Source organism: Phyllobates terribilis, unplaced genomic scaffold (assembly GCF_046119375.1).
Source record: "Phyllobates terribilis strain yellow unplaced genomic scaffold, ASM4611937v1 Scaffold_11__3_contigs__length_659146591, whole genome shotgun sequence".
NCBI lineage: Eukaryota > Metazoa > Chordata > Amphibia > Anura > Dendrobatidae > Phyllobates > Phyllobates terribilis.
The window spans coordinates 162,929,812-163,001,900 of NW_027362771.1; the positions used below are offsets into that span (position 1 = coordinate 162,929,812).

Genomic DNA, 72,089 nt, shown 5'->3' on the forward strand with positions numbered 1-72,089 from the left:
TCATACAGTCAACAACCACACATGGCAAGATGCTATCACCTCTCATGTCCACATGTCACTTAGTCGACTCGTGGAGGTTCCTTAATCCTAGCAATAGAGAATTTTCGCATTTCTCACACGCCAATGATTCATGGCCTCTAATCGATTATATGTTTGTCTTCCCTTCTCTGTTGGCCAAACTAATCTCTGTACACATAGACAATATCGCTATTTCGGACCATGCTCCAGTAATTCTGGAACTATCAGTCTTTTCCCAGACGCACAGATTTTCTTTGGAGATTTCCCAATTACTTCTGTAAAGATGACTCTTTTACCTTCTCCCTCAAATTATGGTGGCAAGAATTTATTTCAGACAACGCGGAACACCAAAACGACCCAATATTACTGTGGGAGTCGGCCAAGGCGTTGCTCAGGAGGAAAATTTTGGCGTATACATTTTCCCACAAAAAAAAAGTTCTAAAGAGATATGGGGAACTCTCTACTGACTTAAAACAAGCCTACACCAAATTCTTGCTTGACCCATCCATCATAAATAAAAACCACTGGTAGCAAAAACAAGTGGAATTCAATCAATACGTAGACTTGAGGGAAAAATTTCACTTATCCAAAACTGAAGCTTATTTTTATAGATTCGGAAATAAATCGGGGCGGATGTTGGCTAAGGGGCTGAGAAAACCACAGGGAATTTTTCAATTAAAAAGTACCAACGAGGAAATCCACACCAACCCTAAAACAATAAACGAGATATTAGGTTCTTTTTATAAAGACCTCTACAAAAATTCAAATCAAACCCCTTCCTCCTCAATTACACTTTTAGATAAAGTTAAGATACCCATCTTCTCAGAGGAACAAAAAGCTATTTTAAACAAACCTATCTCTTTGGAAGAGGCCAAGAATACAATTAAGAACCTAAAACCGAACAAAGCACCCGGCCCAGACGGTTACACAAATTAATTTTTCAAATCTACGAGAGAGGAAATTTCCCCATTATTGGAATCAATTTTTAATAAACTATCTCAAGGCGACCCCATTTTTCCTTCTGCAAACACAGCGTATATTAAATTACTACTAAAACCAGGTAAAGACCCACTATCCCCTAGCTCATACAGACCAATCTCTCTCATTAATACTGATATTAAGATCATATCTAAAATAATGGCTGACAGACTGGCCTCCATCTTACCCCATCTCATTTCTCCTGCCCAGGTGGGCTTTGTAAAAGGTCGCTCGGCCCCTATAAATATCAGAAAAGTACTACATGTACTAGATAGGTACTAGATAAAATTCACTCCTTACCAGATTTAAAGGGCTTCCCAGCGATTGTTTCCTTGGATGCGGAAAACGCTTTTGATAATATAAATTTGGAGTGGTTGTATATGGTCTTAACAAAAATGTCACTAGTAGGCCCCTTCTTTAACTACATTCGTAACCTATATTCATCTCCAAGGGCTCAGGTTTACACTCCAGGTTTCTTGTCCACTCCATTCCCCCTTGAGAAAGGAACGAGGCAGGGTTTTCCGCTGTCCCCCCTACTCTTCAACTTGGCTCTGGAGCCCTTAGTCCGCATCTTGTCTGATCCATGCACTTTTACAGGCGTTCAGTTTACTAGGAAATCAATTCAGGCGGCTTTTTTTGCTGATGATGTCATTTTATTTATGTCTGACACCACCCAACATCTACCTATAGTATTAGACTTACTTAAAAATTGTGGCTCTTACTCAGGGTTTAAAATCAATGTTAAAAAATGTGAAATACTCCCATTAACCGAGAAGGGAACAAAACTCTGCCCAGATGGGTCTTTAAATGGTATATCCCTAGCACCGTCACATATCACCTACCTGGGAATTAAAATAGGCCGTTTGCCTTCATCTATATACACCTTAAACTACCTACCCTCCTCTTATAAAAAAAAATCGTCAATCAATTAAAGTCATGGCAAGATTTGCCTCTATCTTTTATGGGTAGGGCACATTTGGTAAAAATGATCAGTACAGCCAGGATTATGTATCAACTACAAACCTTACCATTACTCCTGAAACACACAGACGTAACTATACTCAATGTAGCATCGGCAGAGACGCCGTTTCCCTCACCGGTCCAGGTCCGGCGTCCTCACCCTCACCTGCTGCTGTGGCGCGCGCAGCGTGCAGCTTCGCGGGCTCTGTGCTTAGGGCGCGCACGCTCCCTCCCTCTTAAAGGGGCCACGCGCGCCGTCCTACAGAGTCCCCGGCCAATGGCCAGAGGACTGCCCCTATATAAGGCACCTCCTCCAAAATGGCCTGTGCAAGGTTGTTGTTCCGTGTGCTAAACACTTGGTCTCTGTAATGCTCCAGCCGTCTTCCAGGAGCTGGTTAACGACATCTTCCGTGATCTTCTGTATTCTTGCGTAGTGGTATACCTGGACTATATCTTGGTCTTCTCTCCAGATCTGCCCTCACACCGGATGTTCGTCAGGTTCTGCTAAGGCTCCGGCAGAATCACCTTTACGCTAAGTTCGAGAAATGCCTCTTTGAGCAGACCTCTCTACCATTCCTTGGCTATATTATCTCCGAGACTGGTCTGCAGATGGATACCGAGAAGGTCTCTGCCGTCCTAAAGTGGCCCCGTCCGGAGGGGTTGAAGGTGATTCAGCGATTCGGGGGCTTTGCAAATTATTATCGCCTCTTCATTCCTCATTTCTCCTCCCGGACTGCTCCCATCTCCCTCCCGTAAAGGAGCAAATCCCAGGGAATGGACTTCCGAAGCGGAGGAGGCCTTCGTCTCCCTGAGACAAGCCTTCTCTTCCGCCCCTGTGCTACACCCTCCAGATTGCAACAAGCAGTTCTTCCTGGAGGTTGATGCATCCTCCTCTGGAGCCAGGCGCTTCTGGAGAGCTACGTGTAAACTGCTGGATGTCTCTTTGGATTTCTCCTCTGCTTATTATCCTCAGTCCAATGGTCAAGTGGAACGTATCAACCAGGTTCGTACCAGCTTTCTTCGACACTTTGTCAATGCTCACCATAACGATTCGGTTGAGCTACTGCCCTGGGCCGAATTCTCCTATAATAACCATGAAAGTGAGTCCTCTTCCAAATCTCCGTTCTTTGTGGTCTACGGTCAACACCCCCGGATTCGGTTTCCCGTCTCCTCTTCAGTGGACAATCCTGCCGCAGAGTCTCTGGTCAGCGAATTTTCAGCCATTTGGGAGGACACTAGATCTGCACTTCTTCAGTCCTCCGAGCGGATGAAGAAACATGCTGATAAGAGACGCCTGGATCCGCCTCAATTCCGTCCCGGAGACAAGGTCTGGCTTTCCTCCAAATATGTTCATCTCAAGGTACCTTCCTATAAGTTGGGTCCGCGGTTCATCTTTCCGTTCGAGGTTCTGAACCAAATCAATCCCGTGGCTTACAAGCTGAAACTCCCGGTCACCTTACGGATTCCCAACTCCTTTCATGTATACCTCCTCAACCCTTTTGTCCTTAATTCTTTCTCTGACGATCCAGGTCCCGCTCCAGCTCCTGTCTCTGCTGAGGACGTCTTTGAGGTAGAAAACATTTTGGCCACCAAGAGGGTAAAAGGAAAGACCTTCTTTCTTGTGGATTGGAAGGGGTTTGACCCTGAGGAGAGGTCTTGGGAACCCAGGGAGAACATTCATGCCCCTCATCTTCTTAAAAAATTCTTGCAGGCCTGAAGAAGAGGGGGCGTAAAGGGGGGGGTACTGTAGGATCGGCGTCTCACCGCCGTGGTCTAGGTCCGACGTCCTCCCGCTCCCTCGGTGCTGTGGCGCGCACCGCGCGCAGCTTCCCGGGCTCTGTGCTTAGGGCGCGCGCACGCTCCCTCCCTCTTTAAGGGGCCGCGCGCCGTCCTATAGAGTCCCCGGCCAATGGCCGGAGGACTGCCTCTATATAAGGCACCTCCTCCAAAATGGAGGTGCCTGTGCAAGGTTGTTGTTCTGTGTGCTAAACACTTACTCCAGCCCTCAGGTCCCGCTGCCTGTCAGTCCTGCCTGCCAGTCTTCTGTCAGTCCAGCCCGCCAGCCTGTCTAACAGTTCTGTTCTCCAGTCTGTCTACAGTTGTGCCCGCCAGCCTGCTTACCTGGAGCACCTGTCTGTAACCTGCCGTGCCCACCAGCCTGCTTACCTGGAGCACCAGTCTGTAACCTGCCGTGCCCGCCAGTCTGTCTACCCGAAGCACCTGCCTGTTATCTGCCGTGCCCGCCTGCTCGCCTACCCGCAGCACCCGTCTGGCTATCTGCCGAACCAGCCTGCTTATCAGCCTTCCTGCCATGCTCTTCCGCTGTACCGGTCAGTTCCTGCCATCTGACCAGTGGAAGTCACCTGCTCTCACACAAGGTCGGTCCCAGAGTGGCACCTGGTCCACCTGCCCGGTCCCTCCCTGGTTCACGGAGTCGATTGAGCTGCCGTGCAACCATGGTCAGGCCGTGTAGGCTCTTAGCCACGCCCCTCTGGTCCCTCCTTGCACCGAAGCACAGATGTTCCACCACCTGGACTCGAAACATTCAATAGAGCCTTCAGTCACTTTATTTGGAAAGGAAAACGTCCCACGATTAGTCTGAGCAAACTTATAGCTTCCAAAGACGACAGAGGCATTAATTTCCCAAGCATCAGAAATTACAATCTTACTTGCCTTTTCCGGTATATAATAGACTGGCTCCATAAGAGATGTACATATTCTGACTACACATTGGAAGCTGATTATGCATAAACCCTTGACCTGGTTGCCCTCCTTCATTCTCGATTCACCTTCCTCCCCTTGGCAGTTAAAAAGTCAACAATCCTTAGGGACACAATTTCCGCATGGAAGGCAGTCAGGAAAAAATACGGTCTTTCTTTGAGGATTTCAAAGCACCTCCAGATATGGCAAAACCCAGAATTCCCCCAGGGTAATGAAAATAAACTATTTCTAAAATGGCGACAAGCAGGTGTAGACAACGCATCCCATCTTCTCCACTCAAGTGAGCAAAGATGGATGACATGTACCGTGTGTTTAGACAGATACAATATACCTCCCCAACATTATTTCCAATATGAACAAATAAAACTATCTATTATGGCCAATTTAAAAGATGTGACCTTTGAGGTCTCCCAAAATGTCTTGGATGTCATTCTATTAACTCCAATGGGTACCCCTTCAATTTCTGTCCTTTATTCTGTAATGAGATCCAATCTACTAGGAGTTCACCCAGATACTTTCTTCAGATATTGGAGACAACAGTTGGAGGATGTGGAAATCTCTGATAAGATCAGGTCAGGCTGGAATATAATAAGAAAACATATTATAAACGAAGCATGGAGAGAAACGCAATATAAAATCATGCATGGCGCCATCTATGCATTTAACATACCTAAAAAAGACCTGCTTTCAAACAGGCTAATCACTAGCACCTAAATGCCACCTTTCACTCTCCGACCTCATGCATGGCCTATGGTCATGCCCGACTTCAGTTTCATATTGGAGACAAGTATCAGCTATGATCGACACCATATGGGGTCCGGGTTATACTCTTTCCCCTTATCTAGCCTTGTTACATTTTTGGAACAACACAGAAAACCCTGAGGGGAAAAGGGGACACCCTCTTAAATTGCTCAACACCCTACTTATCCTGGCAAAAAACAAATCACTTAAATATTGGCTAGAACCCAACCCCCCCCCCCCATTGAAGAGTTAACAGCTCAAATGAGACATTTTATGGGAATAAAGCAACAAGACGCTCTTAGCAATAAGGATACGCAAGCTGGTAAATTTCTTCCGAAATGGAAACAGTTTATTGTAAATTGCTGGTCATTAAATGAAAAAAAGAAAATGGTGGAACCCTTCACTTCCACAGCGTGGTACATTCTGGAAGATCTTGGGGATACCCTAGGTCCATTACGCCTGAATTGAAGTGGAGGAGGGGGAGAGAGTGGAATGGAGGGATCATTTGGTGAAGGTCTATAATACTAACATAGGTGGTCTAATCTAACAAGATGGCTTCAATAAATCAGAGTATCAACTGGATTGCATGTTAATTAAACTGATGTAAGTTACAATGTTTAGTGATAAGCGAGCACTAAAATTCTCGGGTACTCGTTGCTCGGGTCGAGCAAATTGGAATACTCGGGTGCTCGACCCGAGCAACGAGCCCAATATAAGTCTATGGGAAACTCGAGCATTTTTCAGGCGGCTCCCTCCGGCGGTCTGCAGAGGGCCTAAATATTGGCCAAATCGATGGGAACAGTGCTCAAATGACATGGGGACAGCATGGGGAAGACCCCTGGAAGTATTTCTGACTCCAAGGTCACTTCTGTCAACAACGTTGTCAGAGGTATTACGCCACTTTTACGGACTCACAATAAAACATACCAAAACGAAACCAAAAGGGATTTTCCTGGGAAATATGTTAAGGAATATCCTTTCCATGACATGTACAATGTATATAAAGCAAAATAAATAACCAAAAATAAAAATACTCCTCCACACCTTGGGCTATGTTCACACGTAACGTTTTTGATGCATTTTTGCACTTTTGCATTACTTTCAACCAAGACAAATGCATTCACCAGGAAATTTAATTTTAACATATTACAACCTTATCTGGCCATGTGGTGTGTGACACATCATCAGACACATGCATACAGTGCTGAAAAGTCATGGGAACAGCATGGGGAAGACCTCTGGAAGCATCTCTGACTCCCAGGTCACTGCCTAAAAGTGTGCCCATCATAAGTGATCCTTGGCGCATGCAAAGATGCCTCCCGCCATGAACCTGTCGTTGCAGACTTGCAACAATCACCGTCCATGTCCTTGTCCCACTGCAGCGTTCAGTTGTCCCTACCCCATTCCTTGGAATGCAAGCGCAAGTATGCAGGCAGCCAGCCACCCACCCACAGGCTGCAATACTATACTGCCAAATTTTTGACAGCTGCTTGCACTTGAAATGTGGCCTTTTAAGCTCGTGGAGGCGGAAGCTTTTCATAACCTCATGCCGGCGGCAGCCAGGTGTCCTTACGCGGTCCCCAGCCGCCACACACATCTTTCTTTGCGCATTTAATTTCTTGAATACAGAGTTGGACAATAGCCTGATCTGTAATGCGGTTTGAGAAATAACATGCATAAGCATGGCCAATGCACATTAAAAAAGCAGCCATAGAGTGTCCAGGAACCTTCCCCCACACTTTTCTTAGCCAGGGCTGCTTTTCGGCAGGGTTGACGGGCCCACCAGAGAACCGGAGACTCCTCCAGCGGGCCCTGGCTTCTCCTTCAGGAGAGTTCATAGTGCCGAGGTGAGGCCATGATGATGATAGAGGCCACCATCTGCTTAGTTTTCTGTTACTTGGAATGCAAGTGCAAATATGCAGCGAGCCACCCACCTACCCACAGGCTGCAACACTAAACTGCCAGATTTCTGGGCAGCTTTTTCCACTTGAAATATGGCCTTTTAAGCTCGTGGAGGCGGAAGCTTTTCACAACCTCATGCCGGCGGCGGCCGGGTGTCCATACTTGGTTCTCAGCCGCACTATATTTCCCGGTATCGCCTCCGCCATCTGCAAACACGGGTCCCACAACATTACCCGTGCCCTCCCCAGTGCACTTACTGGGAAGGACCGCCTAACCACAAACATGTGGACAGGTGAATGTGGCCAGGGATGGTACGGAGCCAGTCCACAACTTTTTTTGCTGACAGTTGTATTTAGCTCGGTGAAAGGACTGGCATAGAGGGAAACCCTATCTACCCTGCATGTCATTTCTCACAGGAAGTCCTGTAATGCAGCTTGTTGCAGAAGCAATGGCAGCCCATCCAACATCAACTCGCCCTTGTCGGTGGTGCTCTGACACACACACATCTTTCTTTGCGCATTTAATTTCTGGAATACAGAGTTGGACAATGGCCTGATCTGTAATGCGGTTTGAGAAATAGGACTGGTATAGAGGGAAACCCTATCTACCCTGCATGTCATTTCTCACAGGAAGTCCTGTAAAGCTGCTTTCACTTGAAATGTGGCCTTTTAGGCTCGTGGAGGCGGAAGCTTTTCACAACCACATGCCTTATGCCTTGTGTCCATACTCGGTCCCCATCCGTCACTATTTCTCCCGGTGTTGCCTCCGTCTTCTACAAGCGCGGGTCCCTGAACATTACTGCTGGTACTTTTCTGTGGGAATTTGCTTGCCCCCTACCAGCCTGGAATATTTCCAGCAAACTATGGTATGACGCCATGGTATTAGCACTGCCCCCAGTACCAGTAGCGAAGCCATCCCCAATTTCCTTCTCAGGAATTTTATTTAGTAGACTGAGTGGCTGCCCAAATACATTTTCTCACAAAGGAGCTGAAGATAGAGTGGCAGTAGGTGCAAGTTTCTCCAGCCTGTTAGATATTAGAGGGTGAACGGCAGCACATTGGATCAGTGGTTAGCACTGAAGACTGGAAGCGCTGGGATCCTGGGTACCAAATCCCAGCAAGGACAACATCTGCAAGGACTTTGTATGTTCTCCCCGTGTTTGCGTGTGTTTCCTCCTCAGTAAAAAAGCAGCCATAGAGTGTCCGGGAACCTGTCCACACACTTTTCTTAGCCAGGACTGCTTCTTGGCAGGGTTGGACGGTCCCACCAGAGAATCCTCTGGTGTGCCTTGGCTTCTACCTCAGGAGAGTTCATGATAGCGCTAACTTTGCTGCTGCTATGGGGCTCATGAGCGGGGGAGAAAGGTTAGCCCTCAGAATCAAATCCTCTGGTGGGCACAATGTTTTTCAATCTGAAACAGCTTCTCAGTGGGAGTTGTATTTCACCACAGCCATATTCTTTAGCTCGGTAAAAGGACTGGCATAGAGGGAAATCGTATCTACCCCGGCTGTCATTTCTCCGTCACCAGGTTCCGCCCATTGTCACACATGACCATGCCTGGCTGTATGTTCAGCGGTGAAAGCCACAGATCAGGCTGCTGTGTTACAGCTTTCAACAACTCTGCAGCGCTGGGCGGTTTGTCAATTAAGCATTAAGCTTGTTATCTTCAGCACAGCCTGTTGCCGCTTGGCCAAGGCAGAGCTGCAGTGCTGTCAGCTTGTGACTGATGTGGTCATTTCGGAGATGGAGGAGGAGGTGCATGAGCTTAACAATGTGATTACATTGTTGTTAAATTGGTGACGCTGTTTTTTATACTAAAGAAAGATCCTATTGTTTTGGGTTTTTTTAAGTTTTTTTTTAAGACAAATGCATTCACCGGGAAATGTAATTTTAACATTTTACAACCTTATCTGGCAATGTGGTGTGTGACACATCATCAGACACATCCTGTTTTATTTATGATGGAGGGACTCTGAAAGTCATAAAGCCTATTTTTATAGGGACATCAGACGTCCCTTACTATTCTTAAAAGGCCAGCTGTCGGCTCTAGCTATTGTTAGAGAGCCATCAGCCGGCTATGCTTTGTTGTTCCCATTATTAACAAGTGGGTCTACTATACTGTTATTGCGTATCCAGTGACTGCAAAGGCTGCCAAAAATTTGGACGCAACCCAATACCCCTTTGAAGAGACATAGAGGAGGGTCTCAGTAAAAAAAATGTTCCCATTATAAAGGAGCGGGTCTCCTATAGTGGTAATGCTCATGCTGTGACTGCAAGGGCTGCCAAAATTTGGGAAAAACCCCACTAAGAATTTAAAGACACATAGAGCAGGGCCACAGTAACAAGGTACGACATGTTCCCATTAGAAAGGAGAGGGTCTGCTATACAGTTATAGGGTATGCAGTGAGTCCAACGGCTGACAATTTTAAGAAAAACCCCACTAAGAATTTAAAGACACACAGAGCAGGGCCACAGTACCAAGGTACGACATGTTCCCATTAGAAAGGAGAAGGTCTGCTATACAGTTATAGGGTATGCAGTGAGTCCAACGGCTGACCAATTTTAGTAAAAACACCACTAAGAATTTAAAGACACATGGAGCAGAGCCACAGTAACAAGGTACGACATGTTCCCATTAGAAAGGAGAGGGTCTGCTATACAGTTGTAGGGTATGCAGTGAGTCCAACAGCTGACAATTTTAGGAAAAACCCCACTAAGAATTTAAAGACACATGGAGCAGGGCCACAGTAACAAGTACGACATGTTCCCATTAGAAAGGAGAGGGTCTGCTATACAGTTGTAGGGTATGCAGTGAGTCCAACGGCTGACAATTTTAGGAAAAACCCCACTAAGAATTTAAAGAAACACAGAGCAGAGCCACAGTAACAAGGTACGACATGTTCCCATTAGAAAGGAGAGAGTCTGCTATACAGTTATAGGGTATGCAGTGAGTCCAACGGCTGACCAATTTTAGGAAAAACCCCACTAAGAATTTAAAGACACACAGAGCAGGGCCACAGTAACAAGTACGACATGTTCCCATTAGAAAGGAGAGAGTCTCCCATAGTGTTGGCCTATGCAGTGAATGCAAGGGCTGCCAAAAATTTGGAGGCGCTTCAATGCCCCTTGGAAGAGACGTGGAGGAGGGCCTCATAAAAAAATGTTCCCATGAGAAAGGAGCGGGCATCCTATACTTGTAATGCCCATGCACTAAGTGTATGGGTTGACAAACATTTACCCCTGGGGGGTATACATGAACACACTGTATAAAAAAATTTTTTTACGGGCATCATAAACACCCTTTAAAAAAATTAGGTGGGTGTTGCATCACGGACCACGTCACCCTGGTGATATGGTGGTGGAGGATGAGGAGAAGGAGGAAGACAAGAGCAAATAGCCAAAATCAGGAAGAGTATACCCATGTGTGGGTGTGAAAAGGTGCATGGGAATACACCTCCCAAGAAAAGACACTGGATTGGAGTTTATGTTACGCTGCTATCATTCGGTGGTGTTGAGAAGTCTGGCACAATCCAGCCCTTTTTATAAGAGTCAGCCTGTCAGTATTTTCAGGTGACAGGCGGATGCGCTTATCAGTTATAATTCCACCAGAGTCACTAAAAACCCGCTCTGATAAAACGCTGGCCAGGCCAGGACCTCCAAGGCATAGAGAGCCAGTTCATTCCACGTATCCAGCTTGGATACCCAATAATTATAAGGCACAGCGGAATCACGGAGGACGTTGGTACGGTCGGCAAGGTACTCCCTCAGCATCTTCCCAAACTTTGCATTCCTTGTGAGAGTACCCCGCGCCTCAGGGCCTGTGTGATGGGAGGGTCTGAGAAAACTCTCCCAGAACTTTGACAGTGTTCCCCTGCCTCTGCTGTATTGGAGTTGTGTCTCTCTCGCCACTACTCCTTGGTTGTCCAATGAACTGTGACCTCTGCAGTCAGCGTTTTCAGATGAGAATTTTTTTACTAGTTCTGCAACAATGGCCTTCTGGTACTGCCCCATTTTTGTAGACCTGTCCACCTCAGGAATAAGAGATATAAAGTTCTCCTTGTAGCGTGGGTCTAGAAGTGTCACCAACCAGTAATGACTGTCACCGAAAATTTTGAGAATGTGAGGGTCATGGGAAAGGCTGCGTAACATAAACTCGGCCATGCGTGCCAGACTACTAACAGGCAAGACTTCAGTGTCCTCACCAAGAGAATGACTGACCATGCTCTCCTCCTCCTCCTCCTCCTCTCTGTCCGCTGGCCATCCACGCTGAACAGACGGTATGACAGCTGTGCAGGTAGTACCGTCTATAGTGCATGAAACTAGCTCCTGTCCTTCCTCCTCCTCCTCCTCTTCCTCATCGTCACCCAATCCATGTTGGGATGAGATGAGGCTTGGCTGTGTGTAATCACCCTGTATGGTTCCTTGCTCCATCTCATTGTGCTCCGCCTGCAATGCATCCTCTTTGATTGTGAGCAGAGAGCGTTTCAGAAGACAGAGAAGCGGGATGGTGACGCTAATTATGGCGTCATTGCCGCTCACCATCTTGGTGGAGTCCTCAAAGTTTTGGAGGATGGTACATATGTCTGACATCCATGTCCACTCCTGAGGTCTTATGTGTGGAGTCTGAACTGAATACCGACGGCCTTGTTGATGCTGGTACTCAACAACTGCCCTCTTATGCTCACAAATCCTTCCCAACATCTGCAGTGTAGAGTTCCAACGCGTGGGGACATCACACACCAGTCTGTGAGCCGGAAGCTGCAAACGCTGCTGAAATACTGCAAGAGCGGCGGAAGCTGTAGCTTACTTTCTAAAATGGGCACACAGGCGGCATACTTTAACAAGCAGATCCGGCAGCTCCGTGTAGGATTTGAAAAACCGCTGAACCACGAGGTTAAGCACATGGGCCAGGCATGGTACGTCTGTGAGCTCGCCTCGCCTCAGAGCCGCCACCAGGTTCCGGCCATTGTCACACACGACCATGCCTGGCTGTAGGTTCAGTGGTGTGAGCCACAGATCTGCCTGCTCTTTCAGAGCTGTCCACAACTCTTCAGCATTGTGCGGTTTTTCACCTAAGCATATTAGCTTAAGCACAGCCTGTTGCCGCTTGGCCGAGGCAGTGCTGAAGTGCTTCCAGCTTGTGACTGATGTGGTCATTTCAGAGATGGAGGCTGAAGAGGAGGATGAGGTGCAGGAACTGTAGACCGTGGGGGCAACCCTGATTGACCTAGGGCCCACAATCCTTGGCGTCGAGAGGACGTGTTCCGTCCCAAGGTCCGACTGGGTCCCGGCTTCCACTATGTTAACCCAGTGTGCCGTCAGCGAGATGTACCGTCCCTGCCCACAAGCACTTGTCCACGTGTCCGTGGTTAGGTGGACTTTACCGGTAACTGCGTTGTTGAGAACACGGCTAATGTTTTGGGTCACATGCTTGTGTAATGTGGGGACGGCACACCGGGAGAAATAGTGGCGGCTGGGGACCGAGTACCGAGGGACGGCCGCCGCCATCAGGTTGCGGAATGCTTCCGTCTCCACGAGCCTAAAAGGCAACATTTCGAGCGCAAGCAGTCGTGAAATGTGAGAATTTAGTAGTGTGGCCTGTGGGGCGTTGGCTGCATATTTGCGCTTGCGTTCCAAGGACTGGGGTATGGACAACTCAACGCTGCGCTGGGACAAGGACATGGACGTGCTTCCTGATGCTACTACTTGAGAGTGTGCAACGACAGGTGCAGGGCAGGAGGCATCTTCGCATGCACCATGGACAGGGGATTGGCTTGCATGCACAACAGCGGAAGAAGCAATGGTGCCACCCGCAGACACTGTTCCTGGACCCTGGGGTTCGGCCCACAAAGTCGGGTGCTTTGCTGCCATGTGCCTGATCATGCTGGTGGTGGTCAGGCTGGTAGTTTTGCCACCCCTGCTGATGCTGGCCTGGCAGGTGGTGCAAATGGCCTTTTTGGGGTTATCGGCAGAGTCTTTAAAAACAACTAGACTCGGGAAGACCTAACAGTTGTACTGGCAACTTCCTTTGTGTTGGTGTTACGGGGAGCAGTTGCCTGCCTTCTGTCTGCGGCCACCACACTGCTTCTTCTTGCCTGTTGGGGTGCTCTGCCTCCCTCACCCTGTGTGCTGCTGTCCTCGCTCTGCATGTCCTCCTGCCAGGTTGGGTCAGTTACTATATCATCCACTACCTTGTCTTCCATTTCCGCACTCTGGTCCTCCTCCTGACTTTCTGGCAATTGTGTCTCATCATGGTCCACCTCTTGTGACACTTTCCCACCGTCGCCTTCGTGTGACCGTGGCTGCTCAAATATTTGGGCATCGCTACACGCGATCTCCTCTTGCCCCGCTTCAAGTGGACCGGGCGAGAGGCCCGAATCTATAAATGGAAAAGTGAACAGCTCTTCAGAGTGTCCAAGTGTGGGATCAGTTGTCTCTGGGCACTTGGCATGGTGGGAGGAAGGAGGATCAGGGTGAGGAATATGCGGTCCAGACTCACGGCTACTGAGACCTGACCATGTGGAAGACAGGGTGGTGGCGGTGGTGGCTAAGTGACTGGAAGCATTATCCGCTATCCAACCAACAACCTTTTGTCACTGCTCTGGGTTCAATAGTGGTGTGCTGTGGTCCCCTAGAAATTGGGACAGGAAGGTCAGGCGAGAAGATGTGGGTGTTTGTTGTGGCACAATTTCGGCCTGCCCACGGCCTTGTTCTCAGCCTCTGCATGCACCATTACCATCACGTCCAGTTCCCCGTCCCTTGCCACGTGCCTTGCCCATTTTAAATGGAGGACAGTATCTTCCACGCTCACTACAAATGACTGAGTTTGGAGCGAATTTATATGTGATCCGTGTGACGGAGAAAACAGAGTTTTAAATATCTGGCCTGTAGGTAAGTAGTTTGACCAGCAAACTGCTGTGAATTGCTTCACTGACACACTGAAAGAAATTTTTAATGGAGGCCAGAAATGGCAGTATTTTCTGACAACATATATGTGAGCCGTGTGACGGAGAAAACACAGTTTTAAATACCTGGCCTGTAGGTAGCTATTTTGAACAGCAATCTGGTGACAATTGCTTCACTGACACACTGAAATTTTTTTTTAATGGAGGCCAGAAATGGCAGTATTTTCTGAAAACGTATATGTAATCCGTGTGACGGAGAAAACAGTTTTAAATACCTGGCCTGTAGGTAACTGTTTTGAACAGCAAACCAGTGTCAAAAACTTTGCTGACACACTGAAAAAAAATTTAATGGAGGCCAGAAATGGCAGTATTTTCTGAAAACGTATATGTGATCCGTGTGACGGAGAAAACACAGTTTTTAATAGATGGATTTTTAGCGCTGTAATATGGAAAGGACCTGGCTGTATTCTGCAGTGCCAACAAGCAAATGGCGCAGAAAAAACGTGTTCTCTGGATTGCTTTTTAAGCAAATAATGAGGATTAAGATGCAAAAAAAATTATTCCTGGCCCCTGAGACCTGGGCCTATTTCCAGAAATATCTAACAGCAGCAGCTGACAGAACTGGAATGGAGCCTCTTGTGCTATATGCACTGCAGTTTGCTATATACACCGCCTGCCTATACACCCTGCCTGCCTCATATCTCTGCAGATGAATTAGTCCTCAGAAGGACTGTTTGTTAAGATGGATATGTGTAATGTATGGTTTTTCTCCCTACACTACCTAATACACGATCAAATCTCTCCCTGACACAGCAGCAGCACCTCTCCCTATACTGTCTGATCCGGAGTGACTGTGACGAGCATGGCGGCGCCAGGTCTGATATAGACCTGATGCCCACAACCAACATGGCTACGGCATTACAATGCATGGCAGGCAATCCCTGCATGTTCATTGGCTCTCTAAAGAGCGCCAAACATGCAGGGAGGGGACCCGAGTTCCTGCCCGAGCAACCCGGAAATACTCGCCGAGCGCCGAGCTTGTCGAGCACCATGATGCTCGGGCGAGTACCGAGTAGTGGCGAGCACGTTCGCTCATCGCTAACATTGTTATTAAGTTCTTATATTATATTGTTTTGCTTTACCAATCAAATATGTAAGAACTATCTCTTTATACCAGGGGTCTCAAACACATGGTCCGCAAGCCGCATGCGGCCCCTCCGGCTGCTTCATGTGGCCCGCAGGCACATAGATCCCGTAATGATCGCGGCTCCCTCCAGCAGCCGCCGACATCAGTGCTGTAGTGCAGTGTATTTCCGCGCAGAGACTGGCTCTCTGCACAGCAATATCAGTGCCAGCCACCGGCCTATCAGAGGCCAGCAGCTGACATCGGTGCATGGCAGTGACGTGATACGCCGCTGCGCTGGGGCGCAGATGTCAGCCGCTGGCCTCTGATAGGCCGGTGGCTGGCACTGATATTGCTGTGCAGAGAGCCGGTCTCTGCGCGGCAATACATTCAACTAAGCGCTGATGTCGATGGCTGCTGGACGGGGCCGCGATCATCAAGGGGTCTATGGTGCCTGCGGGCCACAGGTGCAGAAAGGACGCCGAGGGAACGGAGAACAGGTGAGAAGAATCTTTTTTTTTTTTCTATCATGTGAAATAAAGCACAGGGGACCTGTGCGCAGTATGGGGGGGGGGACCTGTGCGCGGTATGGGGGGGAGAGAACATGTGCGCAGTATGGGGGGGTGTCCTGTGCGCAGTATGGGGGGGGGTGACCTGTGCGCAGTATGGGGGGGTGACCTGTGCACAGTATCGGGAGAGTGGACCTGGAGGGGGACATGTGCGCAGGATGGAGGACATGTCTGCAATATGGGGACCTTGATGGGGGACATGTCTGCAATATGGGGACCTGGATGGGGGACATTACGACAAGAATGGGACCAGGATGGGGACGTTACTTCAAGATGAGGACCAGGATGGGACCATTACTACAATATGGGGACTTGGATGGGGCACATTACTTTTTGTATAGAAAAAAAATGGTATCACTAAAAATGTCACTTTGTCCTGCAAATAATGCGGCCCCCCAAATTAAATGTTTTTCCGTGTGCGGCCCATATACCCAGCTGAGTTTGAGACCCCTGCTTTATACCTTGTCTGCAAACAGATATCTGATTATCACTTTAATCTGGTATGTTTTGTTTCTTTTTGAAAAAGTTAATAAAAATTATATATTAAAAAAAAAAATGAACTTTGATTCATTTATTGATAAAATATTATGACAATTGTATAAATGTACATACACCCAGATAAGGATGTATATTGAGTCACAGTTTATATTAATTATATTATTGTACACAACTGTGACCCATAGAGGTCCTGATAGGAAACTAGACTGCAACAATGTAATAAATTATGGATCCCTAATCAATGTCCCTTGAAATAATGGTTGAGTTTCATATATCCACAAAATAGGATCTCAAATTTAATGGCATACTTATAATAGGAAACAGCTAATAGTATCAAAATGCTGCGCTAAATTCGATCATGCACCTGTTATTAACCTCTAATATAATGGTGCGCAGTGCTGTAAGGTGTTAGTCATATAATCATGGACCATATATGCAGCTAAAGGATACTATACAAATTATTGAGAAGACAATGGGTTAGCATATTACTTTCACTATAATGGTCACCAGAAGTCTATAAACCAACTGCATCTAAATCTTTGCCGTCAGCAAGGATTATCTGCCGTGGTGTCTAACCACAGTATGATGACATTAATACATTGGCCAAGCATACCGCTAGTCACTTATTCTATTGTGAAAGTGCTGTGCAGCTTAGTTGTTTGAGCCGCCGATACACTCTCAGGCTAATTGTACGTGTTGATGTGCGATCAGCAGGATAGACCAGGTGTATCAGCTGCGCACCCGGTCTTCCTTATTGAATGAGAGTGCCAATCTTGCAGTGTACGCTGATATCATCTTAGGCTCAAGTGTCAATCGGTACACTGCGACTTCTAGGGCAGCATGCAAAGGTATATTATGGCTGGCACTCTGGTCTTATAATTGTTGTGCTGTTTAGTACATTATCAGGATTAATGTCCCTGGGGTGCATTTTGCCTGGGGTGACGAGGCAGTGCTATGAGGCCCATAAGTCAGGGGGACTCAAAGCGCTGGCACCGTGTCCCCCCTCAATCCGTCATCACAAGTCCAACTTGTTGAAAGCAATGATGAAAGAGGGAGCATCCTCAGCGTCTGACATCTCAGTGCAGTGGGCGTGATGACGTCACTACATGACGCCCGCTACGCTGAGATGTACGAGTGCTTCAGAATGCTCGCTGCAAAGATCAGAGCGGGGGAACAAGGAGGAGAGATGAGTTTTAGTGATGAGAGAGCATGCTCGCCACTGCTTGTTACTCGATTGAGCATCGGGTTGCTCGGGCACGCTCGTTACTCAATCGAGTATCGCAGGTGCTCGAACACCATGCTCAAGTCCTTGCCCCACATGTTTGGCACCTGTTAGATACATGTGTATGCCATACACATACATACACAGTAATTCCGTAGCTGTGTTGGATACTGGCATTACAGTGATTGGCCAGCCGCATCGCGTCATGGAGTCTTATACTGTATAAGACCCGGTGATGCGATGTTCAGCCCACTGGCCTCAGGAAGCAGTTCAGGGAGAGTTGTTATAGGAGGGATAGTGTATTTTGCAGCAGGCATATAGTCAGGATTTATTGCCTTACAGTCCTTCTATAGGTATACTGCTGCTGCATTCTAAAAACAACAGTCCTTTTCAGGGCTAAATATTTTCCTTTCTCTAGTAAAACCTCTATTATCTGTATTCAGTGGAGGGATAGTTTTGGAGTAGAGGTATCGATTTATTCTCGGGTTGTCCATTAAAAAGAATGATTGCAGAAGGTACATACAATAATTAGTTACAAAATGATTATCCATTTGTCCATAATTAGCTTAATAGTTGACATTTACCCATCTTTCCTTTGGATCCTGGATGTTAGATTACGTCTGTCTGTGTCCAGCACGTGTGTCAGGATGACACCATGTGTCCCTTGGGCCTACATCAGCAGCTGGTTTACACACAGAACCTCGTCCTGTGTCCTGTGGAATAGCAAGGGAGACCCCCCTGTCTCTAACATGAGCTTTTATAGGCATATGGCACCTGTTCTTCTAATTATGGTGCTGAACTAAAAATACACAAATAGCGCATGTCATCTAGAAACGATGGCTGATGCAATCTTATGTAATGTATGGTACAAAATTCAGAATTAAGAAGAAAATGAATATCCATAATTAATATTTAACAATTCCCCCTTTTTGAGGATGACAGACATCAACTGAAATCCTCAAAGAAGATAGGTTCATCATTAGGATAACAGGATCATTTTCCTTTTTCTTCTTCCTTGGCAATATCATTTAATGTTCATAATAATAATATCAATATCGGATTATTGTTATATAATGATGTAAATTCATGTTATGGTAAGCCGTGACTAATATTCATTTAACATATATAATTATACTTCCCTAAATCTAAATCGAAGCAATCACGGGTCCAATCGTCATCATCTGATGTCATCGGGTCTTCGTCTCGTCTTCTTCTTGGTTCTTTTAAAACACAGTCTTTAAATGAAAACTCCTTTGAAATAAATTATAGCGTGTAAATATTGTGCAGTCCATAAACTGTACTCTTTAATAAAAAGATCATGTGTGTCAATTGATAAGAAAACAAAGTCCATGGATGAAATGTAGCTTTAATATCTGTGCAGTGTCACCTGGACTTACAGTACAGACCAAAAGTTTGGACACATCTTCTCATTTAAAGATTTTTCTGTATTTTCATGACTATGAAAATTGTACATTCACACTGAAGGCATCAAAACTATGAATTAACACATGTGGAATTATATACTTAACAAAAAAAGTGTGAAACAACTGAAAATATGTCTTATATTCTAGGTTCTGCAAAGTAGCCACCTTTAGCTTTGATGACTGCTTTGCACACTCTTGGCATTCTCTTGATGAGCTTCAAGTGGTAGTCACCGGAAATGTTTTTCACTTCACTGGTGTGCCCTGTCAGGTTTAATAAGTGGGATTTCTTGCCTTATAAATGCGGTTGTGACCATCAGTTGTGCTGTGCAGAAGTCTGGTGGATACACAGCTGATAGTCCTACTGAATAGACTGTTAGAATTTGTATTATGGCAAGAAAAAAGCAGCTAAGTAAAGAAAAACGAGTGGCCATCATTACTTTAAGAAATGAAGGTCAGTCAGTCTGAAAAATTGGGAAAACTTTGAAAGTGTCCCCAAGTGCAGTTGCAAAAACCATCAAGCGCTACAAAGAAACTGGCTCACATGAGGACCGCCCCAGGAAAGGAAGACCAAGAGTCACCTCTGCTTCTGAGGATAAGTTTATCCGAGTCACCAGCCTCAGAAATCGCAGGTTAACAGCAGCTCAGGTTAGAGACCAGGTCAATGCCACACAGAGTTCTAGCAGCAGACACATCTCTTCAACAACTGTTAAGACGAGACTTTGTGCAGCAGGCCTTCATGTAAAATAGCTGCTAGGAAACCACTACTAAGGACAGGCAACAAGCAGAAGAGACTTGTTTGGGCTAAAGAACACAAGGAATGGACATTAGACAAGTGGAAATCTGTGCTTTGGTCTGATGAGTCCAAATTTGAGATCTTAGGTTCCAACCACCATGTCTTTGTGCGACGCAGAAAAGGTGAACAGATGGACTCTACATGCCTGGTTCCCACCGTGAAGCATGGAGAAGGAGGTGTGATGGTGTGGGGTGCTTTGCTGGTGACACTGTTGGGGATTTATTCAAAATTGAAGGCATACTGAACCAGCATGGCTACCACAGCATCTTGCAGCGGCATGCTATTCCATCCGGTTTGTGTTTAGTTGGACCATCATTTATTTTTCAACAGGACAATGACCCCAAACACACCTCCAGGCTGTGTAAGGGCTATTTGACCAAGAAGGAGAGTGATGGGGTGCTACGCCAGATGACCTGGCCTCCACAGTCACCAGACCTGAACCCAATCGAGATGGTTTGGGGTGAGCTGGACCGCAGAGTGAAGGCAAAAGGGCCAACAAGTGCTAAGCATCTCTGGAAACTCCTTCAAGATTGTTGGAAGACCATTTCCGGTGACTACCTCTTGAAGCTCATCAAGAGAATGCCAAGAGTGTGCAAAGCAGTCATCAAAGCAAAAGGTGACTACTTTGAAGAACCTAGAATATAAGACATATTTTCAGTTGTTTCACACTTTTTTGTTAAGTATATAATTACACATGTGTTAATTCATAGTTTTGATGCCTTCAGTGTGAATGTACAATTTTCATAGTCATGAAAATACAGAAAAATCTTTAAATGAGAAGGTGTGTCCAAACTTTTGGTCTGTACTGTATGTTGGATTGTCTTTGGATAATTCTGGAATCCTCTGTGTCATCCGCACTGGTCTCGTGTCACTTTTGGAACAGATGTGACGTCTTTGGTCAGCAAAGCAAGGGTTAACTTGATACTTCCCTGCTTTATATAGCACCATAACCAGTACTCAGTCCTTAATGTACAGGACACATATGTCAGGCTGGCAGCTTTCTGACAATTACCTGTTCACCAGCTTTCATTGAAGCGTTGCAGGTGATAAGAAACCACTGGAATGTGATGAAACTTGAACACAACACAGTTCATTTAGGATCATCGTCCTCTGCAGTTGTGGTTATCAGTGGTGAGAATTGTATTTGACACAGTCTATTATAACACTCAGCATTCACAACATCTTTACCTTCTGAGATTTCCAGATATCGGTTGCTTCTTTTTGTAACTTTTGAGAATCTCTTTGATTTATAAATATGAAAAGTTTTTATTAAGATAGAATTCATAATTGCGATGTCTTGATTGAAGTCTTCATTCCCTAATCTGATACCAAATCTGGCAATTTTCCTAACCTATAATATCACAGCGTACCATAGCAATCAATAATACCCATCTAATTATTATCAAAATATTAAAATAAATTATGTTTGGAATAATGAACAATAATAGATAGTAATTCATTATTAATCAAGTTCTTTGTGTCATTTTTATGTCATAGGTGTAATTACCTTTTCCAACCCATAGGTGTCAGTGTGTTTGGAAACAACAAGTGTTTATATCTTTATTAAACCAATAATACCAAAGAATGTATACTCATGAACCAAAATGAATAAATATATGAATGTATGAATGAATTGTTGTGTTTACTCAGAAAATGTAAACATTTTTCTTCTTATATTCGATCCATATCATTATATTTAATGAAGCAATATTCTTGTACTAGACATTACTTTATTAAATATTAATGTGTTTTCTCAATTGAGATATTGAACTGAAATAAAATAAAAAAATGAGAATTAAAAATAAAAAATGGAAAAATAAGAAGAAAGTAAGAATAAAATTTAAAAATGAAAAATAAAATTAAGAATAAAAATAAAAATAAGGCCTTTATATTTTAATGACAAATGCAAAGTAATTATATTCTCCATGAAAATACCCTTATATTTCCATTATCTGGATGATTTCATATTTGTCATAACCTTGTATTACCAAAAATGATTCAATTATGCAACTTTGCATGTAATACCCTTCTTAATTTTACCATTGTACCTTATTAATATTTCTTCTTCATTAAAATGTGTGAAAAATAAGTATTGATCAAAAGTGATTATGTAATCAGGATCAAAAAACACATTTTTCCCCCTTAATACCAAAAAATATTATTTTATAAAATAATTTATGTATATATTAGAAACAAATGAAAAATAATTATTCTTCTATAAATATTTTGCATAAATTTAATATCAATGTGTAGCATATATTTGCCTGAAAAGGTGTGTACCTATTTAGGTAACCATTAAAAAAAACAACCTTGAATAATATAAAATTATCATGTGGAAAAATTACTCTAAATGTAAATTTGCTTTATAAACCATACTGATGTGTGGTTGCCCTTATCCACTATTAACTAAATCATAAATAATAATACTTAATTATGTATCATAATTTCCTCAGAATTAAATATATTTTTGTACCTTTACATAAAGAAACGTTCATCACATTTCACTCTGTCACAGATTCATTCAACTCAAACATTCCACATACAAAGTTACAGATATATATACATTTAACCCAAAATTTGTTGTATCCTAATTATCAATGCACATTTGTAAACTATTAAATTTAATATCTTAATATTTCTTTGAATATTCCCCAAGTACATATAATATAATATAAGAGTAATTCACTGAAATTTAGGACGCTTGAAAAAAAATACTCTTGACTAGCAAAAATAGAAATGAGTGATGGGGTGCTACGCCAGATGACCTGGCCTCTACAGTCACCAGACCTGAACCCAATCGAGATGGTTTGGGGTGAGCTGGACCGCAGAGTGAAGGCAAAAGGGCCAACAAGTGCTAAGCATCTCTGGGAACTCCTTCAAGATTGTTGGAAGATCATTTCCGGTGACTACCTCTTGAAGCTCATCAAGAGAATGCCAAGAGTGTGCAAAGCAGTCATCAAAGCAAAAGGTGGCTACTTTGAAGAACCTAGAATATAAGACATATTTTCAGTTGTTTCACACTTTTTTGTTAAGTATATAATTCCACATGTGTTAAATCATAGTTTTGATGCCTTCAGTGTGAATGTACAATTTTCATAGTCATGAAATTACAGAAAAATCTTTAAATGAGAAGGTGTGTCCAAACTTTTGGTCTGTATTGTACGTGTATATATATATATATATATATATATATATATATGAACTAGCAGATACTATGTAACTACACAATTTTACTATATAAGATTATAAATAACTAATGATACATTGTATAACACTTTGATACAACATATAATTACAGTTTTTTCTTAGCCACTCCCTAAACCAAATCTTCTGTCAAAAATCTCCAGAAAAGCTCTGTTTAGAAAAGACATCTTTCTATCCTTCTAAAGCTCAGATAATTACCTGTTCTTCAGTCCACATTCCATGTCACTCTCAGCTGGTCGTCTCACCTGTCTCTGTCTGTCAATTTCAGCCATTTTTATTTTTAGAGAGTCACAGTTCTGACTGAGCTTTAACTCTTTCTGTGAAGGAATTGACTTTTGAATCATCTGATATGGCTTATAACATATATGAAATCTTCTGCGTATTTCATAGATTTCATTACGGGGATGACTCATTGGCTTTTGGTAAGATTTCTTTTCTGGTTTTACAAATTTAGCTTGATTTATTTTCTTTTCATGATTTTCATGTTTTCTAACAACATCAAGCAACTGTGCACATTCAAACAAAGAAATTTTTGTGACGCAATAACTCGAGATACTGGATTTAAGAATTTGAATTTTTATTCAAAAGCGGTTATCATTTGTTGTAATTTTCCATTTTTGATGAGAGCTTTGTACAACCGTTCAAATATGGACATGAATGTATATGTACATTCTTTCCTACCAATTGTTAATTTTTGCAAATCATCTATGTTGGGGAAATCCTTTGTGCACAATAAATCAAATATTTTAATCTGTCCGAATCATTTTTCCATTCATTAGGAGAGTTATTTTCACAGGGCATTAAATTTAAACGTCTGGAAAATGTCACAGGAATCCACATTTTAAATAATTGATTCCTCTCCTCATTGGATAAATCAAACTTATCATAAAAGCTCTCAAATATCTCTGAATTTCTACAGACATGGATTTTGACATCATATTTTGGCATGATTTTGTATAATTTCAGCAAATTTTTCCTCATTTTAATTTGAAGTTGGCCCTCGGTAGCTCCTAAGTTCTCTGCTATTTTTAGTGACTCTTGTACATCAGCTCCTCCTACGTCACTCATGTCTCCTCCCAAATCACCTAATATGTTTGTTTCTCGTATGTCAATCATGTCTCCTCCCTTGTCAGGTTTTTGTATGTCCTTCTCTTCGTCAGACCCAAGGTCCCCTTCAGTTACAGACACGTGTCTTACTTCTTGCTCAATTACCACATTACAGTCAGAATCAGTATCACCATTTGACCCTATTTCTACACTATTGTCCTGCTTAGACTTCGCTAAGACGATGAAATACATCTATCAAATGTAGAATATTCCTCAATTTGTGTTTGTCTCTATTTACCAATTTAGAAGTTAACTGTAAATTCTGCAATTCACATTTTCTATATAAAACTAAGCCACAAAACATGTAAGTCATTTCCTTCATTAACTTTGAAGTTAGTCTTACTTTGTTTAGCAAAAGAAGAAATTATATCCATATTTTGCTTACGTTCAGATTTCTTAGCTTCTGATGATCAGCACGTATTATCCTCAACTCGTCTGATTCTGATCCTTGTAGTACCTCTGGTGCCTGTCAGTCCATCTGGAGAATAGATCAGTCCTCAATCTGTAGGTTCTTTCTGATTCTTGTGACAAAGTTAGTGGATTTCCTGACATGTGAACAACACCTGTTCAGATCATCTCATCTCTTCTCTCCCCCCTTTGTTCAAGAAGGAAATTCACTTGCAAACACGAAAAATCAGAACTGGCTGAGGCTCGCCAATGTAAAAAAAAATACTTCTTTCTGTATAATTTTCTCTATTGAGGACTTCTCAAATTATCAATATCACGATATTCTTATAAAAAATGTATCGATTTATTCTCGGATTGTCCATTAAAAAGAATGATTGCAGAAGGTACATACAATAATTAGTTACAAAGTGATTGTCCATTTGTCCATAATTAGCTTAAGAGTTGAGATTCACCCATCTTTCCCTGGGATCCTGGATGGTAGATTACGTCTGTCTGTGTCCAGCATGTGTGTCAGGATGACATCATGTGTCCCTTGGGCCTACATCAGCAGCTGGTTTACACAATTAGTGGGAACAGCAATTAGTGTGTCAAGAGATAGATGATGATGAGACACAGTTGCTAACAAGTAATGTCAACATGTCAGGAGGACCAGAGTGCACCTGTGGAAGACGAGGCGGTGGACGATGAAGTCACCCAACCTGGGAAGGTGCCATGCAGGGCGAGGCCAGCAGCGCAGAAGGAGAGGGATCCGCAGCACTGCAACAAGCAGAAAAAGGCACGTCATCAAAGCACCCAACTAGGTGGGCCGAACTTCTGGGTTCACAATCAGTGTTGGCAAGTGACACCACTGCCTCTTCCCCTGTGCTACGTGCTTGCCAATACCCTGTCCATGACGCAGGAGTGGATGCTTCCCTCCCGGCACCTGTCTTTGCACATTCACAAGCACCATCAGCAACCACGTCCAATTCCTTGTCCCAGCGCAGGGTTCAGCTGTCCCTACCCCAAGCCTTGGAATACAAGCGAAAATACCCAGCCACCCACCCACAGACCCAAACACTAAAGGGGCACATTTCCAGACTGCTTGCCCTGGAAATGTTGCTGTTTAGGCTTGTGGATACTGAGGCTTTCAGCAACCTCATGCTGGCTGCCTTTCCCTGGTAAGCGGCCCCCAGCCGACACTATTTTTCCTGGTGTGCGTCCCTGCCTCTCACCAGCACATGTTACATAACATCACCCGTGCCCTGACCAACGCAGTTACTGGGAAGGTCCACTTAACGACCAACACGTGGACAAGTGTTTGTGGCCAAGGATGCTTCATTTCCTTGACTGTACAATGGGTGAACCTAGTGAAGGCTAGGACCAAGTTGCACCCTGGGATGGCACACGTGCTACCGATGGCAAGGATTGTGGGCCCTAGTTCCATCAGGGTTTCCTCCACCTCTTACACCAGTTCCTGTACCCCCTCCTCATCCTCTATCTTTGAATTGTCATCTCAGCGCACATCATCCCTATAAGTCGCAAGCTAGAAGTACTGCAGCACTGCCTTGGTAAACAGCTGCAACAGGCTCTGCTGAAAGTAATTTTTTTAGGTGACAAACAGCACACAGCCACAGAGTTGTGGAAAGGTATAACAGACCAGACAGATCTGCTGCTCTCACTGCTGAACCTACAACCAGGCATGGTCATGTATGATAATGTCTGTAACCTGGCTCTGAAACTTGATAAGCTCGCACACGTACCTTGCCTTGTCCATGTGCTCAACTTAGTGGTTCAGCGGTTTCTGAAAACCTACCCAGATTTGTCTGAACTACTTGTGAAGGTGTGCCTATTTCCGCAAGTCAGCTACAGCTGCCGCCAGTCTGGCAATGCTGCAGCAGTGCTTGCAAGTGCCAGCTCACCGACTGGTGTGCATTGTGATCCCCCCAACTGGAACTCCACATTACATATGTTGGCAATACTTTGTGAGAAGCAGAAAGAAGTAGTTGAATACCAGGTCAGCCTCCGCACATAACAACTGAGAAGTGGGCATGGATGTCTGACATCCATATGGTTCTACAAAACTTTGAGGAATCATCCAAGATGGTGAGCGGCGATGACATAATCAGCGTAACCATCCCACTTCTGTCTGTACTCAAACGCTCACTTCTAACAATTAAAGAAGAAGCTTTGCATGTGCACCAGGTGGAGATGGAGGAAAAAAGTACACAGGGTGAAACTACACAGTCCAGCCTCATCTCAGTGCGGATTGGGTGATAATGAGGAGGTGGAAGAAGAGTAACAGGAGATGGTTGCCTGTGCTACAGAGGGTATTACCCACACCAGCTTTATCCCGTCTGTTCAGTATGGATGGGCTGAGTCTGGCACACATGGCTAACTTTATGTCCCGCTGCCTTTCCAGTGACCCTCGCGTTATACGCATTTTGGCCAACACTGATTACTGGTTGTTAACCCTTCTCGACCCATGCTACAAGGAGAACTTTCCATCTCTCCTTCCTGCGGTGGAGAGGGCTAGTAAAATGGTGCAATAGCAGAAGGCCGTAGTCGAACAATTAGTTAAAAAATTCCCATCTGACAATGCTGGCGGCAGAGGTCTTAGATCCTTGTGCAACCAAGGAGGAGAGATGAGGGAGACACACACCAGGTCCAACAGAGGCAGGGGAACACTATCAAAGGTCTGGGACAGTTTGATTAGATCCTCCCAGCGCCCAGACCCTGATGCACGGGTTAGTCTGACAAGGAGGGAAAAGTTTTTGAAGATGGTGAAGGAGTACCTAGCCAACCATACCAGCGTCCTCCGTGATTCATCTATGCCGTGCAAATGTTGGGTATCCAAGCTGGACACGTGGCATAAACTCTCTCTCTACACCTTGAAGGTGCTGGTCTGCCCTGCTGCTGGTGTTTTGTCAGAGCGAGTTTTTATTGCAACCGGGGGTATAATAACTGATAGGCGCATCTACCTGTCAACTGAAAATGCGGACAGGCTGACTCTTATCAAAATGAACAAGGCCTAGATTGGCCCAGACTTCTCAACCCCACCAGCAGTACATAAAGCCAATTCAAATGTAGGGTCATCAGGTGGACCTCACTCAAAATCTTTATAGGGTCATCAGGCAGCCCTCACTCAAAATGTTTAGAGGGTCATAATGCGACCATAGCTTTTAATTTTTACAGGGTGTGTATGAAGCCATCCTTCATAATTTTTGCAGGATGTGTATGAGGCCTACCTCTACAATTCTCTTTCATATATATATATGCATACCTCCCAAGGGTAAATGTTTTTCAGCCCTTGCACTTAGTGTATAGGCTTTACCAGTCTAGCAGTCCCACTCCTTAAAAGTGGTAAAAAAATACAATTCTGAGGCCCTCCTCTACGTGTCTTCCAGGGTGTATTGCAGTTCCTCCTTCTAGTTTTTGTCAGTCCTTTCACTTAGTGCATAAACTTTACCAGTCTAAGAGTCCCACTCCTTAAAAATGGGAAAAAAATGTTTTCTAAGGCCCTTCTTTACGTGTCTTCCACGGTGTATTGCAGTCCCTCCTTCTAATTTTTGGCAGTCCTTGCACTTAGTGCATAGGCTTTATGAGTCTAGGAATCCCACTACCTAACAATTTTAACAGAATGTGTATGAGGCCCTTCTTTATGTCTAATACGGGGTGTATCGGAGTCCCTCTTCCTTCCAATTTTTGTATGTTGTTGTACTCTACGCAATTGAAACAACGGAATGGATCTCTCTTTGGGGTTTTTAGAGAGGTATATAGGTCTTTAGAATTTTTAATCCTCTTCATTTCATTTGGTTTTCAAATTGGAACGGGTTGCAAATACATGGGAGAAATGGATTTTTGGAATTCCTCGGCCATGCGGTAACCTTTAGTATGGTCCAATGTCTGCGAATTGGCTTATGAATTCTGTAAACAAAGGGATGGTTGATGTGAACAAATGTTAATCTTTACCCCCTGCCTGTTCATATCTCTTGGGTTATGACTAGTGATGAGCGAGTATGCCTCATTAACTCTTTCGGCGAACAGGCTATCTCTGTTAAATAGCCGTGACACTTGCAGGCGCGGCGACAATGAATGAAACCCCGAACACGCCAAAATACTCAGCGAGCACCCGAGCGTGCTCGCCGAAAGAGTTAATGAGGCATACTTGCTCATCACTAATTATGACATATGTTCTGTTTGAGTTTCTGCATATCTCCTCCCTTTTAATGTATTATAGATCTCATTAATACGTTGCTGTTTGACATCCCCCTCGGATACAATCTTGCCAGCTGAAACTGAGAGATGGGAATGGATCTCTTTGTTGCCAATGGATGACAGCTGGAGAAATGCAGAAAAATTGTCTGGTTGGTTTCTTTCATATAAAGGTCAATAGATAGAGAGCCTCCTTCTTTAATGACAGTGTTGTCTAAAAGGTGGATCAATTTTTGATCAAAGTGCAAAACAAATTGCAGTTCTGGCCAAATTCTATTTAGGCAATTGTGGAAATCCATAAGCGTGTTCAATGACACCCCCAACCCCCTTCGAATGCAAAATATATCATTGATATAATGATGCCAGCAGCTAGAATGTGAATTAAATAGGCTTGTGTGTATACAAATCTTTCTTAAAAAATTAGCCATATAGCAATTTGCATAAGGGGACCACATTGGACCCCATGTTGATATCTTGGATTTGTTAGAAAAAATCATGAAATGAAAAAAATATATATTTGAAAAAAGGGTAAGAGGTCAATGAAGAAGTCTAACATTATCCTCAAGCCCTGTGTCATGTGTAATAGAAATGTAGAGGCTCCACACATCCCATGTAATCAATTGAGCATCCTCTGCTATTTGGCCTAGGTCCCTAATGAGATTTAGGAATTTGCCTATGTCCAGGAGAAATGAGCCTGTTTAATAAGAGGCCTTAATATTTTTTTCATGGTGGTTAGAAAAATGGTGATTGAATAGATTTAGTGGAGGCAATTATAGGTCTCCCTGGTGGTTTAGACAGTCTTCTATGTATTTTGGGTAATACATAAAGACTGGGACTATAGGATCTTTCTTCTATAAGAAATCATATACTATTTTGTATATGACCTGTAAGAGTAGCTAATGATTAACGACTCTTTTAATTTTGGTCAGTCTTTATAATAGTGGTTGGATTAACTGGTAGTAACCTATATACCTCAGAGTTGCCTAATTGTGGTAAAATCGCTACTAATCATGTAATAATATCACTTCCCCTTTCCAGCAACGCCACAACCCTTAGTCGGACAAGTCATAAAAAGTGTCTAAAACAAATCATAAATATGGTGCAAGTCATGAACGACAGTTTTTTGGGTGTAAATTATGCTAGAATCATGTCACAGTGGTTCTTCCTTTGTAATACATGTTGGGTATGAGGTATGTTGTCCATTGAGAATGATGTTATTTGTACAAGCTCTCATGTGTCAGCACAGCTTTATTAGTGGACATATTTTGTTCTTCTTATATTTTCCTCTCTAGCTACAGCCCGTTTTCTCTGCGCTCCATGAGAACATAGATGCTTTCGTCCCTCTCCAGACTTTGATCTGCTGTGTACAGTACATCTCCTTCATCCTCCCAGCTGCTATCTCTAACACTTAGAGAATGGAAAAGGAAAGCAAAGAAAGCCATCAAAGCTAGGAGCAAAGCCCTTACAGATTTTGCAGTGAAGCTAGCTAGGTGAAGAACTAGATGCAGCAAAAAAGCACATAGCCTTAAATACTTTGTGTATTATCACTGTCATTCCACTGAACAAAGTTACCTGCCCCTTGTGTAGACATGAATTTGATGTTGTTGCAAGAAATAATTTTCAAAAAAGCTGTATTTTTAACATTGTTGAATGTTTTTAATACACAAAGCCCATTAATCTAGACATTTTATGAACAGTGGTTGTGACTTTAGGATGTTAGAAATTAAACATCAAGAAAAATTGTGACTTTTTAACATCATAAAAAATGTAGTTGATGAATTCCTCCTTGTGTGCCATAAGAACCAACTTAGATGGTATAAAGTTAGACAAAGGGGTCTATAGATGATATAAATGTATCATCTAGCATTACAACCACTGTCATAAATGTAATGGATTTTAAGACTATCTAGCCTAAATTTGCACTAAATATTGCTCAGGATTAGTAATTCCTTCCCAATGTGCCATTGCTGATTATAAAATATATTGAGCAAAATCTATGAGAATGTAAAGACTATAAATGTTCAGAATTAAAGCTTGCAACCCTTAATCCAATCTGACAAGTCTTTGCCTTTGCAGTGATTTCTCCAAGCAACCCTGTAGAAGAAAAAAAGATTCTATAAGTTCAATATTAGCAGCATCGTCGTGTGTATGTTATCCTTAATGATAAATGAGAGTATGTCATGGTGACCTCTTTAAATCAGTGCATACCTAGTTGCAAGCAAGGATAGGGGGTGCACTAAGAGGGCAGTGTGACATGATTTATTATCGAAATGTTTATCTGCTTTTGTACACATCAGAAAAAGACGAATAATGCCAGAATGGAGTCTCCACAGTGTCCATAGTGACTCTGTTGGCTTTATTCATGTTTTTGTTATTCTCATTTGCACAAATAAAGACTAGAAACAATGGGATGCAACTGAATGGGAGAAGGTACAGATTAGATATTAGAAAAAACTTTTTGATAGTGAGGGTGATCAATTAGTGGAACAGGCTGCAACGAGAGGTGGTGAGTTCTCCTTCAATGGAAGTCTTCAAACAGAGGCTGGACAGACATCTGTCTGAGATGATTTAGTGAATCCTGCATTGAGCAGGGGGTTGGACCCGATGACCCTGGAGGTCTCTTCCATCTCTACCTTTCTATGTTTCTATGTGAATGGCTTCCTCATGGCTCTCTCAGGGTTCCCGTTGGAATATAGTTTTTCGGGAATTCCAATAAAAACCCTGACGTAATTCTCGGCATAGAGCACTGTACAAGTGTAAATCTATCCTAAGTTGTTCTTGTAAAGATGTCACAAATGTGTGTGTGTAAACTGAATTTACAGAATGCTCCTTGTATTGAGGAAACACATAATATCAATGTTTATAAAACCAAAAAAACTATTGTGACAGCTTACACAGGTGTTTTTTGATGTGTATTTTTAGGCTCATCATGATGTAACAGTTCTGCGTGTCTGTATTCATACAGTGTATGGTGGCAGTGTCCAGTTTTTGTGTTGATATCACAATTCTGTGTGTTGACAGTCATACGATACACTCTATTGTTCTAAAGTTACAATGGTGTTTGTGGTATGGTTGCCCCATATTGTAATCAGCAATGTGTTCAGTAATTTTACATCTTTATTACTGTAATGTAAGTATATGTAAATTGTGTGTTGTTATGACATCATAATAATGTATGTACATTTATAGGTTATTGTGACATGCAGACGTAGTGCTGTTGCTTCAAAAGCATCCAGCAACTATAAAAGTTAACACAGTCACAAGAAACAGGAAGTGTTGTGCTTCAGAAGCATCCAGCAACTAGAGGGGTTAACACAGTCACAGGAGACAGGGAGTGTTTTAGCAGAGCCCCAGGAACCCATTTCAGGAAAGTTGTTTTCTGTTCTGGCTGGAGCCTTAGAGAAAGGTGGTGTCTTATCTGTATCTGACAGAAGGCAACTGAACTTATTCAGATCAGGAGAGAAACTAAACACAGGTCTGATAAACTCCCTGAACTAACAGTGCAGAGTATTATCAGGCAGGAAGATTAGGACTGGAAGGAATTGTGTCACAGGGATCATCTCCCACATCAAACCCTCCCCCCCCTCCATCTCCATGCAGGATAAAGAATGCTGTGTATTAGTGAGTCCTTGTGAAGTAAAAGCCTGCTGTTTATGCATAGAAGTGTGCTGCCAAGAGATCTAATCTGTGCTGAATTATGCTATTGAAGAGACTGACTTTGCTGTGCCTGCTTTATGAGACTGTACTGTAATGAAGATTGTTGCTGTAATATCCCTGAATTGCACTGGCCGTGCTTCAAATTCCACTGTTAAACTGTTGAAAAGACTCTTGTCAGATGTGTCTGGTCAGCAACTGAATCCATTGTGTGCCTGAGAGAAGCTGCAGCCTATGGTCACCCTAAGTAAGGGTTCCCCCAGGATTTCAACGAATTCATGAAACCCGTCCCGTCCTATCTGAACCTAGCGGATTGCCTGTAACACCATGTTCTGTTATGGTCACAATATTGCATTTGTGTGTCTATGTGCTGTGCACCATTCCAATAATACAGTATGTTTACTTTTTTTGGTCTATTGTAGTAATGTCACAGCTGCATGTGAGTGTGTATATTCCTAGGCTGTGTTTTACTAGGATGGTGTCACAATGATATGTTTCTAATGCATGATGATACCACAATGCTGTTTGTTTTTAGAAACTGTGCTATACTGTCTTTACAGCAGACCTGGGCAAACTGTAGCCAGCAGGCCACAACCGTCCATTTAGCTGTTCCTGGCTGGAAACAGTGGCATATATTCCATGAACTGGGGGAGCCTTGCACTAAAAGGCACCACGATCCCCCCGGCCAGTGTCTGGATTTCAACAATGGTTCAATAGTAAGCAGTCGGCTCACTTTTCCACCATTCAGCCTGTGCATCTGACTCGCCCCCTGGGCCGAGGGGGAAACCCGGAACCGGGCCTCTTGTGGGATGCTGGGGGTTGTAGTCTCCGTGGCGGTGACCCGGTCCCGTGGCTCAGGGTGGTCAGGCTGATGGCGGTATTTTGTGGGGGTTTTAGGTTAATTGTCCGACTACGCCACCCGTGGATTGCGGTCAGTGCGGACCGCCGCTGCAAGGCAGACCGCTGGGGCTGATGGTGTATGCAGCTGAGGTAGTGTGACTCCCCACGGGAAGAGTGCAGCCCCAGGGCAGAGAATGTGGATGATGACAGTGATGGTGCGTGGGCGTCCCAGCACTAGTAGTGCTGGTGCGGCGATGAAGCACAGAGACGTGGGGTTGCAGTTCAAGTTCTTTACTCACAGTTCTTTATGTCCCAAGTCATTCCGCGGGCAATGACTGCCCAAGCCGTGCTGCGTCCACCAGGCAGGGGGCTCGGTCAACCCCCAGGCAATTCCAGAGTGTGTCACAGGACTCCCTTCTACTCCTTTCTCTGGCCGTGCCCCACCAGTGACACTACGTCTGTCCAGCTCCCGCGGGCCTTCTCTTGGGAGGGCTTCGTGCTCACCTCCCTGACCCTATGTGGTATGCCATTCTAGTAGGTGTAGTGAGGGGTCGCACCAAGATATGATCGCGACCGCCGGTCCTTGGCTGAGGATTAGTCGCCTCCACCAACTTGGGATCCGGTACCCTGTTCTGCCAACCCGTCACCCGCAATCTCCTGGGCCTTTGGGGTTCCTTCTGCCTTTGTGTCTCTGGGCCTCTCTTGGTGTTCTGTTCCTTTCTTCCTTTCCTTTCTGTTCCTGTCTTTTCTGCTGGCTCTGGCCTTACAGGCTGGGCCCACCTCCGGAGCAGAGCTCTACAGAGGCCCTGCTCTGTCACTTCCTCTCTCAGACTGAACTGACTACTGTCCTAAGATGGTGCCCACCTTATATACCTCCCTCTCTGTGTACGAGCCCAGGTGACTTGCAACCAATGGGCTCCTACCTATGCCCAGAGACCCAACCTCTATCTGCTCCTACATCACTGGGTTTTCCTCCCCCCTCCCCACTCCAGCCAGGGACAGATGCTGTCGTGCCTGCACTTCTGTCTAGTGGGAGCACCGTTGAGCTGTCCCTCGGAAATGGGGTGTGTGTGATCCATGCAGCCTACCGAGCCCTGGTCCACACACCATCCTTACCCGGGAAAAAAAGAAGCAAGACAAAAATATATCTCATACCCTACCATAATTATATATAAATGTAAAGCAAAATTGCATAATAAATATAGGGTACTTAGTGAACTATTTTTGATCAAAAAAAGTATACAAGCCGTCCCACCAGCGGCAAGGTGACCCTAAATTGGGACGGTACCTATACTGCCTATATTAAAAACCTTACTGTATATCAAAGTTGAAGTAATGCATATAAAAGGGTAGACAAATAGGACCGGGTCCCAACTCCAGACCACCTAGGCTCGTGGTAAGCTACATATATACCAATCAGCTCAACAAAGGGCATGCCACACCCTTAAATTGCACAGAATGCAAACAAGTCAAAAAACCAGACAATGTGAACTGAGGTCTAAGATGGCAGACATACAAGAAACAGAGGCATGTTCACACTAGCAAAAAAGAAGCAAGACAAAAATATATCTCATACCCTACCATAATTATATATAAATGTAAAGCAAAATTGCATAATAAATATAGGGTACTTAGTGAACTATTTTTGATCAAAAAAAGTATACAAGCCGTCCCACCAGCGGCAAGGTGACCCTAAATTGGGACGGTACCTATACTGCCTATATTAAAAACCTTACTGTATATCAAAGTTGAAGTAATGCATATAAAAGGGTAGACAAATAGGACCGGGTCCCAACTCCAGACCACCTAGGCTCGTGGTAAGCTACATATATACCAATCAGCTCAACAAAGGGCATGCCACACCCTTAAATTGCACAGAATGCAAACAAGTCAAAAAACCAGACAATGTGAACTGAGGTCTAAGATGGCAGACATACAAGAAACAGAGGCATGTTCACACTAGCAAAAAAGAAGCAAGACAAAAATATATCTCATACCCTACCATAATTATATATAAATGTAAAGCAAAATTGCATAATAAATATAGGGTACTTAGTGAACTATTTTTGATCAAAAAAAGTATACAAGCCGTCCCACCAGCGGCAAGGTGACCCTAAATTGGGACGGTACCTATACTGCCTATATTAAAAACCTTACTGTATATCAAAGTTGAAGTAATGCATATAAAAGGGTAGACAAATAGGACCGGGTCCCAACTCCAGACCACCTAGGCTCGTGGTAAGCTACATATATACCAATCAGCTCAACAAAGGGCATGCCACACCCTTAAATTGCACAGAATGCAAACAAGTCAAAAAACCAGACAATGTGAACTGAGGTCTAAGATGGCAGACATACAAGAAACAGAGGCATGTTCACACTAGCAAAAAAGAAGCAAGACAAAAATATATCTCATACCCTACCATAATTATATATAAATGTAAAGCAAAATTGCATAATAAATATAGGGTACTTAGTGAACTATTTTTGATCAAAAAAAGTATACAAGCCGTCCCACCAGCGGCAAGGTGACCCTAAATTGGGACGGTACCTATACTGCCTATATTAAAAACCTTACTGTATATCAAAGTTGAAGTAATGCATATAAAAGGGTAGACAAATAGGACCGGGTCCCAACTCCAGACCACCTAGGCTCGTGGTAAGCTACATATATACCAATCAGCTCAACAAAGGGCATGCCACACCCTTAAATTGCACAGAATGCAAACAAGTCAAAAAACCAGACAATGTGAACTGAGGTCTAAGATGGCAGACATACAAGAAACAGAGGCATGTTCACACTAGCAAAAAAGAAGCAAGACAAAAATATATCTCATACCCTACCATAATTATATATAAATGTAAAGCAAAATTGCATAATAAATATAGGGTACTTAGTGAACTATTTTTGATCAAAAAAAGTATACAAGCCGTCCCACCAGCGGCAAGGTGACCCTAAATTGGGACGGTACCTATACTGCCTATATTAAAAACCTTACTGTATATCAAAGTTGAAGTAATGCATATAAAAGGGTAGACAAATAGGACCGGGTCCCAACTCCAGACCACCTAGGCTCGTGGTAAGCTACATATATACCAATCAGCTCAACAAAGGGCATGCCACACCCTTAAATTGCACAGAATGCAAACAAGTCAAAAAACCAGACAATGTGAACTGAGGTCTAAGATGGCAGACATACAAGAAACAGAGGCATGTTCACACTAGCAAAAAAGAAGCAAGACAAAAATATATCTCATACCCTACCATAATTATATATAAATGTAAAGCAAAATTGCATAATAAATATAGGGTACTTAGTGAACTATTTTTGATCAAAAAAAGTATACAAGCCGTCCCACCAGCGGCAAGGTGACCCTAAATTGGGACGGTACCTATACTGCCTATATTAAAAACCTTACTGTATATCAAAGTTGAAGTAATGCATATAAAAGGGTAGACAAATAGGACCGGGTCCCAACTCCAGACCACCTAGGCTCGTGGTAAGCTACATATATACCAATCAGCTCAACAAAGGGCATGCCACACCCTTAAATTGCACAGAATGCAAACAAGTCAAAAAACCAGACAATGTGAACTGAGGTCTAAGATGGCAGACATACAAGAAACAGAGGCATGTTCACACTAGCAAAAAAGAAGCAAGACAAAAATATATCTCATACCCTACCATAATTATATATAAATGTAAAGCAAAATTGCATAATAAATATAGGGTACTTAGTGAACTATTTTTGATCAAAAAAAGTATACAAGCCGTCCCACCAGCGGCAAGGTGACCCTAAATTGGGACGGTACCTATACTGCCTATATTAAAAACCTTACTGTATATCAAAGTTGAAGTAATGCATATAAAAGGGTAGACAAATAGGACCGGGTCCCAACTCCAGACCACCTAGGCTCGTGGTAAGCTACATATATACCAATCAGCTCAACAAAGGGCATGCCACACCCTTAAATTGCACAGAATGCAAACAAGTCAAAAAACCAGACAATGTGAACTGAGGTCTAAGATGGCAGACATACAAGAAACAGAGGCATGTTCACACTAGCAAAAAAGAAGCAAGACAAAAATATATCTCATACCCTACCATAATTATATATAAATGTAAAGCAAAATTGCATAATAAATATAGGGTACTTAGTGAACTATTTTTGATCAAAAAAAGTATACAAGCCGTCCCACCAGCGGCAAGGTGACCCTAAATTGGGACGGTACCTATACTGCCTATATTAAAAACCTTACTGTATATCAAAGTTGAAGTAATGCATATAAAAGGGTAGACAAATAGGACCGGGTCCCAACTCCAGACCACCTAAGTACCCTATATTTATTATGCAATTTTGCTTTACATTTATATATAATTATGGTAGGGTATGAGATATATTTTTGTCTTGCTTCTTTTTTGCTAGTGTGAACATGCCTCTGTTTCTTGTATGTCTGCCATCTTAGACCTCAGTTCACATTGTCTGGTTTTTTGACTTGTTTGCATTCTGTGCAATTTAAGGGTGTGGCATGCCCTTTGTTGAGCTGATTGGTATATATGTAGCTTACCACGAGCCTAGGTGGTCTGGAGTTGGGACCCGGTCCTATTTGTCTACCCTTTTATATGCATTACTTCAACTTTGATATACAGTAAGGTTTTTAATATAGGCAGTATAGGTACCGTCCCAATTTAGGGTCACCTTGCCGCTGGTGGGACGGCTTGTATACTTTTTTTGATCAAAAATAGTTCACTAAGTACCCTATATTTATTATGCAATTTTGCTTTACATTTATATATAATTATGGTAGGGTATGAGATATATTTTTGTCTTGCTTCTTTTTTGCTAGTGTGAACATGCCTCTGTTTCTTGTATGTCTGCCATCTTAGACCTCAGTTCACATTGTCTGGTTTTTTGACTTGTTTGCATTCTGTGCAATTTAAGGGTGTGGCATGCCCTTTGTTGAGCTGATTGGTATATATGTAGCTTACCACGAGCCTAGGTGGTCTGGAGTTGGGACCCGGTCCTATTTGTCTACCCTTTTATATGCATTACTTCAACTTTGATATACAGTAAGGTTTTTAATATAGGCAGTATAGGTACCGTCCCAATTTAGGGTCACCTTGCCGCTGGTGGGACGGCTTGTATACTTTTTTTGATCAAAAATAGTTCACTAAGTACCCTATATTTATTATGCAATTTTGCTTTACATTTATATATAATTATGGTAGGGTATGAGATATATTTTTGTCTTGCTTCTTTTTTGCTAGTGTGAACATGCCTCTGTTTCTTGTATGTCTGCCATCTTAGACCTCAGTTCACATTGTCTGGTTTTTTGACTTGTTTGCATTCTGTGCAATTTAAGGGTGTGGCATGCCCTTTGTTGAGCTGATTGGTATATATGTAGCTTACCACGAGCCTAGGTGGTCTGGAGTTGGGACCCGGTCCTATTTGTCTACCCTTTTATATGCATTACTTCAACTTTGATATACAGTAAGGTTTTTAATATAGGCAGTATAGGTACCGTCCCAATTTAGGGTCACCTTGCCGCTGGTGGGACGGCTTGTATACTTTTTTTGATCAAAAATAGTTCACTAAGTACCCTATATTTATTATGCAATTTTGCTTTACATTTATATATAATTATGGTAGGGTATGAGATATATTTTTGTCTTGCTTCTTTTTTGCTAGTGTGAACATGCCTCTGTTTCTTGTATGTCTGCCATCTTAGACCTCAGTTCACATTGTCTGGTTTTTTGACTTGTTTGCATTCTGTGCAATTTAAGGGTGTGGCATGCCCTTTGTTGAGCTGATTGGTATATATGTAGCTTACCACGAGCCTAGGTGGTCTGGAGTTGGGACCCGGTCCTATTTGTCTACCCTTTTATATGCATTACTTCAACTTTGATATACAGTAAGGTTTTTAATATAGGCAGTATAGGTACCGTCCCAATTTAGGGTCACCTTGCCGCTGGTGGGACGGCTTGTATACTTTTTTTGATCAAAAATAGTTCACTAAGTACCCTATATTTATTATGCAATTTTGCTTTACATTTATATATAATTATGGTAGGGTATGAGATATATTTTTGTCTTGCTTCTTTTTTGCTAGTGTGAACATGCCTCTGTTTCTTGTATGTCTGCCATCTTAGACCTCAGTTCACATTGTCTGGTTTTTTGACTTGTTTGCATTCTGTGCAATTTAAGGGTGTGGCATGCCCTTTGTTGAGCTGATTGGTATATATGTAGCTTACCACGAGCCTAGGTGGTCTGGAGTTGGGACCCGGTCCTATTTGTCTACCCTTTTATATGCATTACTTCAACTTTGATATACAGTAAGGTTTTTAATATAGGCAGTATAGGTACCGTCCCAATTTAGGGTCACCTTGCCGCTGGTGGGACGGCTTGTATACTTTTTTTGATCAAAAATAGTTCACTAAGTACCCTATATTTATTATGCAATTTTGCTTTACATTTATATATAATTATGGTAGGGTATGAGATATATTTTTGTCTTGCTTCTTTTTTGCTAGTGTGAACATGCCTCTGTTTCTTGTATGTCTGCCATCTTAGACCTCAGTTCACATTGTCTGGTTTTTTGACTTGTTTGCATTCTGTGCAATTTAAGGGTGTGGCATGCCCTTTGTTGAGCTGATTGGTATATATGTAGCTTACCACGAGCCTAGGTGGTCTGGAGTTGGGACCCGGTCCTATTTGTCTACCCTTTTATATGCATTACTTCAACTTTGATATACAGTAAGGTTTTTAATATAGGCAGTATAGGTACCGTCCCAATTTAGGGTCACCTTGCCGCTGGTGGGACGGCTTGTATACTTTTTTTGATCAAAAATAGTTCACTAAGTACCCTATATTTATTATGCAATTTTGCTTTACATTTATATATAATTATGGTAGGGTATGAGATATATTTTTGTCTTGCTTCTTTTTTGCTAGTGTGAACATGCCTCTGTTTCTTGTATGTCTGCCATCTTAGACCTCAGTTCACATTGTCTGGTTTTTTGACTTGTTTGCATTCTGTGCAATTTAAGGGTGTGGCATGCCCTTTGTTGAGCTGATTGGTATATATGTAGCTTACCACGAGCCTAGGTGGTCTGGAGTTGGGACCCGGTCCTATTTGTCTACCCTTTTATATGCATTACTTCAACTTTGATATACAGTAAGGTTTTTAATATAGGCAGTATAGGTACCGTCCCAATTTAGGGTCACCTTGCCGCTGGTGGGACGGCTTGTATACTTTTTTTGATCAAAAATAGTTCACTAAGTACCCTATATTTATTATGCAATTTTGCTTTACATTTATATATAATTATGGTAGGGTATGAGATATATTTTTGTCTTGCTTCTTTTTTGCTAGTGTGAACATGCCTCTGTTTCTTGTATGTCTGCCATCTTAGACCTCAGTTCACATTGTCTGGTTTTTTGACTTGTTTGCATTCTGTGCAATTTAAGGGTGTGGCATGCCCTTTGTTGAGCTGATTGGTATATATGTAGCTTACCACGAGCCTAGGTGGTCTGGAGTTGGGACCCGGTCCTATTTGTCTACCCTTTTATATGCATTACTTCAACTTTGATATACAGTAAGGTTTTTAATATAGGCAGTATAGGTACCGTCCCAATTTAGGGTCACCTTGCCGCTGGTGGGACGGCTTGTATACTTTTTTTGATCAAAAATAGTTCACTAAGTACCCTATATTTATTATGCAATTTTGCTTTACATTTATATATAATTATGGTAGGGTATGAGATATATTTTTGTCTTGCTTCTTTTTTGCTAGTGTGAACATGCCTCTGTTTCTTGTATGTCTGCCATCTTAGACCTCAGTTCACATTGTCTGGTTTTTTGACTTGTTTGCATTCTGTGCAATTTAAGGGTGTGGCATGCCCTTTGTTGAGCTGATTGGTATATATGTAGCTTACCACGAGCCTAGGTGGTCTGGAGTTGGGACCCGGTCCTATTTGTCTACCCTTTTATATGCATTACTTCAACTTTGATATACAGTAAGGTTTTTAATATAGGCAGTATAGGTACCGTCCCAATTTAGGGTCACCTTGCCGCTGGTGGGACGGCTTGTATACTTTTTTTGATCAAAAATAGTTCACTAAGTACCCTATATTTATTATGCAATTTTGCTTTACATTTATATATAATTATGGTAGGGTATGAGATATATTTTTGTCTTGCTTCTTTTTTGCTAGTGTGAACATGCCTCTGTTTCTTGTATGTCTGCCATCTTAGACCTCAGTTCACATTGTCTGGTTTTTTGACTTGTTTGCATTCTGTGCAATTTAAGGGTGTGGCATGCCCTTTGTTGAGCTGATTGGTATATATGTAGCTTACCACGAGCCTAGGTGGTCTGGAGTTGGGACCCGGTCCTATTTGTCTACCCTTTTATATGCATTACTTCAACTTTGATATACAGTAAGGTTTTTAATATAGGCAGTATAGGTACCGTCCCAATTTAGGGTCACCTTGCCGCTGGTGGGACGGCTTGTATACTTTTTTTGATCAAAAATAGTTCACTAAGTACCCTATATTTATTATGCAATTTTGCTTTACATTTATATATAATTATGGTAGGGTATGAGATATATTTTTGTCTTGCTTCTTTTTTGCTAGTGTGAACATGCCTCTGTTTCTTGTATGTCTGCCATCTTAGACCTCAGTTCACATTGTCTGGTTTTTTGACTTGTTTGCATTCTGTGCAATTTAAGGGTGTGGCATGCCCTTTGTTGAGCTGATTGGTATATATGTAGCTTACCACGAGCCTAGGTGGTCTGGAGTTGGGACCCGGTCCTATTTGTCTACCCTTTTATATGCATTACTTCAACTTTGATATACAGTAAGGTTTTTAATATAGGCAGTATAGGTACCGTCCCAATTTAGGGTCACCTTGCCGCTGGTGGGACGGCTTGTATACTTTTTTTGATCAAAAATAGTTCACTAAGTACCCTATATTTATTATGCAATTTTGCTTTACATTTATATATAATTATGGTAGGGTATGAGATATATTTTTGTCTTGCTTCTTTTTTGCTAGTGTGAACATGCCTCTGTTTCTTGTATGTCTGCCATCTTAGACCTCAGTTCACATTGTCTGGTTTTTTGACTTGTTTGCATTCTGTGCAATTTAAGGGTGTGGCATGCCCTTTGTTGAGCTGATTGGTATATATGTAGCTTACCACGAGCCTAGGTGGTCTGGAGTTGGGACCCGGTCCTATTTGTCTACCCTTTTATATGCATTACTTCAACTTTGATATACAGTAAGGTTTTTAATATAGGCAGTATAGGTACCGTCCCAATTTAGGGTCACCTTGCCGCTGGTGGGACGGCTTGTATACTTTTTTTGATCAAAAATAGTTCACTAAGTACCCTATATTTATTATGCAATTTTGCTTTACATTTATATATAATTATGGTAGGGTATGAGATATATTTTTGTCTTGCTTCTTTTTTGCTAGTGTGAACATGCCTCTGTTTCTTGTATGTCTGCCATCTTAGACCTCAGTTCACATTGTCTGGGTTTTTTGACTTGTTTGCATTCTGTGCAATTTAAGGGTGTGGCATGCCCTTTGTTGAGCTGATTGGTATATATGTAGCTTACCACGAGCCTAGGTGGTCTGGAGTTGGGACCCGGTCCTATTTGTCTACCCTTTTATATGCATTACTTCAACTTTGATATACAGTAAGGTTTTTAATATAGGCAGTATAGGTACCGTCCCAATTTAGGGTCACCTTGCCGCTGGTGGGACGGCTTGTATACTTTTTTTGATCAAAAATAGTTCACTAAGTACCCTATATTTATTATGCAATTTTGCTTTACATTTATATATAATTATGGTAGGGTATGAGATATATTTTTGTCTTGCTTCTTTTTTGCTAGTGTGAACATGCCTCTGTTTCTTGTATGTCTGCCATCTTAGACCTCAGTTCACATTGTCTGGTTTTTTGACTTGTTTGCATTCTGTGCAATTTAAGGGTGTGGCATGCCCTTTGTTGAGCTGATTGGTATATATGTAGCTTACCACGAGCCTAGGTGGTCTGGAGTTGGGACCCGGTCCTATTTGTCTACCCTTTTATATGCATTACTTCAACTTTGATATACAGTAAGGTTTTTAATATAGGCAGTATAGGTACCGTCCCAATTTAGGGTCACCTTGCCGCTGGTGGGACGGCTTGTATACTTTTTTTGATCAAAAATAGTTCACTAAGTACCCTATATTTATTATGCAATTTTGCTTTACATTTATATATAATTATGGTAGGGTATGAGATATATTTTTGTCTTGCTTCTTTTTTGCTAGTGTGAACATGCCTCTGTTTCTTGTATGTCTGCCATCTTAGACCTCAGTTCACATTGTCTGGTTTTTTGACTTGTTTGCATTCTGTGCAATTTAAGGGTGTGGCATGCCCTTTGTTGAGCTGATTGGTATATATGTAGCTTACCACGAGCCTAGGTGGTCTGGAGTTGGGACCCGGTCCTATTTGTCTACCCTTTTATATGCATTACTTCAACTTTGATATACAGTAAGGTTTTTAATATAGGCAGTATAGGTACCGTCCCAATTTAGGGTCACCTTGCCGCTGGTGGGACGGCTTGTATACTTTTTTTGATCAAAAATAGTTCACTAAGTACCCTATATTTATTATGCAATTTTGCTTTACATTTATATATAATTATGGTAGGGTATGAGATATATTTTTGTCTTGCTTCTTTTTTGCTAGTGTGAACATGCCTCTGTTTCTTGTATGTCTGCCATCTTAGACCTCAGTTCACATTGTCTGGTTTTTTGACTTGTTTGCATTCTGTGCAATTTAAGGGTGTGGCATGCCCTTTGTTGAGCTGATTGGTATATATGTAGCTTACCACGAGCCTAGGTGGTCTGGAGTTGGGACCCGGTCCTATTTGTCTACCCTTTTATATGCATTACTTCAACTTTGATATACAGTAAGGTTTTTAATATAGGCAGTATAGGTACCGTCCCAATTTAGGGTCACCTTGCCGCTGGTGGGACGGCTTGTATACTTTTTTTGATCAAAAATAGTTCACTAAGTACCCTATATTTATTATGCAATTTTGCTTTACATTTATATATAATTATGGTAGGGTATGAGATATATTTTTGTCTTGCTTCTTTTTTGCTAGTGTGAACATGCCTCTGTTTCTTGTATGTCTGCCATCTTAGACCTCAGTTCACATTGTCTGGTTTTTTGACTTGTTTGCATTCTGTGCAATTTAAGGGTGTGGCATGCCCTTTGTTGAGCTGATTGGTATATATGTAGCTTACCACGAGCCTAGGTGGTCTGGAGTTGGGACCCGGTCCTATTTGTCTACCCTTTTATATGCATTACTTCAACTTTGATATACAGTAAGGTTTTTAATATAGGCAGTATAGGTACCGTCCCAATTTAGGGTCACCTTGCCGCTGGTGGGACGGCTTGTATACTTTTTTTGATCAAAAATAGTTCACTAAGTACCCTATATTTATTATGCAATTTTGCTTTACATTTATATATAATTATGGTAGGGTATGAGATATATTTTTGTCTTGCTTCTTTTTTGCTAGTGTGAACATGCCTCTGTTTCTTGTATGTCTGCCATCTTAGACCTCAGTTCACATTGTCTGGTTTATCCTTACCCGGGAGTGGAATATCACACCTCTGGCAGAGGTGCAATACCCCTGTAGCGGCCGAACCCTCGGGGCGCTACATTCCCCCCTGGTAAACCACAGCACGTCCTCGGGCTGGAAAAGAGTAAAGACAATTCAAAAACATGCAATACTTTTTCAAAACTTTTAACATAGAAAACGGACAACATTATTTAATTCCCTTTATGGGAAACACTTTCCTCTTTTTCAACATTTTTCTTTCACTAGGTATGGTCATTACTACCGGAACTCTTTTGTCATATAAAACACCTTACCAAACATTTGCATTATTACTTTAGCAGCATAGAAAACTTTTCATTATAAAACATTTTTAGGTAAACATATTCTTGGGTACTGGCCGCGGTGCAACTTGTGAGCAGGTGTTCTTTCTTCTTAGGGGAATGGCTGCTCTCAGTCCCCAGCCAGATAAGGGAAAAGGGATGGCTGTTCTCAGTCCCCAGCCAGATAAGGGATATAGGGGGTAACTTCTACACAGTTCTATATCAGTCCCAACGGGGACCACACTTTCTCTGGAAACAGTCCCTTTAACAGTTCTCATACCCTGACGGGTAACTATGTACAGTTACACTTTACCGTTCACTGGTAACGGTGTCCTCCTGATGCTCCTTGCTCCTCCTGGTGGTAGTCTTCAGACCCGTCCGGGTCCTCTTGGTACTCGGGGTCTGAGTGGTACTGCTCCTCCTCTCCTACCACCCTATGGACGTGGAGGGCGTACCCGCCCCTTGCGCTGCGGTGCAGTAGGCCTTGCGGCGGGGTCTGGAGAAGGCCGCTGTTGATGACGCCCGGGGTCAGAGGGTGCGACTTTGGGCCTGGGCGCGGGCTGGTGGCGGCAGTGCCCAGGGCTAGAGGGCTCGGCTGCAGGGCTTGTTGCGGTGTCTGGAGCAGGTCGGTGTCTGCAGCGCCCAGGATCGGCGGCTCCACCAGGGGGCCCGGGAGCAGGCTGACACTGGCAGCGTCCGGGACAGGGAGACTCCTCTTACCTGCTTCCGCGACCGCTCCTGCGTCATGCGTCTTCTCCTGGCGCTGGTCGGGGCGCGCGACGGCTGGGGCACTGCCGATGCTGGGCAGCTCAGTCTGCTGCCGGTCCGCCATCTTGCCCTCCGTTCCTGATGTCTTCTTCCCCCCCGGTTAACCGTGGCCTACCTTCTGGCGATCCTCTTCTGTAGGCCGAGGCTCCGCTCGCGATGGTCTGCGTTGAGGACCTGGCGTCGCGCTCTGCTGATGTCAGCGTCACTCTCTCTCCCTTCCAGGACCTTGCGCAGCGTCGGTGCGTAGGGCGGGGCTTCAAGTCTCGCGCGCCCTGGACGTCCACGCCCCTATTCTACCCGCGCGGCGCCCTGAAGATGGCGTCCGATGGTGGGAAAACGGCCGAAGGTGGCGGGAAAACTACTGAAGATGGCAGGAATCGACTGAAGATGGCGTCCAATGGCGGGAAAACAGCTGAAGATGGCGGGAGACGACTGAAGATAGCGGGAGACGACTCCGGATGGCGGGAAACTTCTCTCAGGTAAGTGCAAAGTCTTTTTCAGGCACGCAATACCCATTTGTGGCGGGTTGGTAACGATCCTGCCGACTACGCCAAAGTTGACTCGCCCCCTGGGCCGAGGCGGAAACCCGGAACCGGGCCTCTTGTGGGATGCTGGGGGTTGTAGTCTCCGTGGCGGTGACCCGGTCCCGTGGCTCAGGGTGGTCAGGCCGATGGCGGTATTTTGTGGGGGTTTTAGGTTAATTGTCCGACTATGCCACCCGTGGATTGCGGTCAGTGCGGACTGCCGCTGCAAGGCAGACTGCTGGGGTTGATAGTGTATGCAGCTGAGGTAGTTTGACTCCCCACGGGAAGAGTGCAGCCCCAGGGCAGAGAATGTGGATGATGGGAGTGATGGTGCGCGGGCGTCCCAGCACTAGTAGTGCTGGTGTGGCGATGAAGCACAGAGACGTGGGGTTGCAGTTCAAGTTCTTTACTCACAGTTCTTTATGATCCAAGTCATTCCGCGGGCAATGACTGCCCAAGCCGTGCTGCGTCCACCAGGCAGGGGGCTCGGTCAACCCCCAGGCAATTCCAGAGTGTGTCACAGGACTCCCTTCTACTCCTTTCTCTGGCCGTGCCCCACCAGTGACACTACGTCTGTCCAGCTCCCACGGGCCTTCTCTTGGGAGGGCTTCGTGCTCACCTCCCTGACCCTATGTGGTATGCCATTCTAGTAGGTGTAGTGAGGGGTCGCACCAAGATATGATCGCGACCGCCGGTCCTTGGCTGAGGATTAGTCGCCTCCACCAACTTGGGATCCGGTACCCTGTTCTGCCAACCCGTCACCCGCAATCTCCTGGGCCTTTGGGGTTCCTTCTGCCTTCGTGTCTCTGGGTCTCTCTTGGTGTTCTGTTCCTTTCTTCTTTTCCTTTCTGTTCCTGTCTTTTCTGCTGGCTCTGGCCTCACAGGCTGGGCCTGCCTCCAGAGCAGAGATCCACAGAGGCCCTGCTCTGTCACTTCCTCTCTCAGACTGAACTGACTACTGTCCTAAGATGGTGCCCACCTTATATACCTCCCTCTCTGTGTACGAGCCCAGGTGACTTGCAACCAATGGGCTCCTGCCTATGCCCAGAGACCCAACCTCTATCTGCTCCTACATCACTGGGTTTTCCTCCCCCCTCCCCACTCCAGCCAGGGACAGAAGCTGTCGTGCCTGCACTTCTGTCTAGTGGGAGCACCATTGAGCTGTCCCTCGGAAATGGGGTGTGTGTGATGCATGCAGCTACTGAGTCCTGGTCCACAATCCATCCTTACCCGGGAGTGGAATATCACACCTCTGGCAGAGGTGCAATACCCCTGTAGCGGCCGAACCCTCGGGGCGCTACACATCTGAGTTTCAGTGTATAAGGCACAGTAATGTCACCAGATTATACTTGCTGTGCAGAGCTGCAGTCTGTACACAGCACAGACCAGAGCAGCGCGTCGGTAAAACAAGGCGTGGTGAGTAGTATTTGTATTTCTTTTTTTGTTGGGAGAAACTGTGGGGGCATCATATTATGGGTCTGGCTGTGGGCTCATTGTACTGTGTGGAGGTATCATGCTGTGTTTACGAGGCTGTGGGAGAATCATACTGATTGGGGAACTGTGGGGGTATAATACTGTGTGTGTGTGTGGGAGACTGTGGGGGCATCACACTGTTTGTGTAGGGGCAGTGCTGGTATCCTACTGCGTGGGAATCATACTGTCTGTGGGAGAGCTGTGCAGACATCATACCATGTGGGAGCCATCATGTTTGGGCATCATGTTCTGTGGGGGTCTGTGTGGCCATTATATTGTGTGGGGAGATGACATCCTGTCAGTCCTGGCTAATCAAGTACTGTGCTGGGGATGCAGGAAGGTAAGAGATTCACGAGCCTTCCCTCTAGCTGCTTCAGCGCGGCACAAGAGTCTACATGACATATGGGTGAGCCATATAGGGATATTACTCATGCTTGTTTTTGCATGCATGTAAGAACGGTTGGAATCGTTACTGAATCTATATACTTGCGGATCCCTTGCTATTTGTGTTTTGTTGACTATATACACTGTTACTTGGATATATTATTTATGTACTCCTTTCTTATGGGGTTAGTCACATATACACTAGAGCGTAACATTTGGTTAAGTGTTGTCAGATGACCCCATGTGTTTCTCTATATACAATTGCCGCCCTGATTTTGTGTTTTTCACCCCTAGTGACCTGCTAATTTTCAATAGTATCTTGATTTTAATATTTGTATTCAATAAAAGTTTTCTATTTTAATACTATCTAGTATTGCTCTACACTTCTTTATGGGGGTCATACTCCATATTCTTATAGGTCATCTCTAGTGTATGTCTAGGCCTGTTCTACACTATTTTTTATGCAGCATGCACTGTTTTGATGAACATGGCAAGAAAGATTTGTCTTGTTAAATATTCCTCACTGTGTGTGTATTAGATGTACTTTGTTGTGATGTTACAACAGTATGTGTGTTTGTAAACTATGGTCCGTTTTATAGATGTAAAATACATGTGTCTAATGGCTGCATTCTATAGTGCGGATGCTGCGTATAGTGCATTTGTCTTTATAGGCTGTGGTCTATTATTATAGTGTCACAATAGTGTTTTTGCATTTGTAGGCTGTAGTCTGCAGTGATGATATCACAATAATGTGTATTTTTATAGATTGCACTCATTCATCATATTTTTACAATAGCCCAATGATTTACTTGTTTTTCTCTCACAACAGTGTGCGTTAATGCTGTGATATCTGTGTGGTGATGTTACAACAATATATCAATAGTAAATATGAGTATTTATTGGCATTTATTGGTTGCACTTTGTTGCGATGTGTTTTTTTGTGATATTATGTATATTCATTTATTTGTGGCCAATGATCTATTGTGATGATGTCACAATACTGCATATGATATTGAATATACATCTATATAAAGCCACGGTTTACCATTACTATTTTCACTGTTACATGATTATATTATTTGTGTAGCACCTTATACTCACCATGCATTCATACCATTGGGATCACTCACAACTCTCTTCGCACATTTCACAGATTCAGTTATATCATCAGACAGCAATTCTGTTAAATAATATGAAAATTAGAACTAAAAAATTACATTATAGCTTTAATAAATAATGCATCATTAATAAGTAATCATAGGCTCCATTCACATACTGTATGCATAGCATGCCTTTATTTTCTTACTTCTGTTCCTATAATGGCTCTGTTAAAGAGGATCTATCAACACGTCAAAAGTATCCAATTTTTGCTCTTATTTTATTCCTGCTATTCCCCTGAGTAATCATTTGCTTTTTTTTAAATTACCATATGACTTTACCAAGGAGGCGTTGCTCACAGGGTAATAATTCAGTGCAACATAAAGATACGCCCACAGAGAATACTGTGAGCCACTGCCCCTTAGTAAAGGCCATAAAAATTACATTAATTGGGCGAACTAAATAAAAAGGCCAATATCTACGGAACCATATAGTGCGATAAAAAAGAGTCCACTTTTGACCTGGTGACTGGTCCTGTTTAATTTACCTACTCCCAATCAAAAGTGTCCCAAATTTAGTAGAATAACCTCAAATTCAAGGTCCAATTGACCCAGGGAGTCTCCTTCCTCTGTTTCACCATAAAGCAAAAGGTGTAATGACCTGGGGCTAGTAATAATTATATTAATAGAGGAATATTTGGACATCAAGAAAATGGTGTTGCCTTGTGCTGAATATAATATCTGAGCAAGTCACTATTCTACAGTAAGAGTAGAGCTGTGATTTGCACATCAATCACTTTTTAAACGTCTTGCTACCTAGCATTTTTTATTTTGTAATTTTTGGTAAGGGTGTTAATTTTGTTGAAAAAAAAAATCAAAAAACATGGTGTTGCCATCACATTGCTTTCGGTACATGTACCTATCTACCTACCATCTCTTATTACTTCCTTTTTGGCAAGGGTGGAATAATTTGGGTTGAAAAGATTATTAAAAATTTGTTATATTATTGTACAAATTGTATGGTAATAAAAAAGTGGCAATGAATGCAGTAGCGTAAAAAAAAAAAAAACATGCCACAGGTAAGAATGTGGGAGCCACTAATCTGCAGCAGAAACATCACCACCATCACTGGCACCAGCCGTTCGGGCTGGTGAACTACCTAACAAGTGCCACGATTGGCTTCTTATGCCTCCAGCAAGTGTATTAGTTTGCACATCGCCCATCTCAATCAAAGTAGGATAATGTTACCTCTAACAGCAACACCGTCAGTTTGATTCAGAGTTCTGCAAAGAGCAGTTTGCCCGATCACAAATTACTAAGCGTAATCATTTTTAGATCATTATTTTTAATTTTAAACAACATGAAAATTCTTTGACATTACTAATGCTGTGTTTGCGTTAAAGAAATTGAAAGAGGTTATATGGAATGGAGTCCTAGGAGACCTCAGAGTGTTATACACATTTTTAGGACATTTGGAGAATCTTCAAATTGCAGCAAATTTTTTCGCTGATATTTAATTTTTGGGAAAAATTTGCAGAAATTTGCAAATTTCAATTTCAAAAGATTCCATTATCTCAAGGTGGCAGCAATTATATTAGGAATTTCATTACCAATATTTTTTTAGTATGCTTCTATTTTATTAATTTCCTGCTGCCATCGAATAACTGTCAATAAATGATGATTCTTTTACATATGATATTTGTCGCTAATTAAATATTCAAGTGCATAGTAATATGCAGCTTATATCAAGCACCTGTTTATCATGTGAGTAATGTTAAAGGGGCCTAAACCTCTATAAAACTATATAGCTCTCTGTTATTTCCTTTTTTCACATACTATTACAATTCATATATTTAAAAAGAAGTTCTTGTCTCACTTCAGTCTCTTTACCTTTGCAGTTGATGTTGCAAGCATTGTGAGGTCTGGGGGTCTTGAAATCATTACACCACCATCGACTGTTTATTTGAAGAATGCCATAATCAGTACTGTTGTCCCCTGGGTTGAAGTTTGTGCTGGCTGTGTTAAAGGAGCTCTCGTAGAATGCAGTACAAACCCCTGTAGAGATTATAGTTTCAAGAGCAACGTTTTGGTGTTATTATACAGACATCATTATCTTAAATATTAACTACCCCATTATCATGTTATCACTTATTTAACAACTTAAAGGGAACCTGTCATCAGATTCATGCTGCCAGATCCCTTAGGATCACATGGGGAGGGACTTATCAGTCGACTGGAGCTGGTTATACATACCCACCGGCCATTGGGCACCGCCTCGCTCCATGCACTTGTATAGAGCGAGGCCACGCCCTGTCTAGTGATGTGGACGTGTCCAACAAGAGGGCATGGCATGAGGCAGTGCCCACTGGCCAGGAGTATGTATAGCGCATATATACCCTCCAGTTCCGGGTCTGAAACTGGCGAATCCCCGCAGCTAAGGGGATTCATAAGTCTGCAGTCACACAGAGTGACTGCAGACTTATCGCTTTTGACTGGACAACCCCTTTAATTTTGCTTCTCTGTTGCGGAGATGTTAACAATGAAAGTAATGGAACATAATGAATTAACTTTTGTTTAGTTCAAATGAGTGTTATCAGATAGCAACTTGTTCAGGGAGAAGTACACTACCCTAGTGAAAAGTATCTAATAATAATTAATAATTAACTGCACAGTGACCGCGGAAGGGTATTGCACATCCGTCCCTATTCAAATGATTGAAGGAGTGGATCTGCAGTATCCTGCTGCAGCCACTATGCAGTTCATGGAGCTGTGCTGTTCCGCTCTGCAACAAAGCACATCCGGTCTCCGCTGGCACCGGAATCAACACCAGACTGGTGTTGATGAAGTGTCTGTTGAAGGATAGGATATCAACATAAAAGGGCAGCCAACCCTTTTAAATGGCAACAAAATGGGTATCAGAACTAAAATTGTATCCATTGACTCGATCATATACATTATTGTGAACAGAGTGGAAAGACAGATTAACAATGCCAAAAGGTTGTTCCTGATTGGTTCTAAACGTGAATAATCCAGGTGAAGCTCAAGATACACAACAAAGTTAGGGTGAGGAGGGCTAAAAGTAACTTTGTTATTTTGGTGTCAATCTGAAATGTACCTTATAAGCCAGGAAAAGTTCTCAGCGTATACATTATAATCAGCCATTGAGTACTATTCATGTCAGAAGGGGAGGGGCGGTTGCCCTAAGCCCACTGGCACTGTATGGCCTACCTGCAGCGCCTTTAGACTTAAAAATAATTAACAGGAAGTGAGTGGCCATGGTTGTGTTATACGGCAGTGTGAACAAGCCCATACAGCTTTCCAAAAGATTTACTTCTACTGTGCAGTGTACAGGCTGGCGCAACATAAGGCACTACTATTTTCAGGGGCACTCTCTATATAGTTTCATTGTTTTTAGGAGTGTTGTAGGAGAAGCTTTGTAATTTGTTTATCCATCCATGAAAAACTGTGATGGCACATTGATGGTAAAAATGGACATACTGACCACACATAGACCTTACACACTAATCCAAAAGATTCATAACACCGGCACCATTTTATCACATATGTGTTTAAACATGAACATGTGGATGAGGCCCTATGGCACCAATATTTTTGTGCTTAATTTTTTTCCTCAGACCGACAGAAGAACAAAGACTTGTCTGATATTGATCCGAGTGTCAGATCAAATTCGCCAATCCAGACTATGGATCTGTGAAAAAAAATCAGACAGCACTCAGATACCTTCTATGTGCTGTCATTTTTCATGGACTGTTTGATAGGAGAACATTGAGAAGACGCCATCAGTTTTTTTTTTTCATTTGAGTAAAACTCTGACTCATGGTAAAAACTAACACTCAGACCAAACTCTCATGGTAAAAAACTAACACTCTGACTAAACTCTCATGGTAAAAAACTAACACTCAAACCAAACTCTCATGGTAAAAAACTAATACTCTGACTAAACTCTCATGGTAAAAAACTAACACTCTGACCAAACTCTCATGGTAAAAAAACTTGCACTCTGACCAAACTCTCATGGTAAAAAACTGACACTCTGACCAAACTCTCATGGCAAAAAACTGACACTCTGACCAACTCTCATGGTAAAAAACTAACACTCTGACCAAACTCTCATGGTAAAAAAACTTGCACTCTGACCAAACTCTCATGGTAAAAAACTGACACTCTGACCAAACTTTCATGGCAAAAAACTGACACTCTGACCAACTCTCATGGTAAAAAACTGGCACTCTGGCCAAACTCTCATGGTAAAAAAGGAATGCTCTGACCAAACTCTTTTGACGCTCTTATAAAAAATACAGATGAATCTCCGACCTTTTTTTGTGTACAAAAAAAGTCACTGACATGAAGGAGTCCTTACGCAAGCAATTTGGAACACAACAGTTCATAAAACAAACGGTATTTTACACCTACTACCAGAACAACATCCAAACATATGTGTTGGAAGTGAGCAAATAATTACCCTTTAACCCCCTCAATGACCAGTGTCAAGGCCAAGTAGGACCATGACTTTTTTATTTATTGACATGACTTTATGAGGATCTGCACTGTTTAGGGGTATATATCTCTTACTACCCTGCAGATCTACTGTGATGGCCAGACACGATTGCCAGGTCCAATAAAAGCACTGCCTAGGCTTCAGCACTTAATGAATGCTATGTAGCCTGGAAAAGAGAAGTGGTGATAAACTGTGTCTGATAGTATAGCACCTTACATACTGCTAGATTGTAGGAGCAGGGGGATTAATGCAGCAATGTTCAAAGACGTTGCTGCACATATAAGACTCACACTGGCCAACATCAAAAGACAGTGGACAATCAGGAACAGGTGAAAAAATAGCTAACAGTAATAACTTATTATTCATAGGCTAGGTTCTCATGTATACAATGCTCTCTGTCAAACTGGGACTTCTGTAAAAATCCTCAAAAAATGTATTTCTATAGGTACCCCAACAGAGCCTTGATGGTTGTCTTTTTAAGGCATGCATAAAAACGTGGCACAATTTTGTGCATGTTTGAAAAAGACGAATACTGCGAGGACGGAAGTCGGACAGTGTTCACAGTGATTCCGTAGGTTTCACTCAACTGAATGGCTCGGGGTTTCCATCGGAATACAGTTTGGCTGTATTAATGTGAACTTAACTTTTTATGTTTTAATAGAGCAATGAAAAACATATAAATACATGAACTTTGCTTCCTGCTTATCTGCTATTAACTCCAGACTTTTGCTCTTTCCATGCAATTTTTATCATTAATTTGATGTGCAAAAGGAGAACACGTTTACCAGTGTTGATACAGTGTATAAGCAATTAGACAGGTTAAGAATATTGAATGTGGTGATAATCTATAAGCCACAACAACATGTGAGAGATATATAGTGTTCAAGGATAAATGCCTTGTTTGTTTCTCGGATCACGATGCAAGCGGGTGTGCATTGAGAATTTTTTTCTAGCATTTATTATATAGGAAACAAGGTAAGGAAAGCTCCATGTATCAATTAGTAAAATCAGAAAATGCAAAAAGAACTTGATCTCCACTTAAAATTATTGAATACAAATATACTTACAGTTTGGCAGGCTGTAACCTTTGAAACCATCGAGTCCTTGATTTTTCATGACCTTTGCAAGTTCACATTTTTCAAACTTTTTTCCACTTGCCAATACAATTATGAATAGGAGACCGCCAATGATATGGATTTGCCACTTCATAATTGTGCTCGTAGATTAAGGTGTGCCGGTCAGAAAAAATGCTGCTTATATACCTGGCGTAAAATTCAACCCTCTAGTCTTTGTTGAAAAAGTAAACCAATTGTACTCATGGGAAAAATACCACAAAGCTGTAAATCAAGTTCCTCCAAGCTGCTTGTCATATTTCAAAAGACGTTCTTTTTAGTTCCTCTCTTCATGAATAGAATGATTTATTTTGTTTGATTTTTTTATCATTCAAAAATAATGGCACATTAGCATACATTACCGCTATATATACCAAAAGTGTATGCTTTTTCAAGGTTTGTGACATTTAATACCTGTAGAAAAACATATATTTAGTTTTGTGATTTGATGTAGGTTACATGTAGATTGATGCCCTGCCTTGATCTGTGTTGTGAACCATACAAGTAAATTACCCTGTGAAAACAAGAAAACAGGTAGAACATGGATATCATCCATGTGCTGTACTATAGTGATTAATAGCAAAGAAATTTCTCTCTTTGTTCCAGAAAAACGGATGCAAGAAAAGATAGAAAAAAACTAAACATGGACCAGAAATGGTTCCACCACACTGAAAAAAAGGTTTGTTTTTTTCATGTACAAGAAAAATAGCTAATGTGTGAAGTTGACCTAAGCCATAGGGCTACTTTGTAAATAAATAATTATGTAATGGATTCAATTCTGGGATTAGAGTTCTCTCCAAATTTAGCTGTTACAGCAAGAGCATTTATAGACTGACCGATACCCTATCTTTTGTATTTAAGCATCTAATGAGCATGTGCAGTAGTCGTTGTGAAGTGACAGGGAGTAGGGGAAGCTGTGACATCACCAAGGTGATTGGTGGATTCTATGCTATCAACTGTGTGTTGAGGTTTTACCTGTCATTGTACAGTAATCCTGACTCTGATGATAATGAGACTCCTGAAAACTCTTATAGCATAAGTGGTCATTGTGAAAATTTCAAGATTTGTATTTTTTTTTTATTATAGATTGTAATATGAGAAAATTACCAAAAATAATTAAATAATATATTTAACGCAAAATCCTGATCTAACAAAATGTCATTTTATGATGACACATTCCCTTTAAGGACTACAGTGGGATGGAAAAACAAAGCAAACAGCACTCCCTAATGCAGCAACATCACAATGATCCAGACATTAGTGCAAAGAAGTTCGCTAACCTGGTGGCAGTGGCGTGCTGCCAATGACGGCAGGCCACGCCACTGCTATGGGGCCCGTGACCGGAGGGGGGCGCCATGAGCCGGGAGGGCCCCAAGCAGCGTGGGAACGAGGAGGATAGGTGAGTAGGAGGTTGCGGAGGAGGAGCAGGCACACATGGTAGCCGCTGCTGCAGCTACCGCATGTGCCCGCTGCTAAAGGGACATGAATATTCCCTCTTATCCACTCCCATAGGCATGGAGAAGAGGGAATATTCATTCTCTTACGTAGCAGGCACGGAGGAGCGCTGAGCCGCGGCTCCTGCTGACAGTGCCCGCTACTAAAGAGAATGCATATTCACTCTTCTCTACGCCCATAGTCCCGGTGTGGAGAGGAGTGAATATGCTGGCAGCAGTAGCTCAGATGCTGACAATAGCTGCTGGCAGACAGGACACAGCAGCGCTGGAGCAGAGGTGAGGAAGGAAGGTGAGTATAAGTGTTTATTGTTTTATGTGTGCAGTGATGGGGACATGCATACCAGGATTGGGTGGTGAGGCGTACCATACATACCAGGATTGGGGGTGAGGGGACCATGCATACCAGGATTGGGGGTGAGGAGGCCACAAATACCAGGATTGGGGGGTGAGGAGGCCACACATACCAGGATTGGGGGATTGAGGAAGCCACACATACCAGAATTGGGGGATTGAGGGGGCCACACGTACCAGGATTGGGGGATGGAGGAGGACACACGTACCAGGATTGGGGGATGAGGGGTGCCACGCATACCATGATTGGGGGATGAGGGGTGCCACGCGTACCAGGATTGGGGGATGAGGGGTGCCACGCGTACCAAGATTGGTGGATGAGGGGTGCCACGCGTACCAGGATTGGGGGATGAGGGGTGCCACGCGTACCAGGATTGGGGGATGAAGGGTGCCACGAGTACCAGGATTGGGGGATGGGGGGTGCCACACATACCAGGATTGGGGATGAGGGGTGCCACGCGTACCAGGATTGGGGGATGCGGAGGCCACGCGTACCAGGATTGGAGGATGAGGAGGCCATACATACCAGGATTGGGGAACTTTACCAGTAGCTGCTGCATTTCCCACCCTAGGCTTATACTCAAGTCAATACGTTTTCCCAGTTTTTTTGTGGTAAGATTAGGGGCCTCGGCTTATACTTGGGTCGGCTTATTTAAAATATACGGTATTTTAAAATCAGTGTGTACGTGGTGCCCATAATACTGCAGGACTGTGGGGTGCATTATATTATATGGGGGTTGCATTTTACCCTATGGGGTGTGTAATATACTGTATGGAGTGAATTATATTCTATGGAGGACCATGGAAAGTTCATTATACTATATGGAAGATTATGGGGGGCGTATTATACTATATGGAGGATTATGGGTGGCGTATTATACTATATGGAAGGCTATGTGGGGCCATTATAATATTTTGAGGGCTATGTGTGGGGCCATTATACTGTATGAAAGCAATTATACAGTGTGAAGGTTTGTGTGGGGTCTATTATACTGTTTGGAGGGCTAATGCTGGCCATTATACTATATGGAGGGCTGTGTGGGAGTCACAGTTGGGTGATTATACTGTGTTAGGGTCACCATACTTTTCCTTGGGAGTTGAAGTGGGGTACAATAGGGTCATTATACTGTGCATGAGGAGGCTAATGTGGAGGAAAGCACCATGGGGGTATCATACTGTGTTTGGGGGGGCATTTTTGTTGGCATCACACTTTATGGGGCAATGGAAGAGGAATCTAGGATTTCAGCAGGAGGTAAATTACTATGTAAAGGCTGGAAAGTTGTGAGATCTGCTCTTTTGTGACACAGACAAATATTTATTTATTTTTTTGTGGGGGGGGGGCCCAATTAGAGCTTCTGCTATGGGGCCCCATGATTTCTATGTATGCCTCTGCCTGGTGGTGTTATGCTATGAGTAGGCAGAACTCTACTGTAGCCTTGTATTTTTGCTGATCGAATATCTGAAGGTGTTTTAGCCAGTGGATGGAGTGTGCCACCAAAGGATCTTAGTGATCAAACAATGTAGGAGAAAATATTGTCAAAAAGAGACTTTTGTGTTTTCTCTTTTAAGAAACTAGGGCGCTGCTGTCAGAAAGTATATAGAGAAATGTTTTTTTTCTCATCCTCCCCAAACTTTGGATCCATCTCTGACTGTTGTGCCCTGGTTTCTCAAAGAGGCAGACTCAAAAAAATATCTTTATGACCAGATTTTTTTTCAATATTTTGTTTAAAGAGCAGCATTCATTATTTTTTCTTCTTTCATTTCACTAGAAAAATCTGTAAATATGAGTCAGATATGACAATCATTTTCAACTTCACTTAAAGATCAGGTTACATCTGCAGTCCAAAGGATTTACATAGATGACTATGTTTATGGAAAAGAGGAGGAGGAAAAAAGTGTTAGGCCCCTGCCCCACTATCAGTATTTTGTCAGTATTTTTTCTCAGGAGTGGGTGCCAAAACCAGGAGTGGATGATAAATGCAGAATTGGTGACTTGTTTCTATTATACCTTTTCTCTGATTGATCCTCACCTGGTTTTGGCTCCCACTCCTGAGGAAAAATACTGACCGAATACTGATAGTGGGGCCTTGGCCTTAGACAAACACACAGATGTTGTGAGAAAAGCTTAAAAGACCCATATTATAATAATCTAAAAGAAGCAGATCTGTTTTTGTGACAATTTACAAAAACACACCTCCAGGCTATGTTAGATCTTTTTTCATTTCACGAAAGTGATGAAATGTTGAAAAAAAGTGCATCATAGCATCATGCAACCTACAAAAGCAGCCAACAAGTAAACAGCATACATAGGGACTCCCTCAAGGGTGTGTAGAAACCATCCAAATAAGGTCGTGTCATTGGTTATATATAAAGCTGTATATATATATATATATATATATATATATATATATATATATATATATATATATATATATATATATATATATATATATATATACACAGTACAGACCAAAAGTTTGGACACACCTTCTCATTTAAAGATTTTTCTGTATTTTCATGACTTTGAAAATTGTACATTCACACTGAAGGCATCAAAACTATGAATTAACACATGTGGAATTATATACTTAACAAAAAAGTGTGAAACAACTGAAAATATGTCTTATATTCTAGGTTCTTCAAAGTAGCCACCTTTTGCTTTGACGACTGCTTTGCACACTCTTGGCATTCTCTTGATGAGCTTCAAGAGGTAGTCACCGGAAATGGTTTTCACTTCACAGGTGTGCCCTGTCAGGCTTAATAAGTGGGATTTTTTTGTTAAGTATATAATTCCACATGTGTTAATTCATAGTTTTGATGCCTTCAGTTTGAATGTACAATTTTCATAGTCATGAAAATACAGAAAAATCTTTAACCCCTTAAGCCCCGCGGGTGGTTTGCACGTTAATGACCGGGCCAATTTTTACAATTCTGACCACTGTCACTTTATGAGGTAATTACTCTGGAACGCTTCAACGGATCCCCCTGATTCTGAGATTGTTTTTTCGTGACATATTGTACTTCATGATTGTGGAAAAATTTCTTCGATATCACTTGCGTTTATTTGTGAAAAAAACGGAAATTTGGCGAAAATTTTGAAAATTTTGCAATTTTCAAAATTTGAATTTTTAAGCCCTGAAATCAGAGCGATATGTCACACAAAAGAGTTAATAAATAACATTTCCCACATGTCTACTTTACATCAGCACAATTTTGGAACCAAAATTTTTTTTTGTTAGGGAGCTATAAGGGTTAAAAGTTGACCAGCGATTTCTCATTTTTCCAACAAAATTTACAAAACCATTTTTTTAGGGACCACATCACATTTGAAGTCACTTTGAGAGGTCTTTATGACAGAAAATACCCAAAAGTGACACCATTCTAAAAACTGCACCCCTCAAGGTGCTCAAAACCACATTCAAGAACTTTATTAACCCTTCAGGTGCTTCACAGGAATTTTTTGAATGTGGAAGAAAAAAATGAACATTTAACTTTTTTCACAAAAATGTTACTTTAGACCCAATTTTTTTTATTTTCACAGGGGTAACAAGAAAAAATGGACCCCAAAATTTGTTGTGCAATTTCCCCTGGGCACGCAGATACCCAATATTTGGGGAAAAAACACTGTTTGGGCGCACGGCAGGGCTCGGAAGGGAAGGAGCGCCATTTGACTTTTTGATTGTAAAATTTGCTTGAATAATTAGCGGACGCCATGTTGTGTTTGGAGAGCCCATGTGTGCCCAAACTTTGGAGCTCCCCCACAAGTGACCCCATTTTGGAAACTAGACCCCCCAAGGCACTTTTCTAGATGCATAGTGAGCACTTGGAACCCCCAGGTGCTTCACAAATTGATTCGTAACAATGAAAAAGTGAAAAAAAAAAACACTTTTTCATTTTTATGAATCAATTTGTGAAGCACCTGAGGGTTCCAAGTGCTCACAATGCATCTAGATAGGTGCCTTGGGGGGTCTAGTTTCCAAAATGGGGTCACTTGTGGGGGAGCTCCAATGTTTGGGCACACAGAGGCTCTCCAAACGCAACATGGTGTCGCTAACAATTTGAGCCGATTTTCCGTTAAATTTGTTAGATGACACCATGTTGCATTTAGAGAGTCCCTGTGTGCCCAAACATTTGAGCTCCCCCACAAGTGACCCCATTTTGGAAACTAGACCCCCCAAGGCACCTATCTAGATGCATAGTGAGCAATTGGAACCCCCAGGTGCTTCACAAATTGATTCGTAACAATGAAAAAGTGAAAAAAAAAACACTTTTTCATTTTTATGAATCAATTTGTGAAGCACCTGGGGGTTCCAAGTGCTCACTATGCATCTAGATAGGTGCCTTGGGGGGTCTAGTTTCCAAAATGGGGTCACTTGTGGGGGAGCTCCAATGTTTGGGCACACAGGGACTCTCTAAATGCAACATGGTATCCGCTAACAAATTGAATGGAAAATCGGCTCAAATTGTTAGCGGACACCACATTGCGTTTGGAGAGCCCCTCTGTGCCCAAACTTTGGAGCTCCCCCACAAGTGACACCATTTTGGAAACTAGACCCCCCAAGGCACCTTTCTAGATGCATAGTGAGCACTTGGAACCCCCAGGTGCTTCACAAATTGATTCGTAATAATGAAAAAGTGAAAAAAAAAACACTTTTTCATTTTTACGAATCAATTTGTGAAGCACCTAGGGGTTCCAAGTGCTCACTATGCATCTAGATAGGTGCCTTGGGGGGTCTAGTTTCCAAAATGGGGTCACTTGTGGGGGAGCTCCAATGTTTGGGCACACAGGGACTCTCTAAATGCAACATGGTATCCGCTAACAAATTGAATGGAAAATCGGCTCAAATTGTTAGCGGACGCCACATTGCGTTTGGAGAGCCCCTCTGTGCCCAAACTTTGGAGCTCCCCCACAAGTGACCCCATTTTGGAAACTAGACCCCCCAAGGCACCTTTCTAGATGCATAGTGAGCACTTGGAACCCCCAGGTGCTTCACAAATTGATTCGTAATAATGAAAAAGTGAAAAAAAAAAACACTTTTTCATTTTTATGAATCAATTTGTGAAGCACCTGGGGTTCCAAGTGCTCACTATGCATCTAGATAGGTGCCTTGGGGGGTCTAGTTTCCAAAATGGGGTCACTTGTGGGGGAGCTCCAATGTTTGGGCACACAGGGACTCTCCAAATGCAACATGATATCCGCTAACAATTTGAGCCGACAATTTGTTAGCGGATATCATGTTGCATTTGGAGAGTCCCTGTGTGCCCAAACATTGGAGCTCCCCCACAAGTGACCCCATTTTGGAAACTAGACCCCCCAAGGCACCTATCTAGATGCATAGTGAGCACTTGGAACCCCAGGTGCTTCACAAATTGATTCATAAAAATGAAAAAGTGTTTTTTTTTTCACTTTTTCATTTTTACGAATCAATTTGTGAAGCACCTGGGGGTTCCAAGTGCTCACTATGCATCTAGATAGGTGCCTTGGGGGGTCTAGTTTCCAAAATGGGGTCACTTGTGGGGGAGCTCCAATGTTTGGACACACAGGGGCTCTCCAAACGCAACATGGCGTCCGCTAACAATTTGAGCCGATTTTCCATTCAATTTGTTAGCGGACACCATGTCGCGTTTGGAGAGCCCGTGATGTGCCTAAACAGTGGAGCTCCCCCACAAGTGTCCCCATTTTGGAAACTATACCCCTCAAGGATTTTATTAAGGTGTATAGTGAACATTTTGAACCCAGAGGTACGGCACATTATTTGTTTACATTAGGTCATCATATTGAATAAGTTGTCATTATTCTTGAGCGCAAGTGCTCGCTACTTGAGTTTGCATCGGGTACTCAGGTATGCACCATGTACAGCGTGTGCTCGAGTGACATGCTCGAGTCCCTGCTCCGCATGTTTCACGGTTATTAGACACCCAAAAAAAAACATGCGGGGATCGCTCGTGCATGGCAGGCAATCCCCGTAAAGTTTTTTGGCCGCGAAGCATATGGGGCAGAGACTCGAGCATGTCACTCAAATACCCACGATACTCAATGCATACCAGAGCACCCGATGCAAACTCAAGTAGCGAGCACTTGCTCTCAACACTAGTCGCCATATCGTCATCTTTTTTTCTTACTTTTGAAAAAAATCCCAACCCCAGCCCTAGCCCTAGCACAACCCTAGCCCCAGCACAACCCTAGCCCCAGCACAACCCTAGCCCCAGCACAACCCTAGCCCCAGCACAACCCTAGCCCCAAACCCAGCCCTAACCCTAGCCTAATCCTAACCCAAGAGTTTATTTTTGACGCCGTTCCTTGTGCGGTATAAGTGATTAGACGACTTTATTCTTCGGGTCGGTGTGATTACAGCAATGCCAGAATCATATGGGGTTTTTATGACTGACAGCTGTCACACACTAAAAGACGCATTTTTTGTAAAATCTAGTTTTTGCATCGCCATATTTTGAGAGCTATAATTTTTCCAGATTTTGGCAGACAGTCATGTGACGGCTCATTTTTTGCAGGATGACTTGACGTTGTTTTTGGTGCCATTTTCAGGCACGTGACATTTTTTGATCGCTTTCTATTCCGATTTTTGGGAGGCAGAATAAACAAAAACCAACAATTCAGGAATTGTTTTTTTTTTTTTTTATTCTGTTCCGCGTGTGGTAAAATTGATGAGGTAGCTTTATTCTTCGGGTCAGTACGTTTACAGCGGTACCACATTTGTATAATTTTTCTATGTTTTGGCGCTTATACACAATAAAAGCTATTTTATAGAAAAAAATATTTTTTAGTATCGCTTTATACTGAGAGGTATAACTTTTTTATTTTTCGGCTGATGGAGCTGTATGGCAGCTTGTTTTTTGCGGGACGAGATGACGTTTTCAGCGGTATCATTTTTATTTATATGCGTCTTTTTGATCGCGTGTGTAACATACCTGGCGGCGTCCTTGCATGGTGGTCCATCTCCCACTGTGCAAGAGGGCGCACTTGATCTCCTGTCCAGAATGTCTCTCTGGCTTCCCTCCATGCTGTCTGTTTGTGTCTGTTTCTGCTGCTTAAGGGCGGCGCCCGATCACTTCCTGCCTTTTGTACCTGCTGTGGGTCACACCCCTTGTGCGTCCTCAGCCTATTGCTGTCTGTCACTTGGTATATAGCTCAGCATCTCCCTTCTATCCCTGCCTGAGCATAGTGTTTCCTTCAGTGTGTGCTTGCACTCTGAAGGTGCCAGGTCCCGTCTCTTGTCTCCTGCTTTTTGTATCAGTTCCCGTGTCTGAACTGAGTCCTGTATGTCTCCTGCTTTGCGGTATCAGCTCCCGTGTCTGAACTGAGTCCTGTATGTCTCCTGCTTTGCGGTATCAGCTCCCGTGTCTGAACTGACTCCTTTCTGTGTTCTCTTGTCTGTCCTGTCTGAACACGCTCCTAGCCTGTTCCTCTCGCCTTCTAGTGGCCGATTTCCTAGACCCGCTCCTGTGTCTGGTCTGTCCTGTCTGAACACGCTCCTTGCCTGTTCGTTCCGCCTTCTAGTGGCCGATTTCCTAGACCCGCTCCTGCGTCTGGTCTGTCCTGTCTGAACACGCTCCTTGCCTGTTCGTTCCGCCTCTCTGGGGGCCGTATTCCCAGACCCGCTCCTGTATCCCTCTGCAGTGTCGGTCTCCTCCGTACACTCAGTTCCAGTCTGAACTCTCTCCTGTCCTTTACCTGTTTTGCCTCTATGTCCGTTCCCTTCCTTTTTCTGCAGAGTCTGAACTCGTACCTAACTCCTGCTTGTTGTCTCTGCAAGTACTGTGTGAGTATCTGGCTCTGTCTTTCCCTTCCTGTCTGTTCCGTGTGAACAGAGCCCTGTCCTCCCTGCTCAGCCTTGTCTGCACTCTAGCTGTGCTTGCCTGTAACCCTCTGCCTGTATTGTTCCTGAGTCCCGGTGTGTACTGGGTCCTATCCCGCCTGTGTTCCTACCTGCTAGTGCCTCCCTGTCTGCACTCTAGCTGTGCTTGCCTTTACCCCCCTGCCTGCATACCCGCCTGCCTGCATACCAGTCGTGCCTGCCTATACCCTCCAGTCTGTGTGCCAGCCTACCAGCCTGTTCCTGTATTCCCCTGTGTGGGTCAACAGCCGTGTCCGGGGTCTGTCCTGGAGTAGCACCTGGTCCCTCTGCTCGGTTCCTCCTTGGTGCACTGGCGTCGTATGCCGTCGTGCGACCCTGGTCGGATCGGGTGAATACTTAGTCACGCCCCTCCAGGCATTCACTCTCCGGCACGGTCCAGTGGAATCACTACCAATCACACGCACACGCCGCTTAGCCCGGGCGTGTGCATAACAGCGTGTTATTCCACTTTTTGTTTGGCGGTATGGTGATAAAGCATTGTTTTTTGCTTCGTTTTTTTTTTTTTTTTTTTTTTTACCGTGTTCACTGAAGGGGTTAACTAGTGGGACAGTTTTATAGGTCAGGTTGTTCCGGACGCGGCGATACCAAATATGTGTACTTTTATTGTTTTTTTTTTATTTTTTTTATAATAATATTTATTGATGGGTACATTATATTTTTATTTTTGGTGTATTATTTTTTTTATTTTTTTATAATATTTTTGCACATTTTTTTTTTTTTTTTTTTCCACTTTCACACAGTTTATACACTTTATTACTTTGTCCCACTCTGGGACTTTCACTTTTTTTTTTCTGATCGCCTGCATGGCATAGGAATGGAGCACTATCCCTATGCCATGAAGGCTGTCAGAAGTGCACAGTGTGAAGATTGCTTGGAGATGCACTGCGCATGTCCAAGCAATCTTCCTGCTCTCTGGTGACCCGGATGTTGTCATGACGACATCGGGTCGTCATGGCAACACCCGGGAAGCCTTTGCAGACTGCGCTGGAAGCCGGAAGAGGAGGTGAGTATCGCCGATCACCTCCCCTTGCCCCCGCAATGCCGCGATCGACTTCGATCGCAGCATCGCGGGGGTTAATGTGCTGGGAGCGGTGCAGGACCGCTCCCTGCACATAGTACCGGGTGTCAGCTGTGACAATCAGCTGACACCCGGCGGCGATCGCGCCCGCACAGCCTGTGTGCGCGCGCGATCGCGATGACGTACTAATACGGGTCTGGCTCTTAAGTCCCAGGGCACAGACGCGTATTAGTACGTCAGATGTTATTAAGCGGTTAAATGAGAAGGTGTGTCCAAACTTTTGGTCTGTACTGTATATATATATATATATATATATATATATGTCTACATATATATATATATATATATATATATATATATATATATATATATATATATATATATATATATATATATATATATATATATATATATATATATATATATATATATATATATATATATACAACATACATAGATATATATACACTACCGTTCAAAAGTTTGGGGTCATTTAGAAATTTCATTATTTTTGAAAGAAAAGCACATTTTATTCCGCTGCAATTAAGGATGAGCTGGCACGAGGGGAGTCACCTGTTGCCCTGGGAGACTTTATCAACCATTGTGTTCGGATAGATGTTCGCCTCACAGAACGTCGGCAAGAGAGATGGGCAGATGTTAATCGTAACAACTTGCTATCTTTTTCTCCTCCCTCCAGAGAAACTTAGGATAATTCCTCTCTTCAGGTGGAGTCGGAACCTATGCAGGTGGATGCAATTCAAAGAACTCGCCCTGACGCACGCAAGGAACATCGTTTCAGAGAAAATTTATGCTTCTATTGCGGAAAATCTGGTCACTATATTTCAAATTATCCCAGTAAAATTCGCAGGACTACGGCTGTAGTGGTCGAATACGATGTCGCAGACGAAGCCTCAGTAATTTCTCATCAAATTCCTCCTCGGGATAAAGAAACCGACCAGGATTACAATTTTTCCGACTGTGCTTCAGAAACATCTTCACCCGTGAATGCAGCCGTTCTTTCAGTAGGCTCCACTACTTCGGCCTCGGAGAGCTCAAAGAAAAATTCACACTGCTACATTCCTCTCAAGATAAAGATTCAGTCCGGCTGGGTTACTAGTTCTGCTATGGTTGACTCTGGAGCCAGTGGTAATTTCATGGACATCGCATTCGCTAAAAAACACGGTATACGTCCACAGAGGAGAATCGCACTGGTATTAATGGAGACCGTGGATGGGTCCCCATTAGCATCCGGGCCTGTTGACCTTGAAACAGCAGCATTGAAGGTTCGTATGGGGGCGGACCATGCAGAAAGACTGTCGTTTTTGCTGATCTCTTCTCCCCACTTTCCTGTAATCTTAGGCTTACCGTGGCTACAATTACAAAACCCTACTATCAACTGGGCAGCAAAGGAATTGCAGTTTCCAGAACGGCAGATGTCTTCCAGGGAATCAGCTTTAATCGGGTCAGCATGTGTAAGTGATCTAAAACTACCAATGGAATATCAAGATTTTGCAGATGTTTGTGATAAAAAGAACGCGGACAAGCTGCCACCACACCGGCAGTATGATTGCCCCATAGAACTCTTACCTGGCAGCGCGATTCCGTACGGTAGCATTTATCCTCTGGCCGGACCTGAACTAAAAGCTCTCAAAGAGAATATCGATGAGAATTTAGCTAAGGGGTTTATACGACCATCTTCCTCTCCAGCCGGTGCCCCAATCTTCTTCGTGAAAAAGAAGGACGGCTCACTTCGACCATGTATTGATTATCGTGAGCTCAACAAAATTACGGTCAGAAATTCTTATCCACTTCCACTAATTCCTGAATTACTTGAGAGGATACGACATGCCAAAATTTTCACAAAATTAGACCTTCGTGGAGCATACAATTTAGTACGGATTCGCCCTGGTGACGAATGGAAAACAGCTTTCCGGTCACGTTACGGACATTTTGAGTACCTTGTTATGCCTTTCGGACTTCCTAACGCACCGGCTACCTTTCAACACTTGGCAAATGATATATTTAGAGACATACTCGATATTTTTGTTGTGGTTTATTTGGATGACATTTTATTTTTTTCCAGCAACTTTGAGGATCATCAGCGGCATGTGAGAATGGTGTTGGATCGTCTACGGCAAAATCAGTTGTACATCAAGTTGGAGAAATGCGAGTTTCACAAGTCGGAAATTAAATTTTTGGGGTATGTTATTTCTCCCCAGGGTCTCAGCATGGATACAAGCAAGACTCAAGCCATTCAGGAGTGGCCAATTCCCAACACACTAAAGGAGGTGCAACGATTTATTGGATTCGCCAATTTCTACAGACGGTTAATTAAAAATTTCTCGGAGATTGTCTCACCCATTACCCAACTGACACGGAAAAAGACGCCGTTGGTCTGGTCGCCACAAGCGCAGACAGCATTTGACAGGTTGAAGTCTAAATTCACGTCAGCTCCCATTCTCATATATCCGGACCCGGATCGGGCCTTCATAGTGGAAGTGGATGCCTCGGACTGTGCTATAGAGGCTATACTTTCGCAGAGAACAGGTGAGAAAGATCTTTTGCATCCCTGTGCTTTTCTTTCACAGAAGTTATCACCTGCAGAAAGGAACTACGACGTTGGAAACAAAGAATTGTTGGCCATTATAACAGCATTCAAAGAATGGAGACACTTACTACAGGGGGCATCCCAACAAATTGTCGTACTTACGGACCATCGTAACCTTGAATTCATGAGGTCGGCTAGGTGTCTAAAACCCAGACAGGCTCGGTGGAATCTTTTTCTTAATCAGTTTGATTTTGTTATCTCCTATAGGCCGGGTTCTCGTAATGGGAAAGCAGATGCATTATCCAGAATTCATTCGGTTGATATAAACCCGGCTGCACCTCCAAGAACCATACTGTCGGAAAACAACTTTATAGGTCTGTTACACAATCAAGATCTATTAACAGCTATCAGGGAGGCATACGCTGCAGACCCGTTCCTGATTCAACCGTCCAGCCAGGTAAATCTAACCATGAAAAATAGACTTTGGTTCCAGGGACAACGCCTGTATATTCCGGAAACGGTTACATTAAGGGTGCTAAAATTAATGCATGACTCTAAGATCGCTAGTCATAGAGGAGTTCAGAAGACTCAGGAATTCTTATCTCGCTTCTTCTGGTGGCCAACTTATCGGAAAGACGTTCAGCATTACGTCTCATCTTGTGAGGTATGTGCAAGATCAAAGGTTCCTCGCTCCTCACCTACCGGACTGTTGCAACCCCTTTCTATTCCATCCCGTCCCTGGGGGTCTATTTCTATGGATTTTATTGTTGAGTTGCCTATGTCAAAAGGAAAGAACACTATCCTAGTAGTAGTTGACCGCTTAACCAAGGCTGCTCATTTCATTCCCTGTACCGGCTTACCAACAGCGAAACAGACAGCCGATCTTATTGTACAAGAGGTTTTTCTCCTACAAGGAGTTCCTGATGAAGTGATATCAGATCGAGGGGTCCAATTTACTTCAAGATTTTGGCAAAGCTTTTGTGCTGCTCTGGACATTAAGGTAAATCTGTCATCTGCTTTTCATCCGCAGTCTAACGGCCAAACGGAACGGACAAACCAGACTTTGGAGCAGTACCTGCGTTGTTACGTGTGTCATTTGCAGGATGATTGGGTAAACTTACTTCCGTTGGCCGAATTCACGTATAATAATTCACAGAGTGCGTCCACCAAACAGTCTCCGTTCTTTACTAACAAGGGGTATCATCCCAGCATTCTTCCACGGTTTCCAATAGATACATCCGTACCCGCAGTAGCCGATCGGATTACGCTTCTTCAACAGAATCTAGAGGTCTTAAAAGAAACGCTGGCCACAGCTCAAGAAAGATATAAGAAGGCGGCAGATAGGTTCCGCAAGCCAGCACCAACATACAAGGTAGGAGACATGGTTTGGCTTTCAACAAAGAACTTAAAACTAAGAACTCCAACATCTAAATTGGGGCAGAAGTATGTTGGGCCATACAAAATCGGCAAATTGGTAAGCCCTGTAGCCTGCCAACTCAAGTTGCCAAAATCCTTGAAAGTACACCCTGTTTTTCATGTCTCTCTGCTCAAACCGGTAGTACCAAATCCTTTTCCCGGACGCATACCTGTTCCACCCGATCCAGTTCTTATTGACGGGCAAGAGGAATTCATCATGGAGGGGATCATCGATTCTCGGATTCATAGAAGACGGCTCCAGTACCTGGTGAAATGGCAAGGCTATCCATCGGAGGAGAATTCTTGGGAACCTCGGGAGAACATCCACGCTACTCGTTTGATTGAACTGTTCCACAGCAGATACCCAAACAAACCAGCTCCAAGGTTGTCCGGAGGACACCCTTTAAGGGGGGAGTAATGTAAGGATCTGAATCATGTACCTGTGCTGCCTTTATCCAAGATGGAGCTGCATGTACCTGTTCTGTTTGGTTCTGCCCTTATCCAAAATGGTGTTGACAGCCTCGGGGGCCATCTTGTTTCCTGTCTGATATCTCCTGTTTCCTGTTTGCTATATATATAAAGAGACTCTTGCGAACTATACTTTGCTTGTGTATCTTACCTGCTGCCAAGCTTGAAGGACTTGCATCGTGCCTGTTGCTTCTCTACATTGGGATTCCCCACCTGTTACTTGCCTGCTGTTTATCTGGACTTTCATCTGTGTGCAAGGACCCGCTCTGCATCCACCTGCAGTTCAGCCTGCTCTCTGCAAGGAGCCTGGTCCGGGCTCAGGATCTCGCGAACTGTGCGTCTCTGGACCAGGGACATCTATCGGTTGGTACTGACATCACAACCATTTCCAGAGACTGTTTACTGATCATTTATTGCCTATATCTGCCTGCTATAATATATGCTTGCCTGCTTCAATATATCCTGTTAATACGATATATTGTGTTTGTCTTCACTCCGACCCACGCTATCGATCTCCTTAAGTATAAACTATATAGTTGACAGAGAGATGCAATGTACAGCTTGGTCATATCTTAATTTACATAATAATATAGCAATTAACTAAACCACCTTGTTCACATGATGTACACTAAATTAGTACCATGGACATATATGAAAAGTCAACAAAGTGCAAATAGTGCAGAAAGTAGTCTGTCAGTATAAAAAGGGGAAGGAATCCGACATTCAATCAATAAATACCTATAAAGTGCTAAGTGCTTGATTTATATTTAGGAAAAAATGCCTATACTGCCCTATTCCATTCAATGGACCGAAAACATACAGCTGCTTACTGACATAATAGGTGACATTGGATAATTAATGTGCCTGTTGGAAAATTAGCTATAGACGGACCATAATATCAGCATTTACCTCTCAAGACCCCTATGCCGTTTCGCTGTTAAGCCTCACTCCCGGAAGAGGGGTGAATATATTGGACATTTATAAGTACGGTAACTGAATAAATAAATAGATAAGACTAGAAAAAAATTATAGTAGTTAATCCTATTTTTCATAGTGAAAATGTAAAAAGTCCTATGTCAAGACAGAAGACCAGAGAGTTGTTGTCATTACACCCTGACTATTCCACCCACCTCCCCCCCAATTCAAAACCCTAACTTCCAATGTGGACAATCTCATCATGCTTTTTACCTTTGATATAAAATGGGACTTACATAGATCTATTGATGATTTATTAGATAATTCACATCAATGTATACTAACAATTTCAGAGCTTAATTCTAAATACCCAAAAATCTCTATTGCATTCTTCCCCTATATACAAGCTAAGACATGAAGTAACGAATGGAGGCAGCAAAATATAAAATGAATCAACCTGTTTAAAACGCAAATCAAAATGAAATGAGAAGAAGTTTTCTGATGAGCTGTAGCATATTGCTAAACATGTTAACATTTGTATTGCTTAAACCCTTTGCGAAATGTAATGTTGCAAGAGTTGTTAACGGAATATTTTGTCTTCAACAACCCTAAAATGCTTTTTTGAGTCATTGAGGAAAACACAGAGTTATGAAATCCACTGCTGAGTAACCAAACAATCCAAAATACATCAAAAGGAAACTGTCATGAAGGGCAGAAAAAAGTATGGAGAGAGACCCCCATTCCTACATTGGATCACTTACTTCTGTTGGTGTGATAGTTTTCACAAAATAACTGCAGTGCCGGAGTCCTCTCAGTATAATACATGTGCTGCCAAGTCCTTGCCCCGTTATCTCTGGTTGATGGCTGTTTCTCTTTACACAGTATACAGTGGGGTTAGCCTGCTGTTCATGATTATCGAGGACTAAGCAACGCATGCATTACAATAAGACGATTCTAGCGT

General features: G+C 42.9%; 1 protein-coding gene across 1 annotated transcript; it reads right to left on the reverse strand.

The window, feature by feature from the left end:
• Positions 1 to 24,894: 24,894 nt before the first annotated feature.
• On the reverse strand, positions 24,895 to 55,353 carry LYZ (lysozyme). The gene is made up of 4 exons (XM_073651756.1): positions 55,040 to 55,353; positions 51,344 to 51,508; positions 49,458 to 49,536; positions 24,895 to 30,858 (listed from the first exon to the last, which is right to left on the reverse strand). Exons 1-4 carry the CDS (start codon positions 55,179 to 55,181, stop codon positions 30,792 to 30,794), a joined length of 453 nt encoding a protein of 150 aa, XP_073507857.1. The 5' UTR covers positions 55,182 to 55,353; the 3' UTR covers positions 24,895 to 30,791.
• Positions 55,354 to 72,089: the final 16,736 nt, after the last annotated feature.

Bases quoted from the DNA above. Each gene is read 5' to 3' on its own strand.
- LYZ (XM_073651756.1), bottom strand. From the start codon at position 55,181: ATGAAGTGGCAAATCCATATCATTGGCGGTCTCCTATTCATAATTGTA. The intron at 49,537-51,343 runs GTAAAGAGACTG...ATTATTTAACAG, and splicing joins TTGCAACATCAACTGCAAAG to AATTGCTGTCTGATGATATA. The intron at 30,859-49,457 runs GTGAGTATAAGG...TTTCTTCTACAG, and splicing joins CCCAATGGTATGAATGCATG to GGTTGCTTGGAGAAATCACT.